The sequence below is a fragment of the Sapajus apella genome, unplaced genomic scaffold, assembly GCF_009761245.1.
Source record: "Sapajus apella isolate SASKATOON/1434 unplaced genomic scaffold, GSC_monkey_1.0 scaffold12, whole genome shotgun sequence".
Taxonomy (NCBI): Eukaryota; Metazoa; Chordata; class Mammalia; order Primates; family Cebidae; genus Sapajus; species Sapajus apella.
Window position 1 is genome coordinate 31966669 of NW_022436952.1, and position 71306 is coordinate 32037974.

Below are 71306 nucleotides of genomic sequence, written 5' to 3' on the forward strand. Positions count from 1 at the left end.
GTTTTTATTCTTTTCTCTATTTTGTGTGTTTTCAAAATTAGCTTTTACTACTTTTGAGTGTAATCTATAGCTCACATCACACATCACATAAAAAGCTATTTGAATTAAAAACACTAGTAACATTGCTCTTTCTGTATTCCTACAAGACCCCCTCGTAAGCTTGAGGATGAGACATTGTGAAGATGTGATGACAAGAAAGCAGCAGCCATTTTGTGACCATGAGGAGATAAACTCAAATAAGAAAAGCCAACAAAATGATGGGGAAAGGGGACATGTTTTAAGAAGCCTGAGTTCTTGATGACACAATTGCACCGTTAAATTCTGGGAGGACTACCTGTTTAAATGTATGTATATATGTATGTATGTATGTATTTGAGACAAGGTCTCGCTCTGTTGCCCAGGCTGGAATGCAGTGGCATGATTACAGCTCACTGTAGGCTTGACTTCCTGGACTGGAGCAATCCTCCTACCTCCAAGTAGCTGGGACTACAGCCATGCCCAGCTACATAAAGAACTGTAGAGACAGGGTCTCACTATGTTGCCCAGGTTGGTCTCACACTCCTGGGCTCAAGCAATCCTCCCACCTTGGCCTCTCAAATTGCTGGTATTACAGGCATGAGCCACCATGCCTGGCTCTAATTTATTTACTTTCTCAGTTTTTAAGGATTAATTAATATTACAAGAGGTGAATATGCCGTAATTTATTTAATTGTACATCATATTTTAATGGTTACAGATAAGCTTTTGTGCATCTTTATGTTTATATCCATAGGATAGAGAGCCCTGGCAGAGCACCTTGTTGATTGAAGGGTAACAACTCTTCAAGGCTCATCATACATATCGGCCCCAGCTAACCCAGCTGACCCAGCTGACCCAGGGACTGGCATGTTGTAGAGGTTCAACAAGCCAATGTCTGAAAGGCAGCCTCGTCCTTGCCCCTCTGGTAGCATTTCCCGAGTTCTGCTGTCTCCACCCAGGGCATGGTTTTCCCTTGGGCTGTGCTTCTCACGATTCTCTGGCATTACCCTCCACGGCACATCTATGCTGTTGGAACAGCTGGGGAGGCTATCAGAAGGTTCAGCTCCATGGGGGAAAGGCTTTATCTACAGATCTGCCCTTGTGAGAAGGCATCAGCTAACCCAGTTTCAGGGTGACACTGACTTCTCACCCCCTCTCACTGTGGAAACCATCTCCCCACCAAGGGAGCAACTGAACCATTCTTGCAAACATCTGAACCTTTGTGGTGAGCTGAAGCTCTCCTGGTTTGTACAATGCACAGCATGACACCAATCTCATGATTAAAAATTTTCCCCTTCAGAGAGGATCAGCTAAAATAACAATGGGTACTGGGCTTAACGTCTGGGTGACGAAATAATCTGTAGGACAAACTCCATGACAGGAGTTTACCTGTGTGACAAGCCTGCATATGTACCCCTGAATTTAAAAGTTAAGAAAATGAAAAAAGAAAACAAAATTCCTCCTCGGTCTCCCCACATTTATATCTTCTAATACCCCAAGGTTGCCTGTAAAGAGAAGAGACGGCTGAGACCCCAGAAGGAGGCAGCAGCTACAAGCCCCGAGTTCAGCTCTACCGGGCTGCCAGGTGAACTCACAGTCTGCCCAGCATCCTGGGGACCCCACGGCCGCCCCTGCTGTACTTTTCTTCACTGAGGCCCTCTGCCCCCAGACCCGCTATGCCTGTGTGAGTTGTCTTTTGCTCTTGTGCCCCACTCTCTGGCCATAGCTTGGACCCCACTGCCCAAGTCTATCCCTGAGATCTCCAAGTAGAGAACTTCAGAGGAATTTGAGGGACCATTTCCTGAGGAGAATTTTTCTTCCTAAGGGGTTTCAGCAATTCTATTCTCCTGCTCTGGAAGACAGAGGGACAGTGAGTCCCATTCCATGGATGAGAAAATGGATGCCCACAGGGATTTTGACAAGGCGGAGGATTTGGTCCAATTGGTTCTCAGTGGTGTGGCCTTGGCTCTCCTTAAGAACTCAGATGGAACTCCCCAAGGAGAGATGGGATGAGAAATAGTTTGTTCAGAAAACTAAATTTCCAGTAGAGAGACATAGAGACCCAGAACCAAGACAGAGAATGAGAAAGAACAAAAGAGGGAAAGATGCAGAGATTAAAGTGTCAGGGAAAAGAAGACACGCCAGCTTCCTTCTGGATCTCTTTGTCCCCACATCCCCACCCCAAGCAGTGCTGTATCTTAGTTCTTCCTGACTCTCAAGGAAAGGGACCAGGGCAGCTGGCTGGCCTTCTGAACAATGACTTGGGGTCTTTCCGTCCTGTGTCTTGCAGTTGATACCACGTACAACCGGTTCTGCTGCTTCTCCTACACCTCCTGTCGGGTTCTGCAAAAAGTCATAGTTGACTATTTTCCAACCAACCACAATTGCTTCAATCCAGGTGTCATGTAAGTGCCAGCGCTCCTACCCACCCCTCGGGAGAAAGACCGGGAGTTCTGGGGTGAGGTCCCCTCAGAGTACTCAGCTCTCTAAGGTCCATCAAGGTGCTGGACTCCAGGGGAGGCCCCTGCAGTGTTTTCTGACCTGGCCTGGGGCCCACAGAGTCCTGAAGGACCGCCCCTGAGCAGAGGGAAGAGAGCAGACAACAGGAGTTGGCTTTCTGAGGAAGCCCACCTGAGACACTTGGGGAAGTCCTGTGAACCCCAAAGTTAAGGGGAGATTTTACAAGAATGAGAACAGGCCCTGAGATGCCTGGGACAGAGAAGGATGGAAGGGCCACAGTATTCCCCTGCTGAATCCGGTAGGGCTTAACTCTTCCTCCCTTCTCCACAGCTTCCTAACCAAGAAAGGCCGGCACATCTGTGCCAACCCCAGTAAGGAGTGGGTCAAGAAATACACCAAACACCTGAATGCTTCAGGGGCTGCAGAAGCTGTGAGGACCCAGTGACCTTGGTGGGGCCAGGAGGGAGCAGGAGCCTGAGCCAGGGCAATGATCCCACCACCCTGGAGGCCATCTCTTCTGAGAGTTCCATCTGCTATGCCCAGCCACATTAACTAACTTTTAATTTTAATTTATGCATCATATTTCATTCTGAAATTCATTTCTGTTGTTGAACTGCATTACGAAATTAGTATTTTCTCTGACATCTCATGACATTGTCTTCATCCTTTCCCTCCAACTCTTCACACATTCACTGTGTGGATCAATCAGTGTGATTAGCTTTCTCAGCAGACATGGTACCATATGTGTCAAATGACAAATGCTATTGCATGGTTTTGCTCAGCACCACCTTTTAATATATTGGCAGCACTCATATAAAAGGTAAACCAGAATTCTCCTTGTGATAACCCTATTGATTTGATTTCACCTAATCAGAATCACAGATTGACAGGAATTCTGGGGGAGGAGCAGGGAAATAGGAAAAAGGGCAGAAACCACAAGATAGGGACTGAGTACTTCTAGAGTCATGCCAGATGTTTCCCTGGAGATACGTTCCCGAAAAGTTGAAGCAGACACCATTATTTTATAAACCATATTGTAACTGAAATGCCATAGAAAAATTTTCTACTTAAATGAATACCAAAATGACACTGTGATGCATATTTATACACACAAGCTCATTTTCATAAATAAAGCTTTCCTCAGAATGAAGGCTAACATCTTTTGGGGCCTTACGAAATGCTGGGTTCTGGGCTAAGTACTTATATTAGTGAAAGTCTAGCAAACACCATCCACATCCTAGCAAGGACTCCTTACCTGGAAGTTGTCTGAAAGCCTTGGTCATGTTATCTTTGTTCTCCACTCTGCTTTTGGGGAGGATGTTTTCCATGACTACCTGAGATGTGGCTTGGGGTTGGGGTGGCCAGAGTTACCAAAAAAAAAAAAATACAGAATAGATACTTTTTTAGTGTAAGTATATCCCATGCAATATTTGGGACCTACTTGCATAAAAAAAATTATCTGTTCTTTATCTGAAACTGGAATTTAACAGGGTATCCTAAATTGTATCTGGCAACTCTCCAAAGAAGGAATAGCGCTTAGAGAGGCATCTATTTCCTGTTGGAGGTGTCTACTGATTGGCTTAAGTGTAGAACAGGACTTCTCAACCTTGAATTCACATTAGAATTGCTTAGGAGAGCTTTTAAAAATTCCAGTGCCAGGGCCTCACATCCAAAGTTAAGAATTTAATTGGACTTAGGTGGGGCCTGGCATCAGTAATTTAAAAACTCCCCAGGAAGTGTTAACGTACAGCCAAGTTTGAGAATCACTGTTGGTGTGTGCTCATAGGGTGTTTTTAGCCAGCCTTAGGGTTTCAGAGGCAATGCAACTCCGTCCCAAGTTTTGAAGGCATCTGAGCTAGTTATTTTGGGTTCATTCCATTGGATGGTTAATCATAAGCACAGACTCTATCAGATACAGTTATTTCTAGAAGTGGGTTTTTAACACCTCTCTTCCAGCACAGCACTGAGAGCTCTGTGGTCATCTCTTCCACCGCCAACCGGCTCCCTGTTGTATTGACACCGCATTGTCCCCTGCTGGTGAAACAATGCCACAGGCATGAAGGCCACCCTCTTTAGCTACCAGCCTCTGATGAATACAGCTGCAGCTTCACAAAGAGCACGACTGTTCATTGTGATGGTTAATTTTAGGCGTCAACTGGGCTAAGCTAAGGGATACCCAGATAGCTGCTAAACATCATTTCGGAGTGTGTCGGTGTGGTGTTCCGAAAGAGATTAGCATCAGAAGACTAAAGAAGATCTGCCCTCACCAATGCAGGCAGGCACCATCCAATTCACAGAGGTCCCAAACAGAACAAAGAAGCCGAGGAAGGGTGACTCTGCTGTCTGCATTTGAGCTGGGACATCCATCTTCTCCTGTCCTCTGACAGCCACGCTCCTGATTCTTGAGCCTTCAAACTCAGACAGGGACTTGTACCATCGCCTCCTCTTTCTGACCCCTTCTCAGGTCTTTGGACTTGCACCAGGACTGACAACATCTGCTGCCCTGGTTCTCAGGCCTTGGGACTGAATCACACCACTGGTTTTCCTGGTTCTCCAGCTTGCAGATGGCAGGACTTCTTGGCTTCCATAATTGTGTGAGCCAATTCCCCTAATAAATATCTCTGTATTTATATCTGTATCAACATTGATCATTGATAGAATATACATCTATATTCGTAGAGAGAAATCGCCTATTGTTTGCGTTTTTCTGGATAACTGACTAATACATTCATTTTATCATCAAGGTAAATATTTACAAGGAGGGATCTGAGAAGGAGATGGACCGGGCTGCTTTGGGACCTGCTTTCCCGTCCCGTCTAGTCTTTCACCGCCTCATTTCTGCTTTTGTTAACATTAGCTTGGAGTGGAGAGCTCTGCTCTTGTAGTCCTGCAAGCTCCACGTCACTGGTTTTTTAATCAGCTTGGTTTTCAGGCAGCAAGCAGAAAATATACTTCTTTTAAAAACTACTTTTCCCCCCTTTCTCTGCTATCAGAATCAGTTTCAAAGAAAGTTGATTTCTTTCTTAATGGGTCTTACTAAGACTAATGCAAGAAACAGTCTCCAATACCTTGAGTTTTCCTTTTTGTTAAAATCTTGGCTGACAGATGGCTTTAGACTATATAACAGGCCATGGGGTAACCAGCTGTTCTGCTAACTAGAGGTGTCCCCACGGACTTTGACCTCAGCTACTACCCTCAGTCAGTTCTACGTTTGGGGACCTATTACTTGTAACATTGCAGTCAGTCTATATTAGTTAGGGATGGCTTAAGTCACAATGTCAGAAAAAATAACTGATCTGGCTTAAATAATAAAGGGAACTTGTGAGTTCACATAACTGGAGCTTCAAGAAATAGAATTAGCTTCAGGTAAAACTTGATTCAGTGGTCCTTCTGTAGTCCAGTTTCTCCATAGACTATATATGTCTTTCTGAATTTCTGATCTCCCTGCATTTGAGAACTCCATTCTAGAACAAAGTTATAATATATTTGTCCTAGTTACTCTATTAGCAGAATAGCTTCCAGAAACTTCCAGAGCAATGTGGATTGGGAAGAGAATGTCAACCTTGAGCCAAGAGCCTGAACTCCACTTTTATTGGTCTGGCTGGCTTGGATTAAGAGCCCATCTCCATCTCTTAACCCACGGATCAGCCGACTATGGCCTTCAGGCCCAATTTGACCTACTACCTGTTTTTTGTTGTTGTTGTTTGGTTTTGTTTTTCTTTGAGATGGAGTCTCGCACTGTCGCCCAGGCTGTAGTGCAGTGGCACAATCTCAGCTCACCTCAGCCTCCGCCTCCCTGGTTCAAGCAATTCTCCTGCCTCAGCCTCCTGAGTAGCTGGGACTACAGGCATGTGCCACCATGCCTGGCTAATTTTTGTATTTTTAGTAGAGACGGGGTTTCACTGTGTTGGCCAGGCTGGTCTTGAATTCCTGACCTTGTGATCCGCCCACCTCTGCCTCCCAAAATGCTGGGATTATAGGCGTGAGCCACTGTGCCTGCCAACTACCTGTTTTTATATGGCCTGCAAGCTAGGAGGTTTTTACATTTTAAGTGATTGAAAACCAAAAGAAGACTATTTTGAGAAATATAAAACTTGTATGAAATTTGAGTTTTAGTGTCCATAAAAAAAGTTTTATTGGAATCCAGTTGGGCTCCTTTGTTTGTGTATTGTGTATAGCTACTTTCACACAACAAAGCAGAGCTGAGTAGTTGTGAAAGAGACTGTATGATCCACAAAAGCTGAAATAGTTACTATTTGGGCTTTTACAGAGCAAGTTTGCCAACCCATATCTTAATTAATCTTTATGGCTTAGGGAAGCCACAAAGATTTACTGATTTGTTTGAGCTGATCAATGTCTATAATAAGCAATGCTGATGGCCTTAAAATCCCACAAACTACCAGAGGGGTTGCTTTTCCAAAGAGTCATTTAAGGTTGAAAGAGAAAGAACTTGGAACCCAACTAGTATCTACCAAATGTATCTAACTTTCTTATATAATAAATATGTGGTAATATAGATATTGGTATCGAGATACACATTTGGAATGTATGTTCTGTATACATAGTTTTACATTAATATCATAGACACCTTTCATTTCAGTATGTATATCTACTTCATTCTTTTCAGTAATTTCGTGCTTATTATGTGGCTATACCATGATGGTTTAAATTATGCATCTTTTAAAGAATTTTTTAATTTTTAAATTATGCATCTTTTAAAGAATTTCTATTGGTTGTTTTTACAAACAGAGCTGCAAAGAACAGCAATGTGCCAACACTTTGTGTCTTTTTGTTTGTTTTTGAGACGGAGTCTCACTCTGTCACCCAGGCTGGAGTGCCGTGGTGCAATCTCGGCTAACTGCAACCTCTGCCTCTCGGGTTCAAGCAATTCTCTTCTCTCAGCCTCCCAAGTAGCTGGGATTACAGGCACCTGCCTCCATGCCTGGCAGATTTTTGTATTTTAGTAGAGATGAGGGTTCACCAGGTTGGCCAGACTGGTCTCGAACTCCTGACCTCAAGCTATCCACCTGCCTTGGCCTCCAAAGTACAGAGATTACAGGAGTGAGCCAGTTGTATACAAGCCTGGCCCTACTTTGTTTCTTTAGATAGTGTTTCTTGAAATAGATGCCTAGAAATAAGATAGATTGAAGAGTATGTAAATTTTAAATTTTTCTGCAGACTGTGTCATTGCTCTTCAAAAATGCTGATTACCAATATTTCACTTTTTGATACTAAAAAATAGATTGTTTAAAACAGACAAAGTGGTACTTATCAAAAAGTTAATATATTTTGCATTTCTCACAAGTATGTTGAATTTCTTCCTGTTGCATTTTATAGCAGGAATCCTGACTCAGTCTAACTTTCTTATACTTAAAAATATAATGTAGGCCAGGAGTTAGCAAACGTTTTCTTTTTTTTTTTTTTTTTTTTTGAGATGGAGTTTCGCTCTTGTTACCCAGGCTGGAGTGCAATGGCGCGATCTCGGCTCACCGCAACTTCCGTCTCCTGGGTTCAGGCAATTCTCCTGCCTCAGCCTCCTGAGCAGCTGAGATTACGGGCACGCACCACCATGCCCAGCTAATTTTTTGTATTTTTAGTAGAGACGGAGTTTCACCATGTTGATCAGGATGGTCTCGATCTCTTGACCTCATGATCCACCCGCCTCGGCATCCCAAAGTGCTGGGATTACAGGCATGAGCCACCGCGCCTGGCAAACGTTTTCTATAAAAGGCCAGATAGTAAATATTGATATCTTTGTGGGCTGTATAATGTCTGTTGCAACAATGTGACTTCACCTTTGTCTTGGGAAAGCTGTGACAGACAATATGTAAAAGAGTGGGGGTGGCTGTGTTTCAACAAAACTTTATTTAAAAAACAGGGATCATGCTAGATTTGTTCTGAATACCATAATTTCTTCACCTCAATCTAGGCAATCCGTCAAATAATTCTGCATTCACAATAGAAGTCTTGTTGTATATATTGTCTGACTGTCTTTCCTTTCTCTAATGTTAACCACTGATTTTGTGGAGCATGGATTCTAGGGAAATAATACCCAGGTAAGATATCTATTACCATGTGCATCTTATTTCTAAAAGAGTGGTTAAATTCTTATTGAGGCCGGGCACAGTGACTTATGCCTGTAATCCCAGCACTTTGAGAGGCTGAGGCAGGCGGATCTCTCAAGGTCAGGAGTTCAAGATCAGCCTGGCCAACATAGTGAAGCACCACCTCTACTAAAAATACAAAAATTAGCCAAGTGTGGTGGCATGCACCTGTAATCCCAGCTACTTGGGAGGCTGAGATAGGAGGATCACTTGAACCTGGGAGGCGGAGGTTACAATGAGCTGAGATCACACCACTGTACTCCAGCCTGGGTGACAGAGTGAGACTCCAACTCAAAAAAAAAAAAAAAAAAAAAGTCTTATTGGCAAATTCAGTAGTTTTTGGTCTTTAGTCTGCATATATATCACTTGGGGGGTTGGTAAAAATCTAGGTTCCCACATCCAAACCCAATTCTCTTGGGAGCATTTTAATTAACCATCCCAGGTGGCCCTGAGATGCTCATAGGTTTGCATATTAATTACACTATTTATTCGCTGCATGACCATGGATAAGTTGTTCTAACTCTCTGAGATAACAGTTCCTCTTCTGCCAAATGGGAATATTAATAGTACTTAGCCCTTGGAGGCATTGTTAGAATTTGAAGGACAATGAATAATTTTCAAGAGAGTTTGATTTATAAGAAAAATAAACTTAAATGCATGAATATATATATCAAGCATGAATTTACTTAGTGCATATGCATTATACACTGGGTGCATAATATTTTATAAAATAATCATTGTTTTATAAAATAGTGTTTCATTATTGGGGAGAGGCATTACTGCCATTTCCTTCCTGTTGACTTCCCCTCTTCAGACTTTTCAACTCTTCCCTCCTCCCATCCCACCCCCTTGTTTTGTCACAAAACAAAGCCAATAGAATCACCAACATTTTAAGACTGGTTTACTCAAAATGAGCTCATTGTTTTACATAGTGGAACACAGAAATGTTAAATCATGTTCTATAAATACTTGTTGGTTGACAGCTTTGGAACAATGTCCTGTAGAAAAAGCTGAATGTAGCCACCCACCTTGTATGAGAGCTGCAAAGAACAGCCATGCGCCTGAATATGTGTCAACCACTGAGTGACTGTGACTGAAGGGGCTAAGGAAGGGGTGTAGAGAGCCTTGTGGGATCCCTTCCAACAAGCAGTCAAGGACACATAGAAATACATCGCAAAAATTAAATAATCTAGATAAGTTAAAATGCATGCTAAGAAGGGTCCCAGGGTGTTATTGCTTAGACAGGGGCAGGCTCAGGAACTGAAGGGGTCCCTAGGGCCCGAGTCCCTGCTTCCTAATCTGCCCACAAATGTAACAGTGTCTTGTTGCTTCCAGGTCACTCAGGAATTTGACTCTGAAGTCAATGATGCACTTGGCACCAGAATTCGGTGGGGTTGGCACAGACCTGCCAGCTTCGGCCACTTTCATTCTGAAAGCTGTTAAAAGAGACAGAGTTGTAAAAATTGAGGAATCAGCAAGGGAATTCCTGGTCCCATGCTGGCTTCCCCTTTCTGCCTTGGCAAGCGTAGGGCCTGTCCACTTGCTCAGGACTCTTTGCCCAACCTCAGCTCCCTAGACCTTTCCTCAGTGGCTCAGGGGTCTCCTCAGGCAGCCTCCTCCTGCTAACACTTCTTCTTCTCTTCCCTCTGCCAGGGGCAGCTCTTCCATGGTTCCATGCAGACCCCAGGTCAGGCCAGACAACACCCCTATGGCCCTTCCCTGTGTCCCACCACCAGATAGGGCCTCAAAGGCCCAGGGTCCCCAGGATATCTCTCATGCCAGCTGGTGCCCTTGCAGGCTACCCTCCTCCTAGTCCTGCTTCTCTCTAGAGATGGGCAAGAGCACCAGCCCTTACCTGGCATCAGCTTTTAGTTTCACAATGGCCATCTACCATTTTGCTGAGGGTCTTCTGAGGGTCATAGAAAAAGCAGCAGATGCTTGGGTGCTTGGGGACCTGGGCATTCTGAGGGAAGGAGCGGCATGACCCTGAGTCATTTTTCACTGGGGACAAGTGAGCCAACTCCTACCCAGTGAAAAAATTAGAAGGAAGTAGATGGAGACAGCACCGTTCAGGGGATGATTTGGGGATGAGAAGAACAAGAAGGAAGTTGGGGATTTGGGGTGAGAAGAACTGGCAGGAAGTTGGGGATGTCTTGTTTCACCACGTTTCCCTTCCGTTTCTGTTTGAGTCTTAGATTTGGTTTCCATCTCCCTCTGTAGGAAGGAGCTAATTGCAGCTAATTAAATAGTCTGCCTCTTATTCTAGCTCTACTTGGGGAACATAATATGGTTTAAGAAGAGATTTTTCCAGCAAGAGACCATCTCTGCAAATCACCTGTGAGGCAGGTCTGTGGCGATTTTATGACTCAGCTGGCCACTGAGAAGCCATTATAGCTGGATGCTGCCCCTTATTGAAACCTACTCAATGTTCTCCTTCCCTAAGTAGGATAAGATCGTATCCTGCTTATAAGGTTTATAGAACAGACAGTGAAAACTCTCTAGGGAAGAATATCTTCCTGAACAGATAGCCCAGGGCGTTTTGAAAATCCCTTAGGAAACTCTCTGTTTCACTTGTGCACCTCTGTCCTTGGACTTTGGTGATGTGCTTCCACCCCAGCCAGAAAGTGCGGGAAACAACAGCAAAAGGCAGGAGGAAGACAGACTCGAGAGAGGAGGCCCAGGAACAGGGGGCCGTTATGAGTGAGGAGGATGTGAGGGCCCAAGAGTGTGAGCAGAAGTGGACAGGGCTTGGGCACTCAGCTGCCAACCCCCTCCTCGGGTCCAAGCTGTGTCTTCTTCTCTTACGAGGTGAGCCCTGAGTCATGAGAAGATGGAAACTGGGGCTGATGCGAGAGGATGTTTTTAAGCACAGTGGTGTCTTGTTGACTTGCATATGCAAGGGGGTCTTGGGTAACCACAGGGCTCAGGGTATCTGCAAGAATAGTTCAAGGGTTCACTTGTCTTGGGGCTGTTTATGGGGAAGTGGTTTCCACAGCAAGAGGAGGTGAGATGGTGGTGTCACCCCTGGACCACACTTAGCTAGTTCTTTCTCACTAAAGCTCTGTAGTCATAGTTTCCCCTGGCAGAGCAGCAACTTCTATGTTATCCCACCACTGTTCTAATGGTGTAGACTTGACTTATGCCAGAGTCCTGAGCAGCGCAGCCCAACTTAAACCACACACAGATGGACAGAGCTGTATTAGTGAAGCCTGCGCTACAGAGCAGTGACAGTACAGCTAGGCTTTCAGACATTCAGACTGTTCATTCAAGACAGATATGCACTGAGCAAATGACCTAAGGATGTGTTTAATATGGGTGCTAATATGCATAAGGAACCTTGAAATAAATGTTCTTAGCCTTTGACCAAGAGGGTCCATGTCTAGGAATCTAATCTCTGTAGAAATAAATTCAAATATGAAAAAAAGAACAATGCATAAGTATATTTGGCCCCTAGCATATTTATAGCATCTTAAAATTGGACCCAATTTAAATTACTTATGATATGGAAATGGCTAAGAAAATTATGGCATCTTCCCTTGATTGGCTATTAGGCAGCCTTTACAAACAATGCAATGATATGAGAAATGCTTAAGTTATGGTAAGTTTAAAAACCTCAGGATGCAAATCGGCTTATTTTAATCATGATCCACCTAGCATTTAGGTTGTGGTCAATCCCACATCATGTATTTTTGTGGGTGCAGTTCCCAGGAAAGAGGGGGAATAAAAACTGCAAGTATAAAGTGTCTTGTTGGCTTGCAGTCTTCTTGTCTACCTTTTTGCCTATCCACTATGTAAAGACTCCCCTCTCTTCCTTAATATGGGCAATTTCTACTGATGACTCATTGTTCTAAGAATTCTCTCCCCTCCTCCTGCATCCTCAGTGCCCCATCTTTGGCTGGTGTGAAGGAAGGTGTGCTTGTGGCAGGGCCAGTTCTCTCTTTCTCAGTATGTTCTGGAGTGGGTATGTAGCCCCATTTTCTAGTGGTTACCTTGACATCATGAAGTTCTTATGTCTCTTTTGCTCTAGATTTGGGCAACAGTCATTCATTGGGCAACAGGAAATAACACAAGTCAGCATCTTCTTAAAAATAAAGTAATTCAGGAAGGTGGACCACTAATAGTTTCTAATCTAGAGAGCAAAGGAGTGGAAATATTTATCACACACAAAGTACTAGTGCCTTTTACTAATCAAGACAAAAATTAACAGGAAAAAGACAAACACATTATAGTGAAACATGTTTTCATTGTTAGTGAAAGACAAATACATATAGTGAAAATGTGAGTTTCTGGCATCAGGAAACACGCAGAATAGATGCTGGTCATCTATTCTGCGTGTTTCCTGATGCCAGAAACTCACATTTTCTCAGGGGAAATTCTTCCCCATAATTCTCAGGCTTTAAGTTTTTGTAAAATTCATTAAACTCAAAGATTCGACTTATGTGCCTTGATTAACTTAAGCAAATCAATGAAAGCCATCCCCATGACCACAGCGATTGATTAGGAATTGGGTTCCTAAGTCCGTCAAATCTGAAAGGGCCTAGTGATGTTTTTTCCAATGGAAACACAGACTCACTTTTTCCTGCAGACAATGAATAAGGATTCATGTAACACTGGCAGGTACTGGCAGCCACCCCAGGCCTCCCACAGGAAAGGCAGATCAGAAAGAGAAGCAAAGCGGGCCCATGAGATACCACGGGGCTGCTGCGTCCAGCCTTGCTTGGCACTAGGGCCACTTTTATACCTTACAGTCTTGGAGCCACAAGGTGCGTTTACTCAGGCCTCTTTGAGTTTGGTTTGCTTCTTTGTTTTCTGCCTGGAAACTGACAGCATCCTGAGAGATAGAGAGATCTGTATCTGTACAAAGGTACGGGGTCTGTTGAAAGTCACAGGTCCTGACTGAAGTGTGGAACTGGCCGAAATGAGAAAGCAGGAGGTAATTTGGTGAGGACCTTGTTAAATGGAAGTGATTTTTAAACCTTACATGCATCAGAATTACCTGGAGCCTTGTTAAAACACAGTTTGCTGGGCCCTGGTCCATTAAGAAGTGATGTGGGGCTGAGAATGTGTGTTTATACCATGTTTCCAGATGATATTCACAATGCTGTCCTGTCTGGGCACTACCTTTTGCAATACCCATTAGAAGGTATTGCACATGCTGGTTGAGCTATGGTCTGTCTTATTTTGGTGCTGAAAGCCTGTGCCAAATACTAAGTCTGCAATATTAAGGAGTTTGATAGAAAAGATTCTGAATATTGGAGTTTGGTAGCTGTGTATTATATCAGTGAGGTCCTTTAAAAAATAGTTTAGGCTACTTTGAAATGGGTTTATTTGAAATTGAAAAAGGAAGAAATTCAACTTGCTAAAAAAGGCTCTTCCAACCTGTTGACTGAGAACCCAGTAATCTGGAGACTTGAAGGGCTGTAAATGCAGGATTTTCTACTCTAAGATAAAGTTAGCATGAGCAGAGACAGGAAGATGAGAGACTTAACAAGGCCAAGGGTCAAATATTCATCACCTTCACATGGGCTAAGATGCAGGCAGAGGTCTGTCATCAGAGGCTGGGAGGTAGGGGTGACAACCGCGGTACGGTCTGTGCTAGAAAGTGCACATCCCCATCCCCAGTTAAAATGCAAATGCAAACTATGTAACTGACAACCTCTCTGCTTCTGGCTACCTAGCCCATAAATTGATCAGAAGCAAATGGTAGCCTATGAACATTAGAAGGGAGTCACATTGCCAAAGAAACCATAAGACTGGCTCCAAACAGTCATTGATTACACAATACCTAAGGCAACCTCAGGCTAACTCACACAGACAGGAAGTCAGCAGTCTCCAGAAAGCAGCCACATTGCACATCTCAGATTGTCCATGGAGGACATTCCCCTAAGAAGAAGAGCTAGGGACTGCCAGACAGGCTGAAGTACTTAAAAATGGAATTCCTGTTCTCCCATTCCCTAACAGGGATCTTTGTTCAGCTTGCTCTGCTTGTATAACACTAGTATGTAGGGAGTGTTGGGCATGATTAAACTTTACTTAGCTTTGGGTTTCTGGATCTTGAGAAACAATTCAGTGCAGGCAAATTTTGTGTGCCCCTATATTTTTTCCTGAAAGGCAATAAAAAATGAATGATGACACCTTCACTGCATTTATGGGGACAAAGGCTGCCTGTGTGTGTGTGTGTGTGTGTGTGTGTGTGTGTGAGAGAGAGAGAGAGAGAGAGAAAGAGAGGGAGAGAGAAAGAGGGAGAGAGAGAGAAAGAGAGAGAGAGAAAGAGAGAGAGAAACCTTCTCCAAAGGATGTGTTTGCTGCTCTACCCTCATTATATGAAAGCCATCATAGCATCAAAACTCTGTAAGCCAGGCTGAGCTCTACCCTCTCTGCATCAGCTCAGAATCTCTACCAGAAGGTGGTTGTTATGGCTAGAATATCACCCATCAAAAAATAGGGTAAGACGAGACCAGAGAGGTAAGCTATGGAAAATAACTCGAAGTTTTTTTTTTTTTTTTGAAACAGAGTCTCGCTCTGTCGCCACGCGCCAGGCTGGAGTGTAGTGGCGTGATCTCAGCTCACTGCAACCTCTGCCTCCCGAGCTCAAGCAATTCTCCTGCCTCAGCCTCCTGAGTAGCTGGGACTACAGGCGCATGCCACCAAGCCCAGCTAATTTTTGTATTTTTAGTAGAGACGGGGTTTCACCATGTTGGCCAGGATGGTCTTGATCTCTTGACCTCTTGATCCACCCGCCTCAGCCTCCCAAAGTGCTGGGATTACAGATGTGAGCCACCACACTCGGTCCATAACTCAAAGTTTTAAAAGTGCAGAATATAAAAAGAAAATACCCTCATTCCTAAAACAAAACAAAACGAAACAAACAATTTATTTCCTCAAAGAAATGACAACTATTTGATGTGTATCCTTCCAGAATTTGCCTATGTAAATATATATGTGTATATGGCTTTTAAAAATAAAAACAAAATAATATCCTTTACAGATAGTTCTGTAGCATATGTAGAGAGTATATATGAATATGCTGAATGTAAATAGATATACCTTTTGCATGTAATATTATGGACACTTTCCATAGATATAGATGTGTGTTTTTTTTTTTTACTGACTGCAGAATATTCCATTGATGAACATCTTAATCCTCTACTTATTAATCCCCTACTGATGACTGTTTGCATTTGCTTGCTTTTTACCAACCATACTGCAAAGAATATCTTCATGTCTACATATTCTTATCTTTTGGCAGCATTTCTGTAAAACAGGTTCCTAGAAATGGAACCAGGTCAAATGGGATGTAGGTCACATAGTATGTGCATTTTGATATTTGCTAAGTAGTAGTGTTCAGTTACACTTTAAAGAGTTTGAACACTACAATTCTAAACGTGTTTGGACACAAGAATTAGATTATTTTAAACAAATTGAAATAAGCATAGCTCATAAAAACACATTTGGTTTTCACACAAATATTTTGAATTTCTCTTCCTTCTACAAAAAGGACCCTAGCTTAGTATGCATTTCTTGTACTAATGCAAGCAATCCATCTGTTAAATAACGTACCTTTCACAGTAAACTTATAAAGCAGAATTCTGCTCCACACAGAAGCTGGTTGTCTTTTCCTTTTTAAACATTAGTTATTTATTTTGTAGAGTGCAGATTCTAGAGAAATGATGTATAATACACCTGCTGCCGTATGCAGATAGTTACCACACTTAGAGAATAGTGGTGAATTCTGTTGACAGTGGCTCTCAGTCATCAGCGTGCTAGGGAACACTTCGTAAGCTTGATAAAAATGTCAGTTCCCAGGTCTATACCCAAAGATTCTGAAATAAGTGGCTTAAATGATCACTGCTCACTCTATGTCAACTCAGAATCCTGACTAGAAAGTGGTTGCAATGCGTGAAATATCATCCGTTAAAGAATAGGGTAAGATTTGAATATGGGTGGATCATCTTTTGGGAAATTACTTGGTCAGTGGCTAAGAGCATGGTCTGTAGTTCAATAAAAGCCCAGTTTTGGAACTCAGTTGTACCGTTTACATGCTGTGTAACCTCAGCCAAGTTGCCTCACCTTTCTGAGCCCTGGGATACTTTTCTGTCAAATGGAGATATTAATAGTACCTAAGTTGTACTATTGCATTGGTAAAAATAAATGAACAATGCATAAAAAGCACTCAGTAGAAGTAAGCCTCAAAAATGTAGGTAATTGCTATTAAAAGCTTGAGTCATCATGAACAGGCACTTCAGAATACTCTGCTTAACGGTGTCCATTCAAGTAATAAATTCTCCTAAAGCAGAGGAATTCTCCTAGAGCATGCATATTATGATTTAACTCGTAACATATTTGTAGTTTCAATGTTCCAGCACTGTGCCCCCACTGTGAAGTGGATGACTCTGTGCCTACTCCCCGACTCTCCCAATTTCCCTCCGTTGCACATCTTCCTAATCTTTGCCTATGATTCCTCTTAACCGGTGGTTTTGACTTACCAGAAAAACAAAACCAAACTCAATACTGGTTTACCTTTTAAAAGAGCATCTTTATTATTTCAAATATAATAACAAAAGCATCTGATTCACATTTGTCAGTCTGGTGGCTTTGGTACCCTGACTGCCTACAGCAGGCCGATGACAGCCACTTGGTTGTCACCAAACACAGTGTGAGGGAAGAGGAGGGGACAGGGGGAACTCTCAGAACAAGCAATCACAAACATGCTGTGAAATTGACAATAAATTATAAAACTAAATAGTATAAATAAATTAAAGTTTAAGTTAAGAAGAGTCCCAGAGTGTGGCTGTTTGGCAACAGCCAGTCCATAGGAGAGGTAGCTGTGGAGGCCACAGGGATGTTCCCAAGGCTCGGGTTCCTGCTCCCCACTGGGCCCACCGTGGTCGCTGGGCCTCGAAGCTTCTGGGCCCCTCAGGCATTCAGTTCCAGGTCGCTGACATATTTCTGGACCCACTCCTGGCTGGGGTCAGCACAGACCTGCCGACCTCTCTTGGTTAGGAAGCTGTGAAGAAGGGAGGAATTCAGCAGGGGAATCCTGGGCCCCCCATGGCCCCTTCATCCCTCTCTGTCCTGGGCAGCTCAGGGTCTGCTTGCTTTCTCCGGGAACCCCTGCCTATCTCCGTCTAGAGAGCTGCTCTCAGTGACTCACAGAGGTGGCCTCAGAGGGTCCTGCTGCCTCCTTCTTCCTGTCCCTTTCCTCTGAGCTGGGGAAGCCCTTCCTGACTCTGTAACACCCACCCCACTCTAGCCCCAAGTCAAGTCACACCTTGGAGCCCTGGGTCCTGTATCCCTGATAGGCTCTGGAAGGCTGGCCCTTTCCGGAATGGCCTTCTGGCCCATCTCTGCCTCACCCAGACCCTCCCAACCTCCCTAGAGATGAGCAGGAAGACTGGCACTTACATGATTCCGGGCTTGGAGCACTGGCTGCTGGTCTCAAAGTAGTCAGCTATGAAATTCTGTGGAATCTTCCGGGAGATGTACCTGAAGCAGCAGGCGGTCGGCGTGTCAGCACCAGCTGTGGAGAAAGGAAGAGAATGGGTCTGAGACACAGCTCACAGGAAAAGGTCAGGTAGCTTCTGATCCCCAGGCGGGTGAGGAAGGTAGGCTTGTTCAGATCAAGTGACTGGAAAGCATTTGGGCATTTTTGCCGAGAAATGTCTGTCTTTGTTTCTGTCTATATTCTTCTTTCCCCTGGACTCTTCAGAGCGGGTTCTCTGTTTCTCTGTGTGATCCAGATACCTGAATGGACTGTTCTCTTAGCGCTCTTCAGAGAATTTCGTCTGGTTCAAGAAGTCATACCCCAACCCAAGAGAAGCCTTGGACATCTCTCGTAAGACATTCAAGGGACAGAGCTCTTGGGAGATCTAAGATGAGCTGGAGGGTGAATAACAGACCTCACTGGGAAGTGACCAGCCCTGGATTCTGCCTCTTGCAAACTAATTTGTTTCGAACCCTGCTTTTCTATCTGTACAAGGGATTGTAATTCCCCTGCCTCTGCCTAGATTCTCGTATCTGGAGATTAGGATGGCTAAGACCCCTTATACAGATGAAAAATACAGCCTTGAAAAGAAAGACCAAGATGTTTTGCAACCCTTTAACAAGTTCTCTCTTTTCTCTTGGGGTCTCTTAGGCCACAAGAAAAGACTGATGTGGTCTAACTGTGGCCAGAGAGTGGTGATAGCCGCAACAACTACATGGACTCACGTGGTGCAGAGAAGACCTGGCTGCAGAGAGCCATGGTGCAGAGGAGGATGGCAAGGGCAGCAGCAGAAACCTTCATGGTTCTGAGCAGGTGATGGAATGTGGGCTCGAGTGTCTGCAGAACCAAGAAGGGACTGGCCACTCTCTGCTGCCTGCGTCCTTCTGAAGTTCGAAGCCATCTCTTCTTCTCTTTATAGGCAACCCTGGCGGATGGGGAAACAGAATCTGGGGGTGAGGAGGGAAATTTTTAAGCATAGTGATGCTGTCATGCTGAGTGTTGCATAATTCAGGGTCTGTAGTGACCACAGGGGCTCAGGATATCCAAGAATAGCATCTCTGAGCTATTCTCTAACTCTCAGCTCCCAACTCATGACTGGTTCCAGCTTCATGATGAAATGGTTTCTCCTGTGAGTGTGAAGAGGAATGCATGTCAAGCCTATTTTTAGCTGGTCCCTTCTCATAAGAATTGGTCTATGCATGAACTCTCCAGCCCCATTCCTTCCCACAGAGCTGCAATTCTGCTTTCTCAGCCGCTCTAACCACAGGGATAAGGTCGATGGGCTGATGCTGTGGAGGGCTTCACAACCCTTCCTCCTCCCAGAGGCAAGAACTGAATAAAAGTTGGAGGAATCGAAAGCATGAAGTCACGTTTCAGTCATTTGTCTACCTCTTAGTCACAGAATGACTAAGGAACTGAGTTAAACACTAGCTGTGGATCATAAAAATGCTTCAGAGGTGGGTGTCAATATGTCAAGTGCCTAGAAATATTTATAGCTATTAACCAAGAAAAACCATTTCTAGTAAGGAATTCTGTGGAAACAACCCAAATATGGCGCCACCTTCGAACATAAAGATACCTGATCTAGCATCATTTTTAATTCTAAAATAAGCAAAGCTAAACTTTTCTGTATCAGGGAATGATCAAATTATGATATATCCACTAGATGATGTATTATTAAGTCCTTTAAATGAATGTAGTGGCACAAATATGTTTATAACATTATTCATTAAAAAAAGCAAGATACAACATTATACAAATTCTACAAAATTTGCAGAATTGTACAAATATATATATATATATTCTTTTTTTTTCATGCCAACCCTAGACATGGAAAAAATAAAAAGGCTTGGAAATACATGGCTTAAAGAATGAATAGTGCTTATATTTGTGTGATAGACCCATGGGTGATTAATTTTCTTATGTTTTTTCTTTTTCTGAATTTTTCTCATTTTATTTAGTGAGACTATATTACCTTTTTGGTCAGCCCACAAATTTGTGAACTAATTTTGTTTTAAAACATTTACAACATTACTGGCTGAAAAGTGGGTTGTTGTCAGTTGTTTAATCTGAAAGAAATTATTGATAAATATGCTAAAGTTTCTGTTCAAAGGCCTTTGCCAAAATGAAGTTTTGTTTTCCCAATTCGTTGAACCATTTTAAGGATCTTATACTATATTTACATAAATCATGCCATACTGAAGCAGGTTTTTCCTTATTCTTTTCAAAATGTAATTTCAGTAGTGTGGAAAGGTCTCTACCTTCTCAGCCAGATTATATGCTTTTTTTTATTTTCCATACTTTATTATTTTATTCTTTCATAATCAATCAGCATACCTCACTTTATAATGAGAAATAGATTTAGTTGGTTTTAATGGCCTTTGTTTCTGAGCTGCCCTGTTCTCACAGGGGCAGGTAGAGTAGTATGTGGACAGGTAATTGTAGCACTTAGCTCCTAGTGGAAAAAGAAAGGAAAGCTCAGAACCCCATGAGGGGAAGAAGTGGCCTTCCACCAGAGGGCGGAGAAGGCTTCATGGAAGGGATGGAACTTTAGTTGTGTCTGGATAATTGCCCTGGATTTAGGCGTCTATAGAGGGGTGGGCAGTGGAGGGCTAGCTGATGCAGAGTCCTGTGTGTGACATTATGGGCTTGGAGGAAAGAGGGGCTGCTTCAGTGGAGCTGCAGAGCGGTGGGGGTGAATATGGACGAAAAAGCTAAATTGGGACCAAGCTAGGACAGGCCTTGAATTCCCCCAAAGGGGTTAGAGTTGGTATGTTTGATACCGGAGAACAATGGAGGACAGAGCCAAATGGGACTACGTCTTTGGAATTCTGCCCTTCCTAAGCGCCTATAGAGTTTAGGTCTTCTCACACACATGAGCTCTGTTTGCATCCTACCCCAATGAATGCTAATTGTTTCCATCCTACCCCAATGAATGCTAATGCCAGTCTTGAGGTAGGAGAAGCAGCGGCAAGATCAGGGGTCACGATAGGTTTCACTGGAGTTTTGGCATCCACATATCTTCCCATATTGCTACCAATTCCAAATAAAGGCAACTTTGCCACTTGTTTCATTAGAAACCTACATCACAGGCAATGCCTCCTTCTCACCCCTCCCTCTGCCTCCAAGCTCTCGGTTGATACCCCAAATTGCATTCTCTTACTCACTTGTTAGGGGAACCCCCACCATATACTCGTGATTCCGTTTCTGAGAGCTGGCTTCTATGAGTTGAGGAGAGTGAGAAAAGGAAATGGAAACTGCTGAATCAGTCCGTTTTCTGATAAGGGGCATCCTCTACCTCTGTGATTACAACCCAGTGTGTTATAATTAGTTACCGACGTAATTTGCTCTTCAAAAATCTAGACCATGTCCTGTTGATTTTATTTTAATTTATTTTCTCAAGAAGTTTATAGTTTAATAAAGGCAATGTGGGAGTTTGAAAACAAACTTTTATTTTGTGCTAACGATAGATTAGTAACTACACAAATTTTAGTTCACGATAAGTAATACTTATCAAGTGATCAGCATGTGCAAATTTTAATAATAGGGATTTACATGTTTGAACTCTTAATAGTCAAAACAACCCTACGATTTAGTTACCATGATACTTTCTCAGCTGAACAGGTGAAGAAACCTGATCAGCTGAGAAAACAGTTAAGCAATTTTCCTATGGCCATAAAGCTGATGACTAGCAGAGCAGAGATTCACATCCAGGTAGTCTGACTCTAGGTACCACACACTACACATCTTGTACCTCAACTTATTATATTTGATTCTTACAACAATCCTGTGTGCTGCTGCCCATGCTTTGAGGCTGGGCATTGCTTTCCTTCCAGATTCTGGTCCTGAGGCTCCAATTTCCCGAGTGTCACCCTCTGCTATCTTCTTTGGCAGCAGGTCCCCCAGGGATGGGTTCACTGATGATGACACCTTGTTTGGCCCAACTTTGGCCTCCTTTTCTCATATATGGTGTTCGTGGTCAGGTTGCAGCAGGTGTGGGCCCCGCCTTTCATGCAGGCAGAAGCAGGACCCTGGAGTCTCCTGTCTAGCATCTTAGACAGACAATGTCTCATTGGCACAGCCCCTTCTTTCTGCAGCCAACCCCTTATTTCCTGCCCTAGTCCTTGTCATTTTCTCTGGCCATTTCTTGCATGTGTGCCGTAGGTCAGGGCATATGTCTTGGTACTGGAACAGCTCCCTCCCCCCATCCCTTGCCCCTCCTTCCGTATTCTCTACCCAATAAAAAGTGCCTCTTCCTATCAATCTTCCAAGCTGGAAAGCTGGGAGTCACCCTTGTCTCCTCTTTCTCTGTCATCTCCTATACCTATTCAATCACCAACTCTAGTCTACATTCCATTTTACATGCATCTGCCTCTCACCATTTCCACTGCCTCTGACTTAGGTCAGGTCCTTATGGTTTCTCACCATGACAACTAGAAGAGGGTCCTAGCAACTGTTTTTTCTTCTAGCTTTGTCATTTATATATTTATTTACTTGCTTATTTTGAGACAAAGTATCACTCTGGCCCGGGCTGTAGTGCAGTGGCTTGATCTTGGCTCACTGCAACCTCCGCTTCCCAGGCTCAAGTAATTATTGTGCCACAGCCTCCCAAGTAGCTGGGATTACAGGCATGTGCCACCATGCCTGGCTAATTTTTTTGTATTTTTTGTGGAAACCAGGTTTTACCATGTTGGCCAGGCTGGTCTCGAACTCCTGACCTCAAGTGATCTGCCTGCTTCAGCCTACCAAGTGCTGGGATTACAGGTGTGAGCCACCATGCCTGGCCTAGTTTTGTCTCTTTTTAATCTATCCCACCATACAGCATCCAATATAATTTTGTTAAAGCTCAAATCAGTCTCTCTTTCTCTCCTTTTAAAATCTTGCAAGCATTCTGCATAATTTCTGGCACGAAATGGAAGCTTCTATGTAACTTGACCCCTGTCTACCTCTTTGGCCTCATGGCTTTCCATGTTCAGACTTCCTGAAAACCAAGACTCAGGCTTTTTGCGCTACCTGTGGTTCCTTAAATGTGCAGCTCCCTTCTCTGCTTTTAATGAAGGAAGCGTTAACTTGGTAAAGCACAATTTCCCCTTCTTGTAAGCCACAGGGCAGGGTGAAATTCTATGAATGTGGGCACATCCCGTGACAGTTGTCGAGATTAATATTTAGAACAGTTAAGGGAAAACACTACAAAATTCCCCAAATTTTCTTTTCTTTTCTTTTTATCTTTCTTTTTTTTTTAGACGGAGTTTCACTCTGTTGCCCAGGCTGGAGTGCAGTGACATAATCTCAGCTCACTACAACCTCTGCCCCGCCTTCCTCTCCCGCAAGGTTCAAGTGATTCTACTACCTCAGCCTCCTGAGTAGCTGGGATTACAGGCGCCCACCACGCCTGGCTAATTTTTGTATTTTTAGTAGAGACAGGGTTTCACCATGTTGACCAGGCTGGTCTCGAACACCTGACCTCAAGCAATTGCCTGCCTTGGCCTCCCAAAGTGCTGGGATTATAGGCGTGAGCCTCCAAACCGTGGCCTGTAATTCCCCAAATTTTCTAAGAAAAAGAGAGAAATCCATGGATCTTGGTGTTCAAAGGCATGCAAAATGCAAAACAGAAAAGACATTTTACATCAAAATAACAGAAACTTTGGCTGTTATGCTAATACAGCACACTTCCCTTTTCTGATTTATTCATCTTCTAGAGCCAGACATCTTGGCTTCAGTTTCAAATCTGTTGTGTGACAGCTGTGTGTTTTTCTATAGGTTACGTATCTCTCTGTGCTTCAGTTTCCTCGAGTGTAAAAGGCGATAATTACAGCATCTACCTCAGAGGGCCACTGTGAGGATTAAATGCATTAATATCTGTGAAAGGCATAGAACATTACTGGTTCATAGTAAGTGCTATGTTAAGTGCTATCTACTGTGATTACTATTACCATTTTGTTATTATTGAAATATTTAATACATCCATTTTACATCAAAAATAAGTGCAGTTCTCTTGTTCTTTGCCCGTATACCCCTGTCCCTGTTTTTGCCTGGCTAATCTCAGTTCAATCTATAACAGAGAAAAGTTAGAGCAACTTAAATGGACTAAGGTGACTAGCAGACTGATTAAATACAACTTTTGGTGTATCTATGCAATAAAATATCACGCATATATTTATGCCATTTTTGAGTAATATTTAAGTTTGCAATGACACAGAAGAAAATTAAGTAACAATAATAAGACATGTTAGTATATGAAAGAATATTAAGTACCAATAGAAAAATGTAAAACTAGGTACAGAATGATAGGACAATTTTAATTTTCTAATTTATGCTTCTCTATATTTTCTCAATTTTGTACAATGACCATGTATATTTTCTGTAAAAGAAAAACAAACTAATATAATTTTTATTTTTTTGAGACAGAGTCTCACTCTGTCGCCCAGGCTGAAGTGCAATGGTGCAATCTTGGCTCACTGCAACCTCTCTCTCTCAGGATCAAGAGATTCTCTTGCCTCAACCACTCGAGTAGCTGGGACTACCGGTGTGCACCACCACACCAAACTAATTTTTTGTATTTTTACTAGAGACAGGGTTTCACTTGGTTGGCCAGGCTGGTCTTGAACTCCTGACCTCAGATGATCCACCCACCTCAGCCTCCCAAAGTGCTGGGATTATAGGTGTGATGCTCAGCCTATAAATTTTTTTTAAAAAATTAGGGTCTCACATTTTTGGAAGCTTACCTTAATACTTTACTACCACCATCTAAAGTGCATATTCTCACCCTCTGACCCCTATGACCTGCATGGAAAGAGGCCAGAAACAATTTGAAGGAAGATGCTTCATAAGGAATACTGAAAGTTGGCCAGGCGTGGTGACTCATGCCTGTAATCCCAGCACTTTGGGAGGCCAAGGCAGGTGGATCGCCTGAGGTCAGGAGTTTGCGACCAGTCTGACCAATATGGTGAAACCCCATCTCTAAAAAAAAAAAAAAAAAGGAATACTGAAAGTTTTCTTGACCTCATGAATGCTGATGAGGCTTTATCCCTCTCTCAGGAATTGAACATCCCCTGAAGTTCCTGACATCTACCTTTCACAACCAAGAGCAGGCTGTGGCAAATGACCACGGTCCATTTCCACGGTGAGAAGAGTGGGGCTGGCCAGCTCCATAGTCAGAGTGTGGCAGTCACTGATAAACTGCTCCAACCAGCTCATTGTCCTATGGATTTCACACTGAAGAATGCTGCACTCTGGATAATTATGTACTGGCTCCTTCAATCCACAATTCAGCTTCTGCTCCCGTTTCCCCCAAAGTGACTTGGATGCCATACTGGCAAAACCGCAGAATTTGCCTCTTCTTGGTTTATTATCTTGGCAAAATGACCCTATGTTCCAGCTCCCCTTGGCTTCCCAGTCTCCACATTTGCCCTCCAGGTGTTCTCTAGTTCTAGGCATCCCACCTCCTAGAGGTCACCTGTTTGGTCCAACACCTGGTAGTCTCCCCAACACTGCAGGAGAGGCCAGGCTGTCCAGATCAACAGCCTTTCTTCCCTGCTCCTCAGCACTTTTGTAATATCTTCTGAGAATCTGTTCGAATCAGAGATTATGTAATCTCAGATGGTCATACCTATAGAGGGACTCTAGTCATCTCTGAACTGGGAGTTGAAGACCTTGGGGGTCTTTTAACTTTTATAGGTTTTGCTTTCCAAATCTGTGTTGTGGCAAAACAGATTGGGATCAGGTAAAACCACAGGCTGTGGATATGTTGAGGAAAATGAAAAATACCAGGACATTTTCAAGATCATGTTACTGCTGTGGCTGCTGGTCCTGCTTGCAGCCTGCGAAGCTGAAGACAATGTGACAAGACAAACGTAAAAATGCCCAGAATGGAGTTATGAATATAGTGGTGGTCAAGGTTGTGGAGGGGGAAACCTGTATATGACCACAAGTAAGCGGGAAAGAAGGGCTTCTCTGCTCAGGGGTGAAGGGTGGCCCTCTGAATGCCCTCTGAATGGAGCTCCCTGGAACCATGGATGACCCTTGCCGTCACTTCTTGCAATTCTGAGCTATTTTGATAAAACTATTGGATGTGTGGGTTGAGGGTGGGGGAGGAGAAGTACCACACTTCAAGGGCTGAGGAATCACCTTTCGGGTAAAATGTCAGAACAACCAGTGCATTCATACTTGTTTTACCCATTTGGCTATATAGTGGTCCACATCTTGAGTCCATATTACTCATCACATCCCCTCCATGGAGATAAGCATAACACAGTTTCTGCATCAAGGAGCTCACTTTCTAGCTGGGGAGGAACTTACATAAATAGATAAATATGTGACAGGTGGTAAGAAGGAAGTAGTTCAGAAGACTGTAGGAGTACAATGAAGGATACAGAATTTACTTAGGAAAGAGGTCAGGGAAGTTTCTCTAAAGAAGATGAGCATTTTTTTTTTTGTCATGTATCTGAGAGTCATTCGTTATCATTCTTTATCGGCTCCCCTTGACTTTCCAGTTTCCACATCATCTTCCAGGAGTTCTAAATGGCACCAGTGCCTAAATCTTGGTGGGGTAGTGAATATGGCTAAGCAAATGATACAAGTCCTTTTTAATCTCATTGTGGACTTCCACTGGTGCAGACGTAGTATTATTGTTAGGATCTTCATGAAGACCCCTCAAAACATTTTACCTCCATGAGCCAAAGATCAGATCAAGGCTAGGAAACAAAAGTCCACAGACAAACTCATTGTATGGCTCAATAATGTCTAATCACCCATTTTTATTAAGCATCATTTTCCTGAAGCCCCAGAACGGGCATCCTCCGAATCTCTACACTTTGCCCATTCAGACAGCTGCTCTAGTGGGGATTGAGACTTAACTTGGAACTACTCATCTATGGCTGATAGACAGCCTTCTCCATCCCTCATGCTTTCTGACACTGTTTCTTCCTCCGACAGGACACTTAGCTTATTCCACCTCTTGGGATAGTTATTTCTGTCACTGTCAATGCCGACACTAGATATGGAACTCTTCAAAGGCAGGGATGGGGCTTCATTCAGCTGTCTGCCCTGACAAACAGCAGATGGTTAGTACATTGGGTTGAATCAAAATGTCATAGGTAATGAAGTCTGTGTGGATACAGAGAACATGAGACACATTCTGCTTCCCTTAAAGTAAGGTCCCTGATGCATGAAGATGAAACTGCACCAACCAGCAAAGACCAGGAGAGGTACTAACACACGTGCTATCAGGGAACACGGAATGTTATAGCCAGGGGTGAGGATCTTGGAGCAGATCAGAACATTTCAAGCAAGAGCTGTGCAAAGAAAAGGGGATGACAGAGAGAACAGAGGAGAGAAGTGCAGCTTGTGTGTGTGTGTCAGGGAGTGAGGGAGAGTGCTGGGGTAGGACGAGCTTGTACTTTAATGACCCTGTAGTACCTGTGATGCTGCTCCAACCCTCCTATGGCTCCCAGATGCTGTAGGTCCCTTTTGTTCTTGACTTGTATTTTAGGTTCAGGAGTACATGTGCAGGTTTGTTATATAGGTAAATTTTGTGTTGTGGGGGTTTGGTGTACAGATTATTTCATCACCCAGGTAATAAGCATAGTATCCAATGAGTAGTTTTTTTTATCCTAGCGCTCCTCCCACCCTTCACCCTTGAGTAAGCCCTATGCCTGCTGTTCCTTTCATTTGCGTCCATGTGTACTCAATGTTTAGCTTCCACTTATAAGTGAGAACATGCAGTATTTGGTTTTCTGTTCCTGTGGTAGTTCGCTTAGGATAATGGCCTCCAGCTCCATCATGTTGCTGTAAAGGGCATGATCTCATTCTTTTTCGTGACTGAGACGTATTCCATAGTGTATATAGACCACATTTTCTTTATCCAGTCTACCATTGATGGGTATTTAGGTAGATTCCATGTCTTTGCTGTTGTAAATAGTGTTGTGATGAACATACCTGTGCACATGTCTTTATGGTAGAATGATTTATATTCCTTTGGGTATATACCCAATAGTGGGATTGCTGGGTTGAATGGTAATTCTGTTTTAAGTTCTTTGAGAAATCGCCAAACTGCTTCCCACAATGGCTGAGCTAATTTACATTACCACTAGCAGTGTATAAGTGTTCCTTTTCTCTGCCACCTCATCAGCATCTTCTGTTATTTTTTGACTTTTTAAAAGTAGCCAGCCTGACTGGTGTGAGATGGTATCTCACTGTGGTTTTAATTTGCATTTCTCTAATGATGGGTGATATTGAGCAGTTTTTGCATGTTTCTTGGCCGCGTGTATGTCTTCTTTTGAAATGTGTCTGTTTATGTTATTGCCCACTTTTTAATGGAGTTGTTTGTTTTTTGCTTGTATATTTGTTTAAGTTCCTTATAGATTCTGGATATTAGACCTTTGTCAGATGCATAGTTTGTAAATATTTTCTCTCATTCTGTAAGTTATCTCTTTTCTCTGCTGATAATATCTTTTGCTGTGCAGAAGCACTTTAGTTTAATTAGATCCCATGTGTCAGTTTTTGGTTTTGTTGCAATTTGCTTTTGGCATCTTCATCATGAAATCTCTGCCAGATCTTATGTCCAGAATGGTACTGTCTAGGCTATCTTACAGGTTATCATATTTTTATAGTTTTATAGTTTTAGGTTTTACATTTAGGTCTTTAATCAATCTTGAGTTGATTTTTATATATGATGTAAGGAAGGGGTCCAGTTTCAATCTTTTGCATATGGCTAGTCAGTTATCCCAGTACCATTTGTGGAATTGGAAGTCCTTTTCCTATTGCTTGTTTTTGTTAACTTTGTCAAAGATCAGATGGTTACAGGTATGCAGCATTATTTTCTGAGCCTCTATTTTGTTCTATTTGTCTATGTGTCTGTTTTTGTACAGTACCATGCTGTTTTGGTTACTGTATCCCTGTAGTATAGTTTGAAGTCATGGCTCCCTCTTTTTACTCTTCTTTTTTTCTCTCAGAGAAGAGCAGGTAACAATGTGGGGTTAGGAATGAGCATCTGGGTGAGAATAGTAGAGCTAAAGGCTGATAGACATCTTGATCCAATTATCCTCATTCCCTTCATTTGCCCAACTTCACACACTTCTGTATTCAGGGTCTTTGTAAGCTTCACCTTCTGTACAGGTGCCTAGTAGCTGTCAAACCAGTCAGGGCTTAACATGAACATGGGCATTCCCTATGGACTGGCTGGGATGCACTCACATCCTTAGATTACACATTTTGTCTGTAACATAGATAAACTCATTACTAGGTATACAAGTCTGTTTTGTTTTGTTTTGCTTTGCTTTGCTTTGCTTTTGAGACAGGGTCTTGTTCTGTCATCCAAGCTGGAGTGCAGTGGCACAATCACCACTCACTGCAGCCTGGACTTTCCTGGGGTTGATCCTCTCACCTTAGCCTCCTGAGAAACTGGGACTACAGGTATGCATCACCACTCCCAGCTAAATTTTTTTTCGGTATTTTTTTTTGTAGAGACAGGGCTTTACCATGTTGCCCAGGCTGGTCTCAAACTTCTGGGCTCAAGCAATCCACCTGCTTTGGCCTCCCAAAGTGCTTGGAATACAGGTGTGAGCCACTGCACCCAGCTCAATTCTGTTCTTATACTAGAAGAACATTCTGTATCTGGGCCTTCTAAACTTGATTCTTACTGGTTTCTTTGAACTGTTCTTTTATTGGTCCAAGAAAATATCCTGAACTCTTTATTTCTCCTCCATTCCCTCCTTATTCTAGGACAGACTAGCCCAATCCCTTTCCTGAATTAAGTCCGAATACAATCAGCCTTTGAGTGTGGAATCGCTCCTAGCAGTCTATCCGTCAACAGTTTCTTTGTGGCCACACTATGTTTATTCTGGAGACTACAGCGTGGAAAGAAAACGGACTTTGGAGTGAGATGAATCTTGATTCAAATGTTGGCAGTGCCACTCATCAGCTGTGTGGCATTGAGAGCATCAGTGGACCACTCTCTGATCCTCAATTGCCTTATCTATAAAATGAGATTACACACCCCTGCTCAGGGTTATAGTAGGATTAGATATAATATGCGTAAGACAGCTTTCCCAGTGCCTGGCATTGATAAGTGTCCAATAAGAAGTTCCAAATGTTCCTGAGTCACTCTACTGGGTCCCTCTGCATATCTAATGCTGGACTCTTCATGCCCAAGGAAACATACAGGGCACAAAAGTCAGTGGCACTCAGCTCAGCAGAAGAAGGCACAAGAAGGGTACGGGGGAGTCCTGGCTCCCCCTTTGTTCTTAGAGCCAAGCTAGTGGCAAGCCTGGGAAGACTGACGTGAACCCTCCAGCTTCTGGGGGTGCCAACCACCAAGAGCAGCACAGTTCTTGTCTATAAGCCACTTGCAGCAAGTGTGAACATTTCATCTTTTCCCCTGGGGTTTGCAACTCTCTCCCCAGTCTCGGTCACTGCCTTTGGTTGTACCACTTCCCTCTTCTCCTCCCCTGCACCTCCCTCATCTTTCCTCTATGATGACATCGCCCTGGGGAAGAGAAGCTGAGAGGAACTCATCGCTCAGCTAGCTTCAGGAGCCATGACATCATCTCTACCATGGAAATTCCATTCACTGTCCTGTGCCCCCACATTTGTCCCAGGCCTCGGAGTCCCTATAAAGAGAGGTTCCCAACTCAGTATCAGCACAGGGCACAGCTGGGTTCTAAAGCTTCTGAGTTCTGCAGCCTCACCTCTGAGAAAACCTCTCTTTCACCAATACCATGAAGCTCTGCATGACTGTCCTGTCTCTCCTCGTGCTAGTAGCTGCCTTCTGCTCTCCAGCGCTCTCAGCACCAAGTAAGTCTGCTTTTGCAGTGGCTATTTCTAGAGCCAAGTTGTAGGCAAAGTGTTTTCTTCTAGTTGTGGCTGGTCAAACAGTGGGATCTGGGGATGGGATAAAAGACAGCTAGGACAATTGTCACATAGTCTGCTGCCAGATGTAGAGTCTAGTAGGTATTCATCAACATTCAAGTTCCTGTTTTATTAAGAATTAGCAAAGAGTAGAAGAAAAGGATGGGCTGGAAGTCAGACTGTTAAATTGGCTCTGCCTCTAATTACTTGTTCAAGCAAGCCCCTGTCCCTCTCTGTGCCTCAATTTCCCCATCTGTCATAGAAAGGGAGTGAGATGTGTTCTGAGACTGAATCCAGTTCCAATCTTCTAGATTTCTTTCTTGTCCTTCTCTGAAGATCCACTATTCAGAATAAGACTCCTGCTTAGGTTAGGTGGGAATGGATACAAGGAACCATATTTGAGGTTCTGGTAGCTTCACAGAGATGCTCAATGAAGAAGCAAAATTAAAAGCCAAAATAAACAGCTCCCAAGTGCAGTGTTGATCTCACTCCGGCCTTTCCTTTCAGTGGGCTCAGACCCTCCCACCGCCTGCTGCTTTTCTTACACCGTGAGAAAGCTTCCTCGCAACTTTGTGGTAGATTACTTCGAGACCAGCAGCCTCTGCTCCCAGCCAGCTGTGGTGTGAGTATCAACCCCTGTGCTATTCTGGGAGTCAAGGGTAAGGGCTGGATTTTAAAAGGGGGTCTGTTTCAGGGAGTGGGTGACTGAGCAGTGGGGAGGCAGCTCTCAGGTCTGAAGCCTTCCCTGAGAGCAATGAGGACACAGGTCATGAACTCACTTTTCAAGTGCTGAAGGCAGCTGGGTGGGAGCCAAGAGAGAAGGGGGTTCCTAGGGAGGAATTTATCCAGAGGACAGGAGAGCAGGGGAAGTGAGAAAAGTCACATGAGATATGGACCGATTTCTTAAACCATGCTAGAAAGACATGTGGAAAAGTCACTGCCAGGCTGACAGGGAATGGGGAGATCTATTCATATTGATTGCAATGCCCACTGGTTCCTAATCTGGGCAACCCCTGGGGCCCAAAGTTAAATCCAGTGGGTGGAAGTTACAGGGAGTCTGGTTCCAGTGCTGCCCCAGGAAGGATCCCATCCATCAGAGCTGCCCTGCATGGACCATGGTCAGGCAGAGGAAGATGCCTACCACAGGCAAGGGATAAAGCCAGATGACCTCAAAGCTTCCATGGGATTCTAATCTGTCCACTCCTTGTTCTACAGATTCCAAACCAAAAGAGGCAAGCAAGTCTGTGCCGACCCCAGTGAGACCTGGGTCCAGGAGTACGTGTATGACCTGGAACTGAACTGAGCTGCTCTGGGCTCAGAGACAGGAAGTCCTCAGGGAAGGTCACCTGAGCCTGGATGCTTCTCCGTGAGACGCATCTTCTCCATACTCACGACTCCTCTCCGCAGCTCCTGTTCCTTCTCTTAATTTAATCTTTGTTATGTGCTGTTTTATTGTATTAGGTATTATTTCCATTATTTATATTGTTTAGCCAAAGGATAAGTGTCCCCTATGGGGAAGGTCCACTGTCACAGTTTCTTTGCTGTTGCAAATACATGGTTAACACAGTTGATTCCCTGTGTTTTCATAATAAAACTTTAAAATAAAATGCAGACAGTTTCTTTGTGATTTTAATTTGATTTCGGAGTAAAAGGAATTGCCTGGTACTATTGGGAGGGACAAAGTAGTTTCTCAAAACAGTAAAAATGAGGAATTGCTGAGTCTTTAATATGAGCTCTGGGCTGAATACTCTTAATACATGATCTCACTGCATACTTTCAACAAAGGTTTCAACACCCTTATGAAGGAGGGACTGGGTGGAGTGACTTGCTGAGGCTTGTAGGTCTACTTGGGGAATGTCATGAAAGAATCCTCCCAAAAATGATAGCTTGATAATAAAGGTTATCATTTCAACATCTTGAGGGGAAGTCGCAACAGAGTAAGCAACACAGCAAAGGGGAAAGAAGAGTGAGAAAAATGACTTCATCATCTTATTATCAGCATAACTTTGGGAAAGTCACTTTGCCTTATTAGACCTCGATGTACACACCTGTGAAATGGGGATAATATTAAACACTTTGAAGGACTGTCATCAGGTGATATGTAAAGCACCCATGCTGGGTCCAGGCACTTGGAAGATTCTCTCCTTCCCTCTCTGAGCCTCAATCTTTTCACTTGAACTGGACCTAGCAATGATCAGAGTCGTCATGAGGATCAGATAAGTTGATGGATCAGCACTCTAAAGTCCAGGCTAATGTGAGGTGGTGTCATGAGGACAGAAGGATGGAGTCTGGTTTTGTTTGGAAGTGTTGCAGGAGTAACTTAAGCCACTTCGACTTAATAATCCTTCCATTAGAACTGCCTATTCCATGGGTCAGAGACAACATGGCTCTGAAACAGAATTACATGCACAATAAAGGCTGATCCATGGGACACAGACTTGTTGTCTACTAAAGCTAAAAGGAAACTTTAGACCATCTGGTCCAACCCTCCCATTTTATAGAAACTGAGAGCCAAGGCCTGGGGAGTAACTTGCCACATGCCTCTCAGCAAGTGTATAGCAGAGCAGGACCCTGGCCAGTGCCACTCCTGGGCTCATGCCCTTTCCTGCACACCTTCCCTAGTGACACACCTCTGTGGTCCTCAAAAGGGAGACCAATTGAGTAAGGACAAGGCAGAGACTACCTTGAAAATCATTTGAGTGTTCTTAGTCCTATGCAAACACAGAATTGGGGCCCTATACCTCTGGGGTCAACAGACACAATTATCTTCTTTGTCCTGCCCTTAGTCACCCTGTCATTCTAGATCCCCAGTGGAAACCTCCTTCAGATTCTGTGGGGACTGAGAGAAGGAGGTTAGGGGGCAGAGCTGATCCAAAACAGGTGTGAGAAGAGGCTAGCAGCAAATAATGTGCCTGGCCGTAGTTTCTGCTTTCATTTGCCTAGATCTGAGCTGTTTAATATGTTAGCCATGGCCAAAGTGGCTATGTAAATTTTCATTACACTTAACTAAAATGAAATAAAATTTAAAATTCAGTTCCTGAGTCACACTAGTCACATTTCAAGTGCTCAGTAGCCTCATGTGGCTAGTTACCATGTTGGACACCATGTTGGAACTTTCTGTCCATCATCACAGAAAGTTCCATTGGAGAGCACGCTCCTGGAGAAGCCTAAAGAAAGAGCCTAAAGAAAGTGAAGGGAGGGGCAGTTGGGGTGGTCTGGAAGATTAGGGTGTGGACATGGAAAAAGGTACACAATTCTATTCTGAGGGGACAGGATAGAAGAGAGAATGAACGCTCCCAGGGCCAGAGACAAGGTATAGATCACTATGGTAGCTGAATAATGGCCTCCAAGATGTCCACAGCCTATTCCCCAGAACCTGTGAATGTCACTTTATATGGCAAAAGGGACTTTGGAGATAATCAAGTTAAGGATCTTAAGATGGAGTAATTACCTTCAATTATCTGGTCAGGCCCCAAATGTAGTTGTAAGTGTCCACATAAGGGAGAGGAACAGAAAAATCTGGCAATAGAGGAGAAGGTAGCAATGTGACAATAGAAGAAAGATGCTATGCTGCTGGCTTGGAAGATGGAAGAAGAGGCCAGAAGCCAAGAGGTGTTAGGATGCAGCTCTCGAAACTAGAAAAGGCAAGGAAATGGCTCCTCCCCCAGAGCCTCCAGAGAGAACAAAGCCCAGCAAACCTGATTTCAGACTTCTCACCTCCAGAACTTTAAGAGAATAAATATGTGGTTACAAGACACTAAGTTTGTGGTAATTTTTTGCAGCAGCAAAAGAAAACAAATACAACCACCAACTGACGAGTCACTGATAGTGACCCCCCATAGCTCAGTGTGGCAGGAAAGGGAGCATTTAGAGGGTGAGCCAAACCTCTCTGCAGGAGGAACCCAGGGTGATAGGGACACACCTCAGGGAGATGAACTATCACGAGGAGAGACATCCCAAAGGGAGACCTGTTTCAGCAACTGAGTTATGGGGCTAAGGCTTGACCCAGAGTTCAAGACCCTTAGGAAGCGTGCCTCTTCTTGAGACACCTAACGTGCTCTGAGGAGTCCTAGATTCCTATCTGGGAAAGAATCCATCCTCTTATCTGTCAGATGCAGCCCAGAGCAGAGCCATGACCTGTCTCTGGTTCATTACTAGTGAGGAAGCAGGGTTAGGGCAAGAATGCCGCTCTCCTCCCTCACTCTGGAGTCCCTTTCCCACTCCTCCCTGCTCCTCAGCAAATGGAAAGGGAGAATCTCAGTTCCACAGAGGCAGGACCACCAGGGAAGGCTGAAGTAGGTCTGGGCAGCCTCAGGAAAAATGCTTCACCAGGAATTACAAACGGCAGCATGGAATCCTCAAAGTGGGGCAATGTGGGACTTCACCTGTTGCACAATATGAGACTATTTTTTCCTTTCTCTTTTTCTGATACAACTTCCTTTTCTCACCCTGGGCCCAGAGGGCTGGAATCTGCTTACTTGATGTTCCAGTTGAGGTTTCTCCAGATTTCTGGGTGGGGGCAGAAGCCAGAACAGACGAAGCAGTACACTTGAAAGGAACTGTGGATTATGGAGCAATTTCTAGACATCCGGCCTGTTCTCCTCCTCCTTTCAGTGCCCACCTGCCCCAGCTCACTCTCCAGTTGGGACTCTGTTTCCTTATGTACACATTCCTTTAGGGCATGTTCATGCAAACATGTCCTTATCCCCCACCCCACCTCAACGTGGAACCCTTCATCATGCTCCCATTAACACAGGCATTTGCCTCCAAGGAGGCCAGAAGCCAAGCAACAGAGGCAGAGATCAGGGGAGCAAGATGAGCTGAGGATGGTGACAAATCCACAGCTCTTCCTGGCAGCTGAGACCAGGGACCAGGTGGCAGTCCTGTGCTGCAGTCTGCATTCACCCTTTACAGACTCGAGGGACTTGGTGCCCTCTCTTTCCCACCTATCTTTACCTGTTCTCCCTTCTAAACTGTTTTCCTCTTGGGTTCCCGCTGAGTCCAGCATACAGGAAAATGGAAGAAAAGAATTGAGAGACAGAATTGTGGCTGCATTTTTCTACCTTTTAAAAAGTTTCATTTTTAGATACAGTTGACGCTTCGTATATGTGGGTTCCATTGTTTCCATCCCAATGATGGATGGAAAATGTTTGGGGAAAAAACATAATAGACCAGCTGTGGTGGCTCACACCTATAATTTTAGCACTTTGGGAGGCCAGAGTGGGAGGATCACTTGAGCTCAGGAGTTTAAGACAAGCCTGGGCAGCATAATAAGACCCTGTCTCTCTAAACAAAAAAAAAAATCCAGATTAGCTGAGTGAGATGGCACATGCCTATAGTCCCAGCTACTTAGAAGTCTGAGGAGGGAGGATCGCTTGAGCCCAGGAGGTAGAAGTTACAGAAAACTGAGATGACTTGACTGCACTCAAGCCGGGGAGCCAGTTGATTCCAGGGGACCCAAAATGTCACTGTGGTCCTCCAGTTAAAGTAGGGGCTTCTGGAGGTCAGGTAATTAATGGAGGTGTAGCTCAGGTCCAACTCACAGTGAGTCCAGTGGGTCCCCAGACTCATCCTGTGGTCATTTTCCCAGTGCCAGAATGCGAAATTGGCATAGATACAATTAGCAGCTGTCAGAACACCCACACTGGCTCCCTGACTGGTAGAATGAGAGCTATTATGGTGGGAAAAGCCAAAGGGAAGCCATTAGAGCTGCCTCTATCTAGAAAACTAGTAAATCAAAAACCATATCACATCCCTGGAAGGATTGCAATTAGTGCTACCATCAAGGACTTGAAGGATGTAGGGGTGGTGATTCCCTCATCCCTTTTGAAGTCTCCTGTTTGGCCAGTGCAGAAGACAGACAGATCTTAGAGAATGACAGTGGATTATCGTAAGCTTAACCAAGTGGTGACTCCAATTGCAGCTGCTTTACCAGATGTGGTTTCATTGGTTGAGCAAATTGACATGTCTCCTGGTAACTGGTATGCAGCCATTGAGTTGACAAATGTTTTTTTCTCCATTCCTGTCCATAAGGCCCACCAGAAGCAATTTGCCTTCAGCTGGCAAGGCCAGAAATGTATTTTTACTGTCCTACCTCAGGGGTATATCAACTCTCTGGCTTTCTGTTATAATTTTATTCAGAGAGACCCTGATCACTTTTTGCTTCTGAAAGATGTCACACTGGTCCATTACACTGATGACATTCTGCTGATTGGATCCAGTGAGCAAGAAGTAGCAAACACACTGGACTCATTGGTGAGACATTTGCACGCCAGAGGATAAGAAACAAATCTGACTAAAATTCAGGGACCTTCTACATCAGCAAAATTTCTAGGAGTCTAGTGGTGTGGGACCTGCCAAGACACTCCTTCTAAGATAAAGGATAAGTTGCTGCATTTGGTTCCTCCTACAGCCAAGAAAGAGGCACAATGCCTAGTGGGCCTATCTGGATTTTGGAGGCAACACATTCCTCATTTGGGTGTGTTACTCTGGCCCATTTATTGAGTGACCTAAAAAGCTGCAAGTTCTCAGTGGGGTCCAGGAGAAGGCTCTGCAATAGATCCAGGCTGCTGTGCAAGCTGCTCTGCCACTTGGGCCATATGACCCAGCAGATCTAATGGTGCTTGAGGTGTTAGTGGCAGATAGGGATGCTGTTTGGAGCCTTTGGCAGGCTCCCATAGGTGAATCACAGCAGAGGCCTCTAGGATTTTGAGGCAAGGCCCTGCCATCTTCTTCAGATAACTACTCTCCTTTGAGAGATTGTTACTGGACTTTGGTGGAAACTGAACGTTAGGCTATGCGTCATCAAGTCACCATGCGACCTGAACTGCCTATCATGAACTGGGTGCTTTCTGACCCATCTAGCCATAAGGTGGATTGTGCACAGCAGCGTTCCATTATTAAATGGAAGTGGTATATATGTGATCAGGCTCGAGCAGGTCCTGAAGGCTCAAGTAAGTTACCTGATGACATGGCTCAAATGCCCATGGCCTCCACTTCTGCCACCTTGCCTTCTCTCCTCCAGCCTGCACTGATGGCCTCATGGGAATTTCCCTATGATCAGTTGACAGAGGAAGAGGAGACAGATGGTTCTGCACAATATGCAGGCACCACCTGAAAGTGGACAGCTGCAGTACTACAGCCCCTTTCTAGGACATCCTTGAAGGACAGCAGTGAGGGAAAATCTTCCCAGTGGGCAGAACTTCGAGCAGTTGTGCACTTTGCATGAAAGGAGAAATGGACAGATGTGCGATTATATACTGATTCATGGGCTTGGATGGATGGTCAGGGACTTGGAAGAAGCATGTTTGGAAAATTGATGACAAAGAAGTTTACGGAAGAAAGTATGTAGATGAAACTCTCTAAGTGGGCAAAAACTACGAAGATATTTGTATCCCATGTGAGTGCTCACCAATGGGTGACCTCAGCAGAGAAGAAGTTTAATAATCACGTGGATAGGATGACCCGTTCTGTGGGCACCACTCAGCCTCTTTCCCCAGCCACCCCTGTCATTACCCAATGGGCCCTTGAACAAAATGGCCATGGTGGCAGGGATAGAGGTTATACATGGGCTCAGCAACATGGACTTCCACTCACCAAGACTCACCTGACTATGGTCACTGTTGAGTGCCCAATTTGCCAGCAGCAGAGACCAACACTGAGCCCTCGATATAGCACCATTCCTCAGGGTGATCAGCCAGCCACCTGGTTGCAGGTTGATTATGTTGGGCCTCTTCCATCATAGAAAGAGCAGAGGTTTGTCCTCACTGGAATAGACACTGACTCCTGATACACATGCAATGCTTCTGCCAAGGCTACCATCAGCGGACTCATGGAACGCATTATCCACTGTCACAGTATTCCACACAGCTTTGCTTCTGACCAAGGCACTCACTTTATGGCTAAAGAAGTGAGGCAGTGGGCTTGTGTTCATGGGATTCACTGGTCTTACCATGTTCCCCATCATCCTGAAGCAACTGAATTGATCGAATGGTGGAATGGCCTTTTGGAGTCACAATTACAATGCCAACTAGGTGACAATACTTTGCAGGGCTGGGGCAAAGTTCTCCAGAAGGCTGTGTATGCTCTGAATCAGCGTCCAATATATGGTACTGTTTCTCCCATAGCCAGGATTCATGGGTCCCAGAATCAAGGGGTGGAAGTGGAAGTGGCATCACTCACCATCACCCATAGTGATCCGCTAGCAAAATTTTTGCTTTCTGTTCCCATGACATTATGTTCTGTGGGCCTAGAGGTCTTAGTTCCAGAGGGAGGAATGCTGCCACCAGGAGACACAACAACGCTTCCATTAAACTGGAAGTTAAGATTGCCACCTGGACACTTTGGACTCTTCCTGCCTTTAAGTCAACAGGCTAAGAAGGGAGTTACAGTGTTGCCTGGGGTGATTGACCCAGACTGTCTAGGTGAAAGCAGTCTACTAGGCCACAATGGAGGTAAGGAAGAGTATCCTTGGAATTCAAGAGATCCATTGGGCATCTCTTAGTATTATCATGCCCCTTGATTAAGGTCAATGGGAAACTACAATAGGCCAATCCAGGCAGGACTACAAATGACCCAGACCCTTCAGGAGTGAAAACTTGGGTCATTCCACCAGGGAAAAAAAGCAGGCAGAAAAACGTGAAAAGGAGAGATGGGCCTAGCCTCCCAGCCTACATCCTTCTCCCATGCTGGATGCTGCCTGCCTTCGAGCACAGGACTCCACGTTCTTCAGTTTTGGGACCTGGACTGGCTCTCCTTGCTCCTCAGCTTGCAGACAACCTATTGTGGGACCTTGTGATCATGTAATCTATCTATCTATCTATCTATCTATCTATCTATCTATCTATCATCTGTCTATCATCTATCTATCTTATTAGTTCTGCCCTCTTAAGAGAACCCTGACTAATTTACTTGACACTTGCTTTTGGTTTTGTATATATATATATATTTTTTTTTTTTTGATGGAGTTTCGCTCTTGTTACCCAGGCTGGAGTGCAATGGCGCGATCTCGGCTCACCGCAACCTCCGCCTCCTGGGTTCAGGCAGTTCTCCTGCCTCAGCCTCCTGATTAGCTGGGATTACAGGCATGCACCACCATGCCCAGCTAATGTTTTGTATTTTTAGTAGAGACGGGGTTTCACCATGTTGACCAGGATGGTCTCGATCTCTTGACCTCGTGATCCACCCGCCTCGGCCTCCCAAAGTGCTGGGATTACAGGCTTGAGCCACCGCGCCCGGCCTGGTTTTGTATATTGGCTTCACAGCACTGAACAGGGAAAGACTCCATTTGTGTGGGGACCGACTTTGTTGGTAACATATCCAGTTCCTTTTCCTAGAAGCAATGATTAACTACTACCACTCTTTTATGAATGCATCTGGAGATCCCCGTCTTTTAGAAGTGTCAGAGAATGGAACAACAAATGCAATAATGGGGATTGCCCAAACGATCAGGGCCTTAGGCTTCTAGCCTTTATCCTGAACCTACTTTAGACCTCTCCTCCTACAGGTCTAGATTTACAAAGCTCTTGACAGCTGCACTTAGGGACAAATTGAATTCTAACATTAAATACTTCCTTGAGATTTGAAAATACTCCCCTTTACTCAGTTCCCTAAACAAGGGTTGCTAGAAACATCCTTGGTAAGTTTCATAAGATTTCCTGTTTCATATGATACTTATAAATTTCATAGTCAACAACTTTACTGTGCAAAAAAATGTAACTTTATTTTCTCCATAATTAAACTTAGCTTTTCTATCTCAATTTCTTTAGGTGGCAGAAATTTAATCTGACCAACAAAGTAAACAGAGTTGCTTGCTGCTGTTTTTTCTCCAGTTGAGAATCTTCCATCTCCCACCCTTCTTCCTTTTCTCTCCTCCAGTTCTTCCTAGCATCCCGCTGCATTCTGAAAGGCTGGAGTGTGATTGAGCTGTCAGGGGATGCAGGATTCTCACTCATATTGGCCCCCAACCCTTGCTAGCCACTGATGAAAGTGCATTTCAACCTTTCTGGTCATTGCCGGGTCACTTGTCCTGCCATGTCCTCCTGGGTCAGGGCTGTGACTCTGTCCTCTTTGTCCCACCCTAAGCTCCTCTGAGCCTACCAGGCCAGAGGTTTCTTGTAAAGACTGGTGGTGTTCCTGGGCACACCTCCCTCCTGCTCCCCTGCACCTATAGTCCTCCCTCTTCCCAGGCAGGGTTGATGCCCTATTGGGGTCATCCTCAGATGTCTAGCTTTCTGGCTTGCATCTTTCACTTTATTCTCCCATGAATATCTACCTGCTTTTCTCTCAATACTTAGGAAACTAGCTCTTAAAATTATAATTAATGTTTTAAAAATGTGTATATTAAAAATGGTATCATCTCTATCCCCAGTTTCTTTGGGGGTTTAGCCTTAGGAGCACCTTCTCCCTCCCACACTCAAATCCTTTTCTCTCAAAAAGTCCAGTTCCTGAAATGCACTTTCAGAACTATTATGTCTGTTATGAGTTAAAAAAAAAAAAAAAAAAAAAAACCGTACTGAGAAACTCAACGGACTTGTTTGTTTAAACTCTATCCACCCTCCTCTGCAGGCAGTGAGTATGGATGATAATGATTGCCGGCAAAACAGGGAAGTGGTAATGAAGGTCAGAAAGCCAGGGACTGGGGACACTTGTGCTGCCAGGATGTTGTCTGAGCAGTGATGCTGCTCATGGTGAATTTGCATTCACCTCCAGATGGGTTTCTGGCTTTGCTGGAGAAAAACTTTTATTGAGGGTCATTAGTAATTCTGTCAAAGGTGGCAACGAGGCAGGGGAACCTTCCCTTGTTAGGAATCAAATCAAGAAACCCTCTCTGGGGAATAATATAGAGCTATGTTCTTTCTAATGTGATATGATAGCACTGAATATTTGCTATTGCTTTTACGGAAATGATTAATTCTCAATCTATGTCACGAAGATCCTCAGCCCTGATTGTGAGATGACAGCATTGGGAAATGGGCATCACTGCATGAAGTTGCTACCTCTTGTGGAGGACTTCCTGGTGGCCTGCGTCATTGTCGTGGGCTTCAACTACTAGATTACGAACCCCACCCCCTCCCCCAAGTGTTGGTCAGGAGCTGGAAGGCAGGGTCCACAGGGTGGCCGTGGAGAAGGGCGCTGCGCAGCTGAAAAGAAATAAGCTCCAGGGAGGGCTGGAAAAGCAATGAGATCAGCTCAGCAAAATTCAGTCCGGCCACAGCTTTTAGCTGGAGAGCATCGACAAGCTGTCCCAGGATGAAAAGGTGGTTTTAGTGAAGAATATCACCTGGGTGAGAGGCTCATAGGAGTCCTTCAAGACCAGCTAAAGGCCATGTAGGAATTACAGCAAACCACAGCAGGATGGCCTTCAGTTTCAGAAGGGCTGGACCAACTTGGAGAGTGATGCGTCTGACCCAGTGCATCGATCGAATGAAGGAGGCAAAGGAGCCACGTGAGGAACCCACAGAAGGGAAGGTCACCAAAAAGGGAAATAAAGCTGTAGCTTCCAGACACCTGAGTGGAAAAAAAAGACCAGAGTCAGCAGCTCCAAGCCTTCAGCTATCCTCAGCTTGGATGGCAGGATGATGGCTGAGGTGCCACAGGGGAAGAAACAGGCCCAGCAACAGTGAGTCCCAGACACCAGTTCCCAGTTCCGAGGTGGCTTTAGGTTCAAAGGGACAAAGTGAGAAAGAGGAAGCCAATGAGATCCAGGTGGTCACTGAGGAGTCTTGGAGGAACTGCCTGGCCAGGAACAGGTGGTGGAAGACATACCTGTGTCAGGAGAGGCTTTAGCTAAGCTGCAGCACTTGTCCACACCCCACAGGTGCCAGCTGCCCTGTTGGCAAGCCAGGAAGCTCAGGAGACTGGAGGCGCTGAGCAGGACCGGCCTGTCCTCCCCGACAGGCAGGAGGAGGAAGCTGCCCGGGAAGGGAGAAAGCAGCAACCACTAGGAGGAGATGATGACCACAGCATGGATGAAAATGAGGCAGAATTAGAAGCAGACGACCAGGCAGCCCTTACAGAGAACGATCAAAACTTGCAAGCTTTTAATGACAAAGATCAGAAAAGAGACACCATAAGTCATGACCAACACTTCACATGGAATCTCATACTCTGAATCTAAAAGGAATCACGCGTTTCACATCAGGACTGAGCAGAGATCACTACCAAATATTTATGAGGGACTGAATACTCAAAACCGGGAAAGGTGCTAAGTAACATGTACGTATAGCAGAGTTGTAGTCTGTACTTCGATAGAAAAAATGGAACTGTCTTTAAGACAGTTTTTGGGGGGTGCTTTTGAGGCATCTAATAAGATGTCAAAATTGGTCAAAGTCTTCTGGTTGATAGGTATTTTGTGAGAAGATCAACACCAAATGTGGAACACAAGCTCTCTCTCAAGTAAGGTGACAGTGGTGCTTATTTATCCTGGAGTATAATTTTGTGTGGAAAAAAAAAAAGCAGCCTAAGAAAGAGTCCCTCTTCTGCTGTGAAGGAGAGGCTGGTTCACAGTAGAGAATTCTGGCTTCCTTCTGGGGTTCTCCTCTTCTCTCCACATGGGGCAGAGTGCTGTTTCCAGCCCATTAGCCCTGTTCTCACTGGTACCCACTGAATGACTGGCGTATGCACTGTGCGTTCCCAATTCTGACCAATGGCCTGGAGCAGCAGTCTCCAAACCCCAGGCCACAGACTGGTACTGGTCTGTGACTTGTTAGGAACCTGGCCACACAGCAGGAGGTGAGTGGCAGGCAAGTGAGAAGCTTCATCTGTATTTACAGCCCCTCCCCATTGCTGACATTACCACCTGAGCTCCGCCTCCTGTCTGGTCAGAGGCAACATCAGATTCTCATACAATTGTGAACCCTATTATGAACTGCACATGTGAGGGATCCAGGTTGCACGCTCCGTATGAGAATCTAATGCCTGATGATCTGTGACTGTCTCCCACTACCCATAGATGGGATCATCTAGTTGTAGGGAAACAGCTCAGGGCTCCCACTGATGCTACATTATGGTGAGTTGTATAAAACTTTCATTATGTATTACAATGTAATACTAATAGAAATAAAGTACACAATAAATTTAAGGCACTTGAATCATCCTGATACAATCCCCCACCCCTTAGACTATAGACAAATTGTCTTCTATGAACCCAGTCCCTAGTTACAAAAAGGTTGGGACCCACTGGCCTAGAGCACTGACTGTTTTTTAATTTTTATTTCTATTTCAATAGCTTTTGGGATACCAGTGTTTTTTGTCACATGGATAAATTACAGAGTAATGAAATCTGAGATTTTAGTGCACCCATCACCTGAATAATGTATCTTGTACCTAATATGCAGTTTTTTTAATCACCCTCTCACCCTCCCCCTTCTTAGTCTTTAAAGTGCATTATATCACTGTGTTTGCCTTTGCATACTCATAGCTTAGCTCCCATTTACAAGTGAGAACATACGGTTTTTGGCTTTCTGCTCCTGTGTTACTTCATTTAGAATAATGGCCTTTGGCTACATCCAACTTGCTGTGAAAGACATTATTTTGTTCCTTTTTATGGCTGAGTAATATTCTATGGCGTATATATACCACGTTTTCTTTATCCACTCATTAGTCAGTGAGTACTTAGGTTGGTTCTACGTGTTAGCAGTTATGAATTGCAGAGCACTATGAACACAGACATGATTCACAACAGTTTTAAACAAGTCTAAATACATAGCTGTTTGTGCAAGACATTTTTAAAAGGCACTTGTACAATAGCCCTTGTCATTTTTAGTGTGCAAAACATTATTAAGTGATTTGTAATTTGAACATTTCTGGTCTATACTTACTTTGCTTCCTATGTGTGGGCAAAGCAAAAACTTCTCTATTAAGTACATATTGCCAAGAAAAATCATGAGCGGATTAGGCTTTTGACAGAAATGGGCCAAAAATCGGCATTCCTGCCACAGAGCACAGTAGGGAGGCACAGCATCGTGAGATGATTTGTCGTGGAGAGATCTGTGCCTAGTTTACTAGTAGAGTAAGAGAAAGAAAGCTAATTGATGTTGATGGATTTATACAGTGTTACAAATCGGGAATGTTTAGAAAGGCAAGAGCAATATAATACTTGTTTTTGTCATGGTTTACAGATTTAGCTTGTGGCGAATGACTCACAAAACTAATTTAAAAATCAAAGGTTGACGTTAATTTTGAAAATGACTATTAAAGGCATGGTCAAAGACTTCATGACTGAAACAACAAAAGCAATTGCAACAAAAGCCAAAACTGACAAATGGGATCAAATTAAACTAAAGAGCTTCTGCACAGCAAAAGAAACTATCCAATCAGAGTGAACAGGCAACCTACAGAATGGGAGAAAATTTTTGCAATCTATCTGTCTGACAAAGGTCTAATATTCAGAATCTACAAAAAACTTAAGCAAATCTACAAGAGAAAAACAAACAACCCCATCAAAAAGTGGGCAAAGGATATGAACAGACATTTCTCAAAAGAAGATATTTATGCAGCCAACAAGCAAATGAAAAACAGCACACCATCCCTGGTCATTAGAGAAATGCAAATCAAAACCACAATGAGATACCATCTGACACTAGTTAGAATGGAGATCATTAAAAAGTCAGGAAACAACAACAAATGCTAGCAAGGCTGTGGAGAAACAGGAATGCTTTTACACTGCTGGTGGGAGTGTAAATGAGTTCAACCATTGTGGAAGACAGTGTGGAGATTCCTCAAGGATCTAGAACCAGAAATACCATTTGACCCAGCAATCCCATTACGGAGTATATGCCCAAAGGATTATAAATCATTCTACTATAAAGACACATGCACACGTATGTTTATTGCAGCACTAATTACAATAGCAAAGACTTGGAACCAATCCAAATGTTCATCAATGATAGGCTGGATAAAGAAAATGTGGCACATATATACCATGGAATACTATGCAGCCATAAAAAAGAATGAGTTCATGTCCTTTTCAGGGACATGGATGAAGCTGGAAACCATCATCCTCAGCAAACTAACACAGGAAAAGAAACCCAAACACCGCATGTTCTCACTCATAAGTGGCAGTTGAACAATGAGAACACATGGGCACAGGGAGGGGAACATCACACACTGGGGCCTGTCAGGGGTAGGGGAAAAGAGAGGGAGAGCATTAGGACAAATACGTAATGCATGCAGGGCTTCAAACCTAGATGATGGGTTGATGCAGCAAACCACGATAGCACATGTATATCTATGTAACAAACCTGCACATTCTGCACATGTATCCCAGAACTTAAAGTAAAATTAAAAAAAAAAAAAGAAAATGACTATTTAATCATAGTTCCCAATGATAACAATGGCATTAGGTTTGAGTTGAGCTGGTTTCCAAGATTTACATTAAATAGGCTCTTACCACCTGTGAATGACTGGCAAGGCTGCATTAATGACTTTCTTCCCATGAGGCTCTCTGCAGGAAAAATGGAAGGACCCACACAGTTTGAGATGCAGGGCCTCTCTGGGCTTCAGAGAGAAAATGGAGCCCAGAGAAATTCTGGAGCATCCAGCTGGTGAGCCATAGCACCAGTGCTCACAGCAGGCTGTGCCCCCTCCCAGCGCCCTGCAGGCACTGAGGGCAGGCCCTGTTTGCATGCATGTGTCGATCTCCAATTTCAGTGTTCTCTGTGTGTGATATCTTTTTACCCAGTCACTAAGATTTAATGTTTCCACTCAGAAAAGGCAACTGAAGAAGAGCATATTAGTCAGGGTTCTCTAAAGGGACAAAACCAATGGAATATATATATATATATATATATATATATATATATATATATATATAAAGGGGAGTTTATTAAATATTAACTCACACTATTGCAAGGTCCCACAACAGGCCATCTGTAGGCTGAGGAGCAAGGAAAGCCAATCTGAGTTCCAAAACCGAAGAACTTGGAGTCTGATGTTCGAGGGCAGGAAGCATCCAGCATGGGAGAAAGAAGTAGACTGGGAGGCTAGGCCAGTCTCTCTTTTCACATTTTTCTGCCTGCTTATATTCTAGCGATGCTGGCAGCTTAATCAGGGTGGGTCTGCCTTTCCCAGCCCACTGACTCAAATGTTAATCTCCTTTGGCAACACCCTCACAGAAACACCCAGGATCAACACTATGTATTCTTCAATCTAACCAAGTTGACACTAAGTATTAACCACCACAGATAGTATGAATGTAGCTCTATAAAATTTTCTCTAAGTCCTTTTCCAACCTCCCTTTGTGTGCTACTCTTGGGGATGATATGAATTCTGTCTTGCTTTCCAATTAACAACATTTCTATTCATCTCATGTTTAATTAGTGTGCATGGAGTTACTGAGAAGTAAAATACGCTGTTAGTTCAACTTAAAAAAAAAAAGGAAGTAGGAGAGTGAGAGGAGTCACCTTGTAGATGCCTCAAAATATCACCTGGCACATGCTTTCAGTAACACAAAAGGCAAACTGCCCTACCTGTGTTAAGGAGACTTCCTTGGACAGATCTTTGCAATCTGACTTCTTAAATTTCACTGTCTCTGACCTATCTGAGTCTTATACTGGGTGACACTGCATCTTGATGCTCATCCTCAGTTTTCACAAAACAGGACAAAGATGTAATCTGATCAAGGTCTGGGGCTGCTGTGCAGTTAGCTATTGGAAGGACTTGACAGGAATAGGAAATGATTCTCTGCAATATAAAAAATTCCAGGAAAAATAGAATTCCAGCATATTCAGGACCTTAAACACAGAAGCCACCATTTCATGCCTAAGGTCTCACATGCCAACCTGAAAAAAAAAAAAAAAAAAAAGTAATAAAACTTTGATGGCTCCAGATCTGAAGGATGAGGTTTGTAAACCGAGGACATCCAATGACCTAAGAGACTACAGCGGCTTCAGGACGATGATAGGTATAAAGTGCAAGCTCAGGGTGTGACTGACAAGCACATGCTTAACAAAAATCAAGCATTGTCATTATTATTCCCTCCTTAGCAATCTTGCAGCTAAGTTGATTGGAATGCATGCCTCAGCAAAACTATTACAGGCCACGGATACCCGGTGCTGCACACTGGAAACCACAAATGCTAGAGCAGCAAGCACCAGGGTGGGATTGTCTTACACAGCTTCTGCTCATTAATTTCTTTATCTAATTGTTGTGAGAGTTCTTTGCTCAATACTCTCAATTGGGGTAGTCTCAAGCCAGGGGGAGAAGGGAGGTAGCTTCAAGAATACACAGCGAGAAATATTCCACTAAAAGTTTAACTTGGGAAAGCAAGGTAACAAATGTATTGGGCTAATGTGTGAGAAATCAGTGTCTCCTTCACTATGGGTGAAGTGTAAGTTGATAGAGTCTTTCTGGAGAACAACTTGGCAATATCTTCCCACTATGCAGTATGTGCATCCTTTGTATTTCCACGTATAGGCATTCTGGGGAAATATTGATGTATATAAACCAAGAAACATGTACAACATTGTTAGTGTGGTATTGTTTATGATAGCAAAAAGACTGGAAGCCACCTAAATGTTCAAGAATTAGAATTTGGGTAAAAAAATATGAGCCATTCATATGATGGAGTTTTAGAAAACAGCTTTTTTTCAGGCAGGGTCTCAAAAATATGGGACTAATAGTTTTAGGAAAGTGTAGGTATACGTAAAATAGGTGAAAGGTGGGGATCAACTAGAGGAGAGTGTGCCAAATGGGAAGAGAGATTCCCAATCTGGTCCATGGATTTATCCAAGACTTGTAGCTTGGCTTTCAGGCTTTAAGCTGTCTTTGGCTTGAAGATGGAGTTTCACTGGGGACCCACCCCTATTTGCCTAGGGATTTGTCTACCTCCTGCTGCTATCACTGCTCCATCTCCTCCAGATGTTCTGGTCACTTCTTCAAACTGAGTCATCCTTCCTAGGTGCTTGCAACTTTAGCACCTCCAAAGATTCTGAGATTCCAATGTGAGCTGACTAATAAGGGTGTCCAGTCTGATCCCTTCTCTTGTCTTGCCTAGTATTTCTGTGCTGCTAGGGTATCTTGTCCAGGCACCGCATAGGTGGTCATGAAGGGCTTGCCCCAGCTCCAACCACCAAGGACAAAGCAGGCTTTGTATTCACCTCCTTCATTGACTGTCTTTGGGGTTTTACCTCCACACCTCTATCTCTGAGATTCTGTAATGTCGGGTGTCCTGCTCAGGCCCCTATGGAACCTTTAGTGTTCTTCTCTTTTTATTTTGTTCTCTCTTTAGCTTACCAAGCAGCCTTTTCTCTAGGAATCTCTTAGTACAGAGCAGAGATCAGAGACCACTAGGCATCAGGGTGAACCCTGTCTCTCAACCTTCTAGGACTGCAGCCAGCTTGCAACCTTTGAACACCCATCTTCTCAGGGAGTGACTTCACTACTCACCTGTTACTGCCTCTGCAGTTAAGGGGCAGCCCGAATTTCATATCTGCATCGGTATCTCAGCTGGGGGGCTGGTCAGCGGCTCCCAGGCACACATTCACCGTCTCTCCCAGAAGCTCTTCAAATCCTCTTATCACCAAACCTCCAGGATGCCCCAGCTGGGCCCCAGCACACTACACCTGACTTCATAGCTTACACATTCACTCTGAGGTTCTAAATGACACAGAGGCAATTCATTTCTTTGGCCACTTTTCCTAAAGGTACCAAGAAATCCCATGCCATGTTTGGATGAGCAAAGTGTTAAAAAGTATTCTTGAAAGTCTCATGTTTGGCCATTGCATCTCCAGAAAACACTGCTATAATTAGAGAGAAACCAGCTATGAGATAGAACAGGAACTGGCTCACCTGGGGGCACTCCCTGGAGACCTCGTATTTGTGTATCCTTCCTGCCGTACTGTCTCTGTTCTGCCTTCCTTTCTGGTGACACTGAGAGTACAAATTGTTTCATGTGTGTGCAGCACAGCAAAGGCTAACTGAAAGGAGGCACAGGCTTTGTTTTGGTAGCTTTTATCACCATCAGGATGAGGGGGCCTGTGCTCAGAGTCCTCCTTTCCGGAGTGGGTATGCTGAGGGCATCCAGCTGAGAGGAGAGAAGTATCTGGGCCCAGCCATAGGCCTGGGGATGGTCTGACACAGAGGCAGGTGGTGTGCACACTGCATTCTTCAGACCCACTTCCTTTGACCTACAGAAGTGATCACCCTGCAATCCATCCTTCTTATCAGATTGGGTTGGGTCTGATGGAAGTTGGATGTGGAGAGCAGGGTCACTCCTCCTGGTGAGAGATGTGCCCTCCATGTGGGACTCCAAGGGGGAGCAGCTCCGGGCTGAACACAAGATGTGTTCATGCGGGGTGGGGAGATGGCTGGCTGTCAGCAGAGATTTTATAATATCTTCTTAAGAGGTGGAAATAAGGGGATTTTGGCAATGCAGATTTCAGTCCTGCCAAGACTCTACAGACTTCAGAACAGAGAGAACATTCTCCCAAGGGCCAGACTGTGAAAATGGAGTGAGAGAGGAACTGAAGAAGCTGAGAGAAGAACCCAGAAGCATGAAAGAAGAAATGGGAGTCCTGCCGACAATGAGGGCTCCTCATTCGCCAGCAGATCAGCGGGCTGGTATTGCTGGCCTCTCCAGCCCACCATGACGGTATCACGTCATTCTGACCCTGCAGGACAGGCACAGCTGCTGTCTTCCTTACAGCCACAGTCTTCCTGAGACTAAGTGAGAAAAGAACAGAGCACAGCCAGAAAGCCTTTTGTCTTATAACCCAAGGTCCTATGTCTTGCTGGATTTGGTTCATTAAATCTGATTTATGCAGACTATCTCATCAAGTTTGCATCTTTCTTTGACATCAGTTTTGATCCTCAGATGTCTTGGAAGCCCCCAGAAGCTCATGCTCCCCTGGGGATAGCAGCTTCTGTGGCTATTCAAGTGTAATTTAAGGGAAAGACTAAAACAAGGGAAGTCCTTACTTGGGCCCTTCCTGGCGATCTTGATGGGGGATGGGGCCCACGGAACAGCCCAGCCTCTGTCTGTGGTAGCCTGAGGATTTTCTGCTCCGGGCTTTAGTACCTCTTCTCATGCCAAAACGAACATGCCAGGATTTCTCCCCAGGACTGCTCACAGTCTTTACAGCCACTGTTTGGAGTTCCAGGGAATACCCAGAGAAGCTATGAGTAACCTCATGAAGGTAGAAGCAGAGTGGCCTTACTAACTGATGACCCCCTTCCCCAAGAGAAATGGTCACACCTGTGGTTGACTCTAGGTTTAATGGCTGAGAGAATAAACACAGGCACACCTCATTTTATTGCTACCTCACTTTGTTGCACTTCACAGATACTGCACTTTTTTACAAATTGAAGGTTTGTGGCAACCTTGCATTGAGCAAGTCTATTGGTACCACTTTTTCCCAACAGAATGTATTTACTCTGTGTCTCTGGTAATTCTTTCAACATTTCAAATTTTTCATTATTGATATGTGTTATGGTGATCTGATCTGGGGTCAGTGATCTTTGATGTTATCATTGTAATTGTTTTGGGGTACCACAAACCATGCTCATGTAAGACAGTGAACTATCCTATAAATGTTGTGTATATTCTGACTGCTGCACACACCAGCCGCTCTCCCATCTCTCTCCTTCTCCTCAGACCTCCTTATTCCCTTAAACACAAAAATATTCAAATGAGGCCAATGAATAACCCTACAATGGCCTCTAGGTGTTCAAGTGACAGGAAGAGCCTCACGCCTCTCACTTTAAATCAAAAGTTAGAAACGCATAAGCTTAGCGAGGAAGGCATGTTGAAAGCTGCGACAGGTTGAAACCTAAGCTTCTCGCATCTGACAGTCAAGTTGTAAATACAAAGGAAAAGTTATTGAAGGAAATTAAACATGCTACTCCAGTGAACATATGAATGACACAAAAGCAAAACAGTCTTAAGTGCTGATATGGAGAAAGTTCTAGTGTCCTAGATAGAGGATCAAACCAGCCATAACATTCCCTTAAGCCAAACCCGAATCAAGAGCAAAACTCTAACTGTCTTCGACTCAATAAAGGCTGAGAGAAGTAAGGAGGCTGCAAAAGATAAGTTGAAGCTAACAGAGATTGGCTCATGAGGTTTAAGGAAAGTAGATAGAGATGTACAAGTCATCTCCATAACATAAAAGTGCAAGGTGAGACAATAAGTGCTGATGGAGAAGCTGCAGCAAGTTATTCAGAAGATCTAGCTAAAATCATTGATGAAGGTGGCTACACTAAAGAAAAGATTTTCAATGGAAAGAAAACAACCTTCTATTGGAAGAAGATGCTATCTAGGAATATTTTATTGCTAGAAAGAAGTCAATGTCTGGCCCAAAACTTCAAAGAACAGGCTGACTCTTGCTAAGAGCTAATGCAGCTGGTGACTTTAAGCTGAAGCCAATGCTCATTTACCATTGCACAAATCCTAGAGGTCCTTAAGAATTATTAATCCTTAATCCTTAAGGTCCTTAATCCTTAAGAATTATTCTAAATCTACTCTGCCCATGCTCTAAAAATGAAAAAATAAAGCCTAAATGGTATCACATCTGTTGACACCATGATTCACTGAATATTTTAAGCCCACTATGGAAACCCACTACTCAGAAAGAAAGATTCCTTTCAAAATATTACTGCTCATTGACAATGCACCTGGTCACCCAAGAGCTCTGATAGAGATGTACAACAAGATGAATGCTCTTTTCATGCCTGCTAACACAACATCCATTCTGAAACTCATGGATCAAGGAGTGATTTTTGACTTTCTACTCTTATTAGTTTAGAAATCCATTTTGTAAGGCTAGAGCTGCCATAGATAGTGATTCCTCTGATGAGTCTGAGCGAAGTAAATTGAAAACCTTCTGGAAAGGATTCACCATTCTAGGTGCCATTAAGAACATTTGTGATTCGTTGGATGAAGTCAAAATATCAACATTAAGAGGAGTTTGGAAGCTTATTAAAGCCCTAGTGGATGACTTCAGTGGAGGAAGTCACTGCAGATGTGTTAAAAATAGAAAGAGAACTAAAATCAGAAGTGAAGCCTGGCTATTTGACTGAATTACTGCAATCTCATGATAGAACTTGAATGAATGAGAAGTTACTTCTTATGGATGAGCAAAGAAAGTGGCTTTTTGAGGTGGAAACTATTCCTGGTAAAGATGCTGTGAACATTACCGGAATGACAATGAAAGACTGAGAATATTGTATAAGCTTAGTTGAGAAAGCAGCAGCAGGGTCTGTGAGAGGATTGACTCCAGTTTCGAAAGAAGTTCTGCTGTAGGCAAAATGCTATCAAACAGCAATGTATGCTGCAGATAAATCTTTCATTAAAGGAAGGGTCAAACAATGTGGCAAACTTCATTGTTGTCTCACTTTAAGAAATCATTGGCCAGGTGCTGTGGCTCAAGCCTATAATCTAAGCACTTTGGGAGGCCAAGGCAGGTGGATCATGAGGTCAGGAGATCAAGACCATCCTGGTTAACACGGTGAAACCCTGTCTCTACTAAAAATACAAAAAATTAGCGGGGTGTGGTGGCACGTGCCTGTAATCTCAGCTACTCAGGAGGCTGAGGCAGGAGAATCACTTGAACCCGGGAAGTGAAGGTTGCAGTGAGCCGAGATTGAGCCACCGCACTCCAGCCTGAGCGACAGAGCAAGACTCTGTCTCAAATAAAAAAGTCACCACAGCCACCCCAACCTTCAGCAACCACTACCCTGATCAGTCAGCAACCATCAACATGGAGGCAAGACCCTCCACAAGCAAAAAAAAAAAAAAAAAAAATTGTTAAAGGCTCAGATAATTGTTAGCAGTTTTAGGGCTAAGTATTTTTTAGATATAATACTATTGTACACTTAATAGTCTACAATATATTGCCAACATAACTTTTATATGCACTGGGAAACCAAAAAAAAAATTCATTTGACTCATTTTGTTGTAATATTTGTTTTGTTGCAGTGGTCTGGAGCCGAATCTGCAATGTCCCCAAGACATGCCTGTAGTTGGATGACTTCCCTCCCTATATACTCTTCCTATAACTTACATAATTGTAAGTTACCCAAGCCCCTTTCCTTCCCCTTGCACTTGGCAGCTGGTTGACCACAAGAACACACATTATTCCCTTCTCTTTCTCAAGGAACAGGCTCTGTTCCCCTCTCTTTCTCAAGTGACAGGATCCTGCCTTAGTCTAACCCTGCTTAATGAGATTGTCTATTTAATTCTGAGTCTTAATATTTGTAATCTAAATTTTCTGAAGGTATTAGCTATCTCCTCCAAGTTAGATTTTTATCAATTATAAAGGTAGTATTTTGTCCCTCCTCTGCTGACTCCTTTGTCTGACTTCTCATTTGGTTCAAAACTTGGGCAGTGATTAAACAGTGTTCTTATTGGCCCCTCTCAAGAACTGAAACAGTGATCTTAATTGGTTGATCATTTTAATGACAACTGCCCTTTAAGGTGTGTTCTCTTGACTAGAGCTAATAAACGCATCTCCTGGTATCTGGAATGTTGCCAGCTATACATCTAGATATTTGACATTCTAAGCAGAAACATCAGAAGCAGAAAGTGAAGTCCTTTCACCTTGCAGGGCTATCAGTACACTTTTGCTATCTTGCTTCAGGTCAGTTACCTCTGTGGCTCAATGACAGAATCCAGATTACAGTGATGTTAACCACTTCACCATCCCATTTAATATCCATCTGACCTGGTACATTTATGGTATTGTGCTGACAGGGCCTGGAGACAGATGAAGCAGATACCCTAGATGTTTTGATAAGACACATTAATTTCTTGGGATGAAAGATAAATTTTATAAAAATCCAGGAAATTAACACCTCATGAAGGTTCTCCATGGGAGATGAAGGATACCAGTGGTCTAAAACTTAATGAAATACTAGCTTTGAGTTATGCCAAGAAAAATCAGTATCTCTCCGGTTGACTCAAACTGAAATTTCTTACTCTTGGCCCTCATAAACCAATATATCTTTGATACATAACATGCCTAGAGTTGTTCAGAAATGCTGTATAGAGCTGGAAAACCCTGATAGGAGAATCACAGTGAAAGCCTCTTGGGTTTTGAGCAAATTCTTGTTCTCTCTGGAAAGTACCTACACTCTTTTGTAGAACTAGCTACTGAATTCTGAAAAGACTGAATGCCTAACCATTCATGTGTGATATTACCACCCATGTGAGCTGGGTGTTATCCGATCCACTTAGCCATAAAGTTGGGTATGTCCAGCAACACTCCATCAAATGGAAAAGCTAAAAGTGTGACTGGGCCTGAGCAGACCTCAAGGCAGATATAATCTGCATAAATAGGTTGCTCACACTCTCTGTGTATTTACTCCTGCCTCAATGTTATCTCTTCCTCAACCCATACTAAGTCCCACGGTGAGAGAAGAACTCTCTCCAATTACTCCCAGTATTAGTTGATTCTGGGGCAGGGAGGACTGTGAGAACACAGCACCCTTTCAGCATCTGGAGGAGTTCACGGCTCTGGGAGCTAACCACACAAAACATTTTTATGCAAATAACTGAAACTGACTCTACTTATTGGAATATTAAGAGTAGCTTGGAAAATTGATAGGAAGGTTTGATAGGCAGCAAAGTTCTCTGACAATAGAGAATATAGCTATGTCCACACGGCAAGAAGACTCTGACATGTGCCAATACTATATTAATACCCTACACACTCACCACCATTGCTGGACTCTTGGCTGCATCAGCACTGCTGGGAATATTCCCGAACTCTACCTGCATATTTGTAAATTCCCTTGGATTCAAACCCTACCTAATATAATGCTGGTACTGCTGCATATGCCCCTGTACTACCGGAAATCCATTCATCTTGCCCCAAAGGGAGACAGCCCAATACTTGTTATTTTCATTCAGCTCCAAGCCAGTCCCTGAGATGCTCCCAGGGAAAATAACCCTTAGGTCTTCCTTAGATAACCACAGGGAGGCAGAAATTCTTCTGACTATTCCAGGACTTCTGTTGTCCTGGCTTCCCTGAACCATGCTTAGAAACACGCTAAGCAGTTAAGAAGAGACAGCTTGATCCTGGACCTAGCCCAGTTGTCAATACGGCTGTCCAATTGCAGTGGACTTTGGGGCTTATTTCAGTCTGACAACAGGCTGGGTGGTTGGGGAAGAGAGAAAGAAAAGGAACCAGCAATCACGGGGCAGCTGCTATGTGTTACGTGCCTAAATAACAAGAATAATATGAAAAGGTCACCATCCCCAAGTGCTTTCAGTCTAGTTAGGGAGATAAAGCCATGAAACAATTAAAAAGCATGTAACAAGGGAGCAAAGGTCTGAGGAAGCAGTGCAAAGCCAGCAACCTTACCAGGAAGAGTCTTCACAGAGGAGATAATAATCTGAGCTAGATCTTGACAAAGAGCGGAGTTAACAGAGAGAAGAGGATGAGCCAAGCAGAGGATGTTGGGGACCAGCCTCAACACTACTCGTGGGTGTCCCAAGTCCCAGTGGTGACGAGGGAGTGAGAAAAAGAAAGACAAAGATACAAGAGTAAAGTTTCAAAGTAGGGGTCCAGGGAACCAATGCAAATGTGGAGACCACGTTGGCCCCGAGCTCTGGGCTCCACCTGTATTTATTAGGTGTACAATCTCTTCATTCTCTTGTAGCAGGTGGTGGGGAGAGGATGGCATGAGTATGGGGTCAGGTAGCTGGCGGAAAGAGCAACCAGCAGATTTTCATGCATAACAGTTGCCCATGGTACACACTGAAAGCTGATTTGCTTCTAAACAATACTCCATTCAACCAACACTTGCGTGGCAGGGAATTCGTGAGTTCAGGGAGAGTTCATATGTGAGGATTTGGTAGGTAGGTAGTGCGTCATCATGCATTTAATAGCACACATGGTTTTTCCAAGAAAGCTAAGCTGGTTCACTGTTTTAACAGCTGATTATTATCAAGGTGCAGCTGTAAGGAAACAGAGTGAATAAGGCACCATCAAGTCTGGCCACATGACAATGCATCAAAGGAGGTGTTACCTCCCAAGCACTGTGCATAGAACAACCTAAGCCACCCTATTTTCTGGGAAGGTGGGCAGAGAGCGAGGCTTTTCTGTTATCTCTGCCACTCAGAGGCTTTCCTCCTTTACAAGCATCCTTCAGCAAAGCCCCTTCCGGGTCTTATGAGCAGGGGTGGCATTCCTTCCCAGAGACCTTGCACAAGCCCTCTTTACGAGACCCTCATGCAGGCTTTTATTGGGAGGAGTGGTAGGGCAGACAGCAGAGGGTTCCTGCTTTGAGGCCCCCTACAGCTTTCCACAGTTTGTTTGCTCCCAGATGGCCAGTTCTCTTAGGTCCAGTTCACCGCCTGAATCATGCTTTTACAAGGCACAAGCTGCACTCATTGTTTAAGAATTACAATATATAAAATCTATCCGTGTATAAACACAGTGCATACACAGCAAAAACAAAATTAACTCTTAAGTGGAAATAGTAAAGTTCTGCCCTTGGTTGTCTCGGCCCACACAGGAAGCAGCGATCACATCACTCCTGATGAGCCAAAGCTATGGAGATTTAGAGCATGGGAGGATGTGGCAAGAGACTCCCCACAGGGTGGTGACAAGGAGAAATCTGCAAAAGGAGGACCAAGACAGAGTCCGAAACACCTTGAACACCCCACATGGATTCAAATGGGGCACCATTGTAAGTGTTTAAGCAGGGAATGGCTCATAATAAATTCTGTATTTCATGTCAACAGCAGTGATGACCATGCAGTCAGAGGCACAGACCTTTCTAAGAGTTGCTGGCCGGGTGCGGGGGCTCACGCCTGTAATCCCAGCACTTTGGGAGGCCAAGTAGGCGGATCATGAGGTCAAGAGATTGAGACCATCCTGGCCAACATGGTGAAATCCTGTCTCTACTTATATAACACAAAAATTAGCCAGATGTGGTGGCACACGCCTGTGATCCCAGATACTTGGGAGGCGGAGGCGGAAGAATTGCTTGAACCCAGGAGGCAGAGGTTGCAGTGAGCTGAGATTGCACCACTGCACTCCAGCCTGGTGACAGAACAAGACTCCATCTAGAAAAAAAAAAAAAAAAAAGAGTTGCCAGGTCACTTCTTCAGAAGATCCTTCACCCATCCCCAAGCCCTGGTTGTTCTTCATCCTTGGAACTACAAACCTGGATGAAATAGCCTTATTTTAATTATTCAGTTTCTGACATTTCCACTGGTAAACTTTTATCCAGAAACTCTTGATCCTAAAAACTCTTATCCAGAATAAACTGTTTTGAGTCTTTTTACTATGTAAGTTCTCCAAGGGGCCCTTTCTGGAGTAGTGATATCATAAATAGCGCAAAAGTAGCATAAAAATAATAAGGCCTATGCACGTGGAGGCCTGAAAGCAATTCTAGGGATTTTAAGAAGACAAAGTCCCTCAAATTTCTTCCTACAACCTTAGTGGCATCTGGATATTACCGCCACCTGTCTAAGGGTAAGTGGGGCTTACCCTCTGCTTAGCCTCCATGGGAGGAGGAAGATCGTATTAGGAAGATCCTATTTTCACGCTGCTAATAAAGACATACCTGAGACCGGGTAAATTATTCTAAAAACGTTTATAGACTCAGTTCCACATGGCTGGGGAGGCCTCACAGTAATGGCAGGAGGAGAAGGAGAAGCAAAGGCACATCTTACATGGCAGGAGGCAAGAGAGAATGAGAGCCAAGCAAAAGGGGTTTCCCCTTACAAAGCCATCGGATCTCATGAGATGTATTCTGGAACAGTATGGGGGAACCACCCCCATGATTCAATTATCTCCCACCAGGTCCCTCCTACAACACGTGGGAATTACAGGAGCTATAATTGAAGATGAGATTTGGGTAGGGGCACAGCCAAACCATATCAAAGATGTAGGGTAAACTGTACGGTAGACTGAGGGAGCACCAAAAGTGGGAGTAAGAGCTGGGTCTTAAAGAATGAGTGAAGAATTTGGCTGGTGTGGTGGCTCACACCTGTAATCCCAGCACTTTGGGAGGCTGAGGCAGGCAGATCACCAGAGGTCAGGAGTTCGAGCCCAGCCTGGCCAACATGATGAAATCCCGTCTCTACTAAAAATACAAAAATTAGCCAGGTACGATGGTGCATGCCTGTAGTCCCAGCTGAGGAGGCCGAGGCAGGAGAATTGCTTGAATTCTGGGAGACAGAGGTTGCAGTGAGCCAAGATCGTGCCACTGCACTCCAGCCTGGGTAAAGGCTGCCACCACACCCAGGCTAAATACTGATTTTTATTAGTTTTCAGATAGTCTGGGAATCAGCAAACTACAGCCCACAGGCCAAATCCAGCCACCTCCTGGTTCTCCTGGTTCTGCACATCCCATGAGCTAAAACCGATCTTTGCATTTTAAAATGTTTAAAATACAAGCAGACACATATACTAATAACATTTAGTGATATATAAAAGAATGTGGAATTCAAATTTTAGTGCTCATAAAGTTTCATTTGAACATAACTACACTCATTAGTTTCCATATCGTCCACAGCTTTTTTCCAGTTACAATGCCAGAGTTAGGGAGTCACAACAAAGACTGAATGACCTGCAAATCCTAAAGTATCTACTTCCTGCCCTTCACAGGAAAAGTTTGCTGACCCCTAGTCTAGATCCAGAAAATGAAAAAAAGAGATATAGTTTCAGAAAACTACAGCGTATGATATAACACAAGTGGACAAATGGGTTTTCTATCTTTAGAAGCATTTTTTAATCCTTCCCTTCCTCCCACAAAAATATAATTAAAAAATATAAAACGTGAATCAGAAAACAAAACAAACAAAAAGTCAGTCAGAGATCAGAAAACAGCCCAAATACGTATCCTGACTTTAATTCAAATATGTGGCCAAGCACAGTGGCACACGCCTGTGATCCTAGCACTTTGGGAGGCCTAGGCAGGTGGATCACTTGAGGTCAGGAGTTCGAGACCAGCCTGGCCAACATGGTGAAACCCCATCTCTACTAAAAAAATACAAAAATTAGCCGGGCGTGGTAGCACACACCTGTAATCCCAGCTATTCAGGAGGCTGTGGCAGGAGAATCACTTGAATCCAGAAGGCAGAGGTTTCAGTGAGCCGAGATTGTGCCATTGAACTCCAGCCCAGATGACAGAGTGAGATTCTGTCTCAAAAACAAAACAAAACAAAACAAAAAAACTCAAATATGTATCAGCTCAAATATACATTCCAAATGATCTTGGCATTAACCCAAGCATTAAACTGAAATATTATCAGAATACTCTCAGGACAAACACACATATACAAAAATGCATGTAACTATTGGTCAGATGATAGAAGTACAATATCTCTAGAAGAGAACACAAAAAATTAAAATGGTGGTCCTTCCTGGAGAGATAATGAGATGGGAGGTATTAGAAGTCAGAGTGGGAAGGAAAATTTCATTTTTCTTTTCTTTTTTTTTTTTTTTGAGATAGAGTATCACTCTGTTTGCCCATGCTGGAGTGCAGTGCCATGACCTCAGTTCACTGCTGCCTCCATCTCCTGGGCTCAGGTGATTCTCCCATCTCAGCCTCATGAGTAACTGGGACAACAGGTGCGCACCACCAAGCCCAGCTAATTTTTTGTATTTTTTAGTAGAGGTGGGGTTTCGCCATGTTGCCCAGGCTGGTTTTGAACTCGGGGACTTAAGCAATCTGCCTACTTTGGCCTCCCAAAGTGCTGGGATTGCAGGTGTGAGGCACCGTACCCAGCCAGAAAATTATTACTTTTCATTGTAAACTTTTATGTTTAAGTTCATACATTTTCATTTTTAAAAATCACAAATAGAATCTATAGAGGCCCAAATCCACTCACATCAGGAAGGACATTATCAAGACAGATTATGCATACTTTTAAACCAGACGGAAGAGTTGTCATATTCCATATTGTGCAGAGATCTAAAACAGCATGTAAAAATCAATTAAATCACAGAGATAGCTGAACAAGGGGCAACAGCCCCAACTATACTGAGGATCAAGAGAACTCACAGCACCTTCAAAAATTAGACATCTCACAGAAATGGCCACTTTGCTCTTGGAATGGAAGGAGTGAGGGGAGGAAAGAGGGTGACCTGGAGGAGTTGAGATCACATTCATCTTACAAAACCCACATGGCTGATGGAACAATGGCAAGGAGGTTTACCACCCCACATCAAGCCTCCCATCTCCCAGTCATGGTCAAGTTTGATGTCATACATTCCACAAAGTCAGCCCCACAAGATGTGAATGTTCCCATCAACAGCTGTGCAAAAGGAAACAGAAGTCCTTATGTTAAGAGGTGGCTGAAGAAGACCGTAAGGAACCAAAAGTCATTATGAAATATGAACTTTCAGGTTCAAAATGTCCCTCTTATGAGTTAATTACATGAATTGGATGGGGAATTAGTTACAGGCAGTCTGGGGTACTCATGTCAGAGACAGAGGCAGGAGAAATGGAGGAAGTGGCTTTCTACCTGTCTTCTCCAGCCAATATCTCACAGGACTTCTGAGCCCCGTGAGGAGAGAAGCACCTCCCCATCGCTGTCCAGAACATGGGTGACCAATGGAGTGAAGACTAATGGAAACACAGCACCATCCTGTCACCTAGACTGTCCATATTGGGGCCACCTGAAGAGGGTGTCCTGCTGCACAGGGTGGCATTCCCGTGAGGACACTGGCAATGGTGAAGTGGGGGCAGTGAGGGGTCACCAGGTTCAAGTGGCTTTGCAGAGAAGCCATATGAGAAGGACTTGAGTGGGCTTGTTTGTAATCATATATGGAATACCTCCGGGATTCCCATAAGTATGTGGGCAAGACTGGGGAGATGGGGCGGAGGCAGATTGGTGTGAGATGGGAATAAATAGGCAGCCAAATGTGTATATAAATAGAACCTCTTGGTGACTATAGCCTTGATCAGTCCCCAGTGCTCATGGATTATGCCTGAACCAGTGGTGGGGCTATAGGGCTGCAAGGAAAATGACCTCTTTCCTCTGTTCAGGATGGTTAAGTCTTGCAGCATTGAGGTTAAAGGTATGTGTCACATAGGGGAGTGGAAGAAGAGGCCTTTTGGGATGTGCACAGTCTTAGCCAGCACAGTGAGGCTAGAAAAAAAAAAAGAAATAACATAGATAATGAAAAGAAAGAAACAATATTGTCAGTTGGAGATTAACATGATTGTATATGTAGAAAAATCTATGAATCTACAAAAAAATTCTAGAATGAATAAATGAATTTAAAAGATTGTGGGAGATAATAATATGCAAAAGTTAATTGTAATTTATACTCTAGAAATAAAAATAGTGGAAGAATAAAATTATAAAAATACCATTTACAATAGCATTTTAAAATATTTAAAATTTAGGGGAAAAATCTAATGAAAGATGAGCAAGTTCTATATACTGAAAACTAAAAACATTGACAAGAAAAAATAAATAAAATCTAAATAAACGGAGATTTATACCACAATGACAGACAGAAAGATTCAACAGTTTTAAATGTTCACTCTCCCCAAATTATATATTCAACTTATCTCTATCAAAATTATAGTAATCTTCTTTTAAAGACTGAGACTTATTCTAAACTTTATATGGAAATGAAAATGAGCTAGACTAGCTAAAACAATCTTGAAAAGGAAGAACAAAGTTAGAGGGTTCACATTATCTAATTTCAAGATCTACTGTAAAACTACACTACTCAATACTGTGGTATTGTCATCAAGAGTGTAATGTTATTTCTTTTGTCCAGTGCCAAGTCCAAGGACGGGCCTCTAGCATCCTGATAAGGCAAGGTTTTCCACAGTTTTTCCTGGCTGTTCTCTGCACCCTGGAACTACAATACTAGAATGAAAGGATCCACAATGGGTCTAGGTTAAAGTTTGATTTCTGAAGATTTCAAGGGGAATGCTAGAGTGGCTGATTTCTAGAATATTTTTCTGGAATGAACTCTTGATGTGTCTTTACACAGTCTGGGTCCTTCTTACTGTTAAGTGCGTGTACTGCAATTCTTAAAAATCAGCATCCTCCCAACCAGCCCCCGCTGATTGACAATACAGGCACCTGGCTCGGGACTAGCACAGGTACTATAGAGAGAAAACCAGATTCCAGGAAGCCACACCTTAAAGATGGAAATCTGGGATAGATTATCTTGGCTGCTTGTGTTTAAAGGCAGTAACGGCCACATTGCCAGTGGAAAGTAGGATACAGGTAGTCTAGGTCACAGATTGGCAAGATAGACACCGAAATTATCACCTATAGTTGTTTCGGATGAAATGCCTTTTACAGGGAAGTCTTTAGGAACCCAAGGAGCTCTCAAAGTAGAACATTATGGTGCTTATATGGAGGGGGATGCTGCCTTCTCACTGCACTGGAGAGTTTACAGAAACACAAGCAGCAGAGATAACCTATCCCAGATTTCCATCTTTAAGGTGTGGCTTCCTGGAATCTTGTTTTCTCTCTATAGTGCCTGCACTAGTCCAGAGCCAGGTGCCTGTATTGTCAGTGAGTGGTTGGGAGGATGCTGATTTTTAAGAATTGCAGTACACACGCTTAACAGTAAGAAGGACCCAGACTGTGTAAAGACACATCAAGAGTTCATCCAGGAAAAATATCCTATTTCAATCCTTAGTTGAAGACAAGGTCAGAGAAACAGCTGACGTCTGAGAGAACGCAAAAGAACAAGAGAGTGCACACAGCTTCTTGGTCTAGGGAACAGATACAGGTTATGAACCACTATACTGGAAAGGAATGGCTTCTCATCCCAAAACCATAATATATGCCAGAACCCTTTGAGTTAGGAGGAAGTCAGCTCCTCCTAAGAGAGGACCATGGGGCATTGTCACAAGTGAGCACTGTAAAGTTTCCTGCTGTGCTTATCTAACGGGACTTGCAGTCATTTATAGGTGACCTAGCGCTGGAGAGCGGGAACTACCACTACCCAGGCTCTGAGGCAATAACTGGACAGCTGATTTGAAGTAGTACCCTTTCTTCCCCTTCTAATCATTCCAAGGTACTGATCAGCCTTGCTCTACTTTTCATATGCTCTTTCCAGAACCGCCCTCACCCCTGCTTATTTTATTTTTAGAAAGTAATGTTCTTTTTTTAGGTTTTTAACAGTTCATTTCCTACATTATCCATTTTATAAATCTAAAGATCTAGATTTTATATTTAGTTAGTATGAGGGTAATTTTATATGAAACCTGTTATGAAAAGCCTGCCCAGGCCCAAGATTATCTAGAAAATGTCCATGTTTAAAAAGATCTCAACTCTGACATAGAACTACATTTGGAACACTGTCTTCTTATGGTTCATGCGATTCTGTTGAGTTTTAGTAGAATGTTCCAAGGTCCTTGAAATTCTAGTAATTCTGCTGTTGTTGCAATTTGCAATATTCTGAATCAGTTTATTAAAATAACTTTAAAAGGCAAAATAATTATTGAAAACATTCTTATACTACGTGCAATTGCTTATTTACATTAACCTGTGCCATAAAAAATTGTTCATATGCCTTATTTTTTTACATTTACATCTCTAAATAATTTGGCAATAAAATATTAGCTTCCCCTGCCTCGACTTTCAATATATTATGTTGACATTTGTCAGAAGTATATTGTGTTAAGATTGTCAGAGCATAGAGCTGTCGCATATACTCTCTGCTTAAATTATTATTTGGTCTTACTTCTAATGTATATTTAATGGCCTGACCGGTCCCCATTTTGAGGTCTCTCCAGTTGCTTGGTTGGCTGAAGCTCAATCTCTAGTTGATTCCTCAGGGAGTTCTCACGGGAACACTATTGCCCGTCATCTCCATCATACCTCATTACCTTCCTCAGATTTCTCCAGCACAGATGCAGAGACCTCATGGGTCTGGTGCGTGATGATGGGCTTTGTGCCCACCCATCCACTTATATTTTGGAGTTTGAGGCATAGCTTGCCTCTAGTCTTACTGTCTTTGTTTTTGTTTGACTTTTGCTAGTTTAATTGCTCTGTGTGCTTTGAATGGGGAGATTTTGGAAGATTCAGTAATTATGTCAATATTACATAATTAAAACACCTTCCCAGAATTTTTTTTTTTTCCTTGAGTCACAATCTCGCCCTGTCACCCAGGCTGGAGTGCAATGGCACGATCTGGCTCTCTGAAACCTCCAACTCCGGGGTTCAAGCAATTCTCCTGCCTCAACCTCCCGAGTAGCTAGGACTATAGATGAGTGCCACCACATCGAACTAACTTTTTGTATTTTTAGTAGAGAAGGGTTTTCACCATGTTAGCCCAGATGGTCTCAATCTCCTGACCTCGTGATCTGCCCGCCTCAGCCTCCCAAAGTGCTTGGATTATAGGTGTGAGCCACCACGACTGGCCTATTTTTAACAACTTCTAACTCCTACCTTTGTCAATTGTCTATTCAATCCTTTTGCCCATTTTTCCATTAGTTTGTCAGTATGGACTTCTCAGAGATTCTGGATACAAACAGTTTGTTGTATGTATGTGCTGTAAATATTTTCATCCAATGGGACTTCCCTTTTCACTCTCTTAATCATGTCTTTCAGTGAAGACATGATTTCTGTAATATTTAAGAAACTGGCCTGGCCTGGTGGCTCATGCCTGTAATCCCAGCACTTTGGGAAGCCAAGGAGGGTGGGTCATGTGTGGTCAGTAGTTCAAGACCAGCCTGGCCAACATGGCAAAACCCCATATCTACTAAAAATACAAAAATTAGCCAAGCATGATGGTGGACAGCTGTAATACCAGCTACTCAGGAGGCTGAGGCAGGACAGGAAGATCTCTTGAACCTGGGAGGCGGAGGTTGCAGTGAGCTTAGATTGGACCATTGCACTCCAGACTGGGCAACAAGAGCAAAATTCCGTCTCAAAAAAAAAAAAGAAAGAAAGAAATCTTTGGAACTATTTCTACAGTATCTTCAAGGAGCTTTATTGTTTCTTCTTTCACATTTAGGTCCATGATCCATTTAGAACAGATTCCTGTGTGTGGTATGAGGTAGGAGTCAAGGTTTGTTTTTGTTAATATAAATAAGCCACGTAATCCAGCTAGCTTTACTGAAAAAGCATTCTTTCCCTCTTTGAACTACAGCAGCTGCCTTGTCATAAATTATGAGATGCTGTGTTTTTGTTACACTGGTCTATTTGGTACCTTGCACTGCTGTGGCAGTTACTGCCACATTATCATAAATCCTGATAAATGGTAGCTTAAGTCCCTCAACTTTGTTTACAATTATCTTGATTACGATTGCCTTTTGGAATTTTCATATAAGTTTTAGAATCAGTTTATCAATTTTCATGAAAAATCCTTATAAGATTTTGAATGAGATTGTATTAAATTTATTGTTAAGTTTGGGGAAGACTGACAACTTTATAATAATGAAACTTCTAATCCACAAACATGGCACATCCCTCCCTTTATTAAGGTACCTACAAATTTTTCTTAGTAATATCACGTAGTTTTCTGCACAAGATTTATCACTAGTTAGTTGATGTTTATGATGATATCTTAAAAGGCATTTGAAAATTTTATTTTCTGTAAGGCTGAAAAGCTCTTAGTTGAGTCTCTCCTCTGATCAGGCATCTGTGTGCACCAATGCAGAACAGATGGGGACCACCAGGATGGAAGTCCTGCAGCCACATCTGTGTCCCTCCCCACCCTCGTTCCCAAGCAGGTAAGCCCTGACTTTCCCCACCTGGCCTGTCCAGGACTGATTAAGCATTTGATGCTATCTGGATTTTCACAGCAGTGTGGCCACCCAGAAATGTGAGAGAAATACCCCTGAAGGCTGAGGCCTCCTTCTCTCTTGCCCTTCCTGAGGAGAGGGCTGATTCTAAGACCCTTTATCCCCACATTTTCAAATATAAGAATCCTCAAAAGAAAAATCATTTCATATTTCCCAAGATGCTCATTATAGTGAAGTCAGATATATATAACAAACAGATGGTAGAATTTGCCCATAATCTCATTACCAGCAGATAAACATAGTTACATGTTTGGTCATATCCTTTCATAGCTTTGATCGAGGGTGTGTGTGGGTAAAATAATCAAGGCATCACACTCTACATAATTTTGAACCTCTTCTTTTTTTTTACTCAGCAATATACAATAAACAGCGTTCCCTGTCGCTGGATGTATTTCTACAATTTCATTTTCCCCCCAAAGCTTCACATCATTCTCACCCTGTGGATAAACCATATTTTATTTACTAATTCTTGACCAATGGAGATTTAGGCTTCAAAAGATTCCCTTAGAATGAAATCTTTTGATGCACAGTTGGTTTCCTCAGGAAATATTCTTTGAAGTGTTTCTGGGTGAAAAAGCATGGATTTTTTTACATTTTAATTTTAAGTTTTTAGAGATCCCTAAAAAATGAGGAATCCCTATTGCTGAGGCTGGTCTCAAACTCCTGGGCTGAAGCTAGCCTCCCACCTCAGCCTCTTAAGTAGCTGGGATTGGAGACATGTGCTTGGCCAGCATGCATGCTTTAACTCCACAAATGCATTGCCAAATTGCTGTTATGAGGATACAATTTTTTATGCCAAAAAGTTTAGATCAACCTCCAAGTAGTGGATATAGTATAGTTTTTCACTATTTGACAGTAGCTATAATTTCATATGAGTTTACAATTTTAAGTCACATACGTTTAAAAAAAAAAAAACACGTTATTTTGTGAAATATTTACTTGTTTGGAGGGATGTTTCAACAGTCTTTTGTAATAGTTGGAATCCCCCAGCGTGGGAAGAGGACGAATGAAACACATATTTGGCACCCTCTTTGTATCAGGGCTTTTCAAATACATTTTTTTTTTAATCTTGAGAGCTTTTTGTGATGTGTGGATTTATAGCACCCACATTTTACAGATGAGGAAATTGAGGAATGAACAAAATGGTTTTTTCTTTTGCTCACCTTACCATGATTCCGCTCTACTCTCTCCTTTAAGTCACTGGATAATATTGCAAATGGTGACCCCAGGAGGCCCCTGTAGCTAACGGCGTCCCCCAGTTTGCAATAAAGATTGTGTCATCTCCTTCTCCTGCTGGGTTCAGAAACAAAGCCTGGGAGGGCGGCAGGCCCCTTGCGCCCTCTACTGGCAATAACTGTGCAGTGCATGACCTTCCCACGCCGCAGTGCTGGCTAGAGCAGATGAGGCGGAAATACCTGTAAATTTCACATCTGCATTTACTCGTCATAACATCTTTCTGAGGTAAATATTATTATACTTAATTCAAATGCACGGAAACTGGCTCTCTGAGAGGTGAAATATGTCCCACATTAAGCAGCTGGTAGATGGCAAAGCTGATCTCTTCGCCGCCAAAGCCAGAACGCTTTTCAGCACCGCATGCAGCCCCCCTGAATGAAGTCATCATGGGGAGCCGCTGTCCGTGGTTCCGCATTTTCCTCCAGACCACTCAAACTATGAGATAACAGCCGAAAAAATACACCAGCATCTTTGCACAGAGCGGCCACGAGTGCGTCCTGCTGTGGCAGCTGCTGACATTCACAGGACCGTTTCTTCCAGCTCAGACCCAAGCGTTTCTGCTCTCTGCCAAGCAAAAACTGGAGCCAGCAAATTCTGTCCCCGTGGGGTTTTCCCATCTTTGGCTGGCTGGCAGGACTTCCTCCACAACCAGTCTCTCGACCTCTAAGCAGGAGCTGAGTGAGACATGAGATCATGGGAGCTTCCGACTGGGCCAGCTATTCCTGGGGCCATCATCACGGTGCTTGCTCGTGGCTGAACATCAGGGCCCGGCCCACAGAGGCTGGCAGCAGTACAGCATTGTGAGGGGGGTTCAAGTCAGACAGACTCGATTCAAACCCTGCACCCTCCTTTTCCTAGATGTGTGGCTTTGTGCAAGTTAATCAAACCCCCAGAGCCTCTGTCTTTCATCCTAAAATGGAGATAGTAGTTTCTACTTGTAGGCTTGTTCTGAGATTTGAATAAGATTGTTCAATCACTTAGCTCTTATTGCTCATTTATTGAGTACATAGCAAGTCTTCAATACATGGTAGTGTGAAGTTGGCACTAGGTGTGCACCTTCTCGGTGTTGGGTGCCAGCCCCAACTCTATAGGTGGGTGCCCTTAGTCCCGGCAGTGACCAGGGAGTGAGAAATAAAGCCAAAAGCAAGAGTATAGTTCCACAGTATGAATCCAGGGGGCCAACGCAAACTCGTGTGGGGCAGGGGGCGGGGGGGAGGGACCACATTGTTCTTGAGTTCTGGGCTCCACACACTTTTATTAGGAGCATTATCTTGTTAATCTTTGCGGAGGTGGGGGAGCCTGCATCTGCAGCATTTAATAGAAAATGTGGTTCTTCTAAAAAGTGCTAACTTAGGACACTGAGTTTTACCACCCATTGTTTATCAAGGTGCTTCTGCACAGCGGATAAGGGGGTGCCACCAGGTCTGACCACACACAATGCATCAAGGGGCTTTTATCTCCTGAGCATTGCAGACACAGAGCAATCAGAATTACTCCATATTCTGAGAACATAGGCAGAGCCCGTGGTGTTCCAGTTATCTCTGCCCTGCAAGGCTTTCCAGCCTCACAAGCTCCCATCTGCAAAGACCCTCCCAAGTCTTGTGAGCAGAGGTCGCATTCCCTCCCAGAGTTCTTGCACAAGCTCTCTTTATGAGACCCTCATGCAGACCCCATGTTGGGACGAGATCGTGGGACCAAAGCAGTCTTTCCTGCTTTGCACCACACAGCAGCATTCCGCAGTAATAAAGCGCTCTCAGATGGTCTTCACGATAGGCCTCCCGTTACCATTTAATTTCTGTTTTTACAGACCTTAAACCATTTTTATTTTACTGCACCATAGTTTGGAGTTTTCTTAATTCAATATTTGATCCATGGCACAAATCTCAGTGTACAAAAAGCAAAGCAAGCTTGTAATCATGTAACTAGAAATAACACAGGTCTGCCCCTGGCCATCTTGGCCCACATCTCTGAACCTCCCTCGGTGAGTAGGGAACTAATGTTCCATTGTGTGGGGGTAAGATCCTGAGGTCTGGAGTCAGACAGACATCCTTTGGATCTGGTCTCTGCCACTTGCTAGCCGTGGAACCATCTTGTGACCTTGTGTCTCCTCTCTGTGGACTTCAAAACAAGTTTTTATTCAAAGCCCAGGGCCCTGCCTAATATTAAGGCTTTAGATACATATTTTCAAATCGCCTCATGAGGGCCCTTCTAAAACATCAAGTCACGTGACTTGTCTAAGGCCATGTTGCTACAAGTGGCTTGCAATCCAGGTTGGCTGAACTTCCAACCACATTCTCTTTCCTGTGTACTGTCCAAAAGCAGGGAGAGTTTTCTACCTCTGGAATTCTCTATGTACAGGTGCCACCAGTTGTTTGGTTTGGTGGGATGAGGGGGAAGTTTAGCAAAACTGGAAAAGTGAGAAATAACAGAAAAAAAGAGAAGACACGCTGCACGGTAATGTCATCAGGCTTCACAGTGGAGATAGCAGCCTAGAAAACCAAAACTGAAATAAGAACGTTATAAATTAAACTATCATTTATATTCCCTAGAATAAAAACAGCACTTTATATGAACCAAAAAGCAAGATCTTCCTTCATATGCATCTTTACTTTTTTAAAAAAATAAATCAAGCTTTCTTAAGAAAAATGAAGCTGGGCGCATTGTTTCAGGCCTATAATCCCAACTCTTTGGGAGGCTGAGATACTAGAATCACCTGAGCCTAGGATGTTGAGACCAGCCTGGGAACAAAATGGGATCCCATCTCAACAAAAGAATTTAAAAATTAGCTTGGCATGGTGACGTACACCTGTTGTTCCAGCTATTCAGGAGACTGAGGTGGGAGGATCGCTTGAGCCCAGGTGGTGGAGACTGCAGACTGCAATGAGCCGTGATAATGTTACTGCACTCTAGCTTCAGTGACAGAGTAGGAAAAAAAAAAAAGAAAGAAGAAAAAACGAAGTATAACTTAAATTTATTGAGAAGTTAATATGAGTTTTAAGAACTTTCACGTATTGGCTTATTTTCTTCCTGAAAATATCACTATGATGATACACCATTGTTGCCCAATTGGCAAATGAGGAAACAGGAATCCAGAGAGTTTAAATAATTTCCCACAACTCTATAATTAGCAGTAGTGGGATTTAAACCTGGGTCCATGTCCTATGCTCTTAACTATCAGATCTCTGCCTCTCAAGGTATTATTACACCTAGAACAGATTTAACTTGACATTTCCTGTTCCATGATGTGAGCATTCTGGTTCCAATTAGCCAGATCATCCTCTTAGGTGGACAAAAGTAAAATGACCCATAAACCTCGATCTATTACCACATCTTCATTTTTCTCCTGCATATCAAGCTAAAGGTCAGAGCGCAGGCCAAGACTCTCTGCTTGCCATCCCTCTCCCTTCACCTTCCCCTACCCAGGTACTGTTGGGTCACATCAACAAATAAGTAGCTTGCGTAAAATGTAACCA

General features: G+C 43.5%; 3 protein-coding genes across 5 annotated transcripts; 2 read left to right on the forward strand and 1 right to left on the reverse strand.

Annotated features, from left to right (window-relative positions):
• The first annotated feature begins 2115 nt into the window (after positions 1 to 2115).
• LOC116553376 (C-C motif chemokine 3-like) lies at positions 2116 to 3321 on the forward strand. Its single transcript, XM_032280831.1, has 2 exons — positions 2116 to 2423; positions 2809 to 3321. The coding sequence occupies exons 1-2, from the start codon at positions 2275 to 2277 to the stop codon at positions 2921 to 2923; spliced, it is 264 nt and encodes an 87-aa protein (XP_032136722.1). The 5' UTR covers positions 2116 to 2274; the 3' UTR covers positions 2924 to 3321.
• Positions 3322 to 17097: 13776 nt separating this feature from the next.
• On the reverse strand, positions 17098 to 19115 carry LOC116553377 (C-C motif chemokine 3-like 1). The gene is made up of 3 exons (XM_032280832.1): positions 18792 to 19115; positions 17988 to 18102; positions 17098 to 17589 (listed from the first exon to the last, which is right to left on the reverse strand). The coding sequence occupies exons 1-3, from the start codon at positions 18865 to 18867 to the stop codon at positions 17499 to 17501; spliced, it is 282 nt and encodes a 93-aa protein (XP_032136723.1). The 5' UTR covers positions 18868 to 19115; the 3' UTR covers positions 17098 to 17498.
• An 11311-nt stretch (positions 19116 to 30426) lies between these two features.
• LOC116553378 (C-C motif chemokine 4-like) lies at positions 30427 to 32525 on the forward strand. 3 transcript variants are annotated; one of them, XM_032280833.1, is made up of 3 exons: positions 30427 to 30858; positions 31420 to 31534; positions 32128 to 32525. In XM_032280833.1, exons 1-3 carry the CDS (start codon positions 30783 to 30785, stop codon positions 32213 to 32215), a joined length of 279 nt encoding a protein of 92 aa, XP_032136724.1. In that variant the 5' UTR covers positions 30427 to 30782; the 3' UTR covers positions 32216 to 32525. The 3 variants fall into 3 exon arrangements, with proteins under 3 accessions (XP_032136724.1, XP_032136726.1, XP_032136725.1); XM_032280835.1 differs by having other exon boundaries at positions 31949 to 32256; XM_032280834.1 differs by having other exon boundaries at positions 31959 to 32256.
• The last annotated feature ends 38781 nt before the right edge of the window (positions 32526 to 71306 follow it).

Bases quoted from the DNA above. Each gene is read 5' to 3' on its own strand.
- LOC116553376 (XM_032280831.1), top strand. From the start codon at position 2,275: ATGACTTGGGGTCTTTCCGTCCTGTGTCTTGCAGTTGATACCACGTAC. The intron at 2,424-2,808 runs GTAAGTGCCAGC...CCTTCTCCACAG, and splicing joins TGCTTCAATCCAGGTGTCAT to CTTCCTAACCAAGAAAGGCC.
- LOC116553377 (XM_032280832.1), bottom strand. From the start codon at position 18,867: ATGAAGGTTTCTGCTGCTGCCCTTGCCATCCTCCTCTGCACCATGGCT. The intron at 18,103-18,791 runs GTGAGTCCATGT...CTTTCTCCACAG, and splicing joins CCAGGTCTTCTCTGCACCAC to CTGGTGCTGACACGCCGACC. The intron at 17,590-17,987 runs GTAAGTGCCAGT...CCTTCTTCACAG, and splicing joins TGCTCCAAGCCCGGAATCAT to CTTCCTAACCAAGAGAGGTC.
- LOC116553378 (XM_032280835.1), top strand. From the start codon at position 30,783: ATGAAGCTCTGCATGACTGTCCTGTCTCTCCTCGTGCTAGTAGCTGCC. The intron at 30,859-31,419 runs GTAAGTCTGCTT...CTTTCCTTTCAG, and splicing joins TCCAGCGCTCTCAGCACCAA to TGGGCTCAGACCCTCCCACC. The intron at 31,535-31,948 runs GTGAGTATCAAC...AGTTAAATCCAG, and splicing joins TGCTCCCAGCCAGCTGTGGT to TGGGTGGAAGTTACAGGGAG.